The following is a 71,597-nucleotide window of genomic DNA, read 5'->3' as shown; positions in this document are numbered from 1 at the left end:
CCTGCTGAGGACGCAGAGTATGCTGCAGCAGTAGCAGCAGCTGCATTTGCCATTACGTCGTTTGATTCAGGCAGCCCGGATCAAAGAGCACCAGAAGCAGGACCACAATTCTCTCTCCCAAGAATCATAAGCGGGATTGTGGACAGAATTTCCGCAGCAGCACAGCCTGATGAAGCATTGAACAGAAACAATGGTAAAAGCTCAAGACACAAATTTAATACTTCATATATAACTGATTTGCATGGTTTTTATTTACAATTAGTTGAAGCATTTTATTATGACCGTGTCAGATGATCATCATGCCAGAATACCAGAGAAAACTATCCATCCAGTACCATCAATAAAAAGGATGCCAACTATGCCAAAGAAAAGACTAACCTTTGCTGATGAGCTGCAAGAAGATAGCGGGATGCCCTACAATTACATCGAAAAGTCTCCAACTTTTGATGAAGAGTCAGAAGATGCCAAAAAATTGAAACCAACCATTCCCTACACCAGAAGGAGTCCATCTGTGAAAAGGACTCCAACTTTTGATGAAGAACAGACGCAGAATGCTAAAACCCCTAAGCAAGAAAGTTCAGCACCAAGACTCTATCCACCATCCAATATACCCCCTCCACCCGCAGTTCCACCACTTTACATAGAGCCCATAGATCCACCAAAACGGGCACACAGAGCCAGGCGTGGGAACTTTGACACAGATGCAGACGCTTGGGAGACAGAAGAAATGGCTAAAATTAAAGAAAGGTAGATGGAAGTTCTATACCTAACTTTCTACATGCAATAATGTAAATTTTTTAAATTTTAAAAATTGGCATGTATTATACACAGATATGAGAAACTGAATGCAACAATTCTGGAATGGGAAGATAAGAAGAAGAAGAAAGCCAGACGCAAATTGGAATCAACAGAGGTTCGCTTTAAAACTAAGCAAGACTCCAGTTGCTATAAATATAGGAAAGCTATTCTAACGAAGGTCTGCTTGCAAGAATCGCAGAGCAATAAGGAAAAAAGGAGGGCTAAAGCATTGCAAAATTATCAAATTGAGATGGAACGCATAAGACAGATAGCTGATGGAGCAAGAGCACAGGCAAAGGAAAAACGGAGGAAAGAAGAACTCAAGGTGAAGGAGAAGGCTAACAAATACCGAGCAACAGGAGAACCTCCTCTGCCTCCAATGTGCCTTTGTTTGTGAAGACAACAGATCAATATGGCATCATCACACTACAGGTCTACAGCACAGAGGAACAGTTAAAGCCTTTGGCTAAAAATAGAGCAGTTATTTCTTATTACCTTTCCATCAAAGGTGTTTGTAAAAGGACCATCAATACTATATCATATTTAGGTGTAAATAGATAACAAACATACATTTCAAACAAGTCATATGTACAATACAATTTGAACAAAGCGTGAGGTGTGGAAATATTTGATATAACAAGTCAGCAACCTTAAACAGATGGAACCCTGTGTTTTTGTACAAATAAAATGTTTGTGCTAGGGTGTTTTGGTAACAGTCTATAATTTCATACCGATTAGGGATAAGATTGAGGCCCAAGCAGATCTTTTCCCTATCAAATACAAAGCCACAATTCCTTTCAATGAAGCAAAACAACACAATAAAGCCATGAAAACACAAATGATAGGACCTCCAAGCTAATGAAGCCAATGCAGGCTCTTTTTTTTTTTTTGCGTGTATGTGGGGGTGCAAAACTACAGCTCACTGATGCTATAACAAATTTAATCAAAAACTTTATCTTTGTATTAGAAGAAAATACTCGGTAAATATAAACCATGAATCTAAAGATATGAAAGCTTGTTTTACAAGGAAAATGAGGGATATGAAACGAAATTATCCATGAACAATTCAACAAGATATTGTGAGGAATTAATCATATCAACTCAAAAGTATATTTATTCAAGAGGGGGGGGGGGGGGGGGGGGGGGGGGGGGGAGGAAAATAACGTTGATGCATAGTAATACCATCAAACAACAACAAGCCCTAAATTGCGTACTATGCTCAGTTATATATCAAAAGCAACATGTTCTAAAATAAAGGAGACCATATATTTGCTATATGCTTAGGTATACATCCAAAACCCTTAAAAGTTGCAGCCAAAATACTATAATTTGATATTCTAGAGTGATGGACATCTGAGAATTTGATACAAAAAATGTCTTGTTATTGTGGCATATATTTACTGCTTCACTTTATTGGACACTCCCAGATACACCTAGAATAAATTGCATACTATGCTCAGTTATATATCAAAAGCAACATGTTCTAAAATAAAGGAGACCATATATTTGCTATATGCTTAGGTATACATCCAAAACCCTTAAAAGTTGCAGCCAAAATACTATAATTTGATATTCTAGAGTGATGGACATCTGAGAATTTGATACAAAAAATGTCTTGTTATTGTGGCATATATTTACTGCTTCACTTTATTGGACACTCCCAGATACACCTAGAATAATTTTTGAAATGGAGGACTATGCATAACAGTAGCTCAATCTGCACGCACAGTGAATAATTTAGCATTCACTCAGGCAGATTAAACATTATCACAATGGATAAATTCCACAAGATGAATTCAAACATGAAAAAAATCTAGCAGTGGCATATTTAGTATTTATCACAGCACAATCGATGATAATAGTCCCTAATATGGGAATCACATTTCATTATGAGCCTCTAGGACTCCAAATAATCACAACAAAGCATTACAATTGTGATGTCAACTGCAAGAAAGTATGCAACTTCACAGGCCTTTCATTCCATCACACTTCCTTAATAAATCAAGCAATGACCAAAATACATGGATAATAGAGAAGCTGGAAGTAAAAACAAAAAAAAGAAACTATCTTGCAAGCCAACAAACTCAACACGAACACAAACTGCAGAATCAAACAAACCTTAGCTGGCAATTTCTCTCAATAACCAATCCAAAGTAGGGTATGCAAAGTAAAGAACCAAAAGAGATGGCAGAGCTAATAGAACACTGACTAGCAAGTACAGGACCAATATAGCAACACTTCCTGGTATTACGCAGAATATAATCACCAAGAAAAGAATAACCATCGGGAACTTAGAAGCAACGTGAATGAAGTAATCAAGGGACTTATGAAGTGAGAATTGAGGCCTTTCCACATTAATATTACCAGCAACACGATTATTATCAAGGTTGCTTCCCAACCATCCTCGAGTTTGAGCATAATGAACCCTCCTGGGGCTTTCATTGTTGGGAAAACCAATAAGTGAGCTTAATCTTGAAGAAAATGCTGGCTGGCTATCATCTCTTACTGAACAAGAAGACTCTGCTCGTTCTCCATTCAAGCTCTCTATCATCCAAAGGATAAAGTAGTTTTTTCGAGGAAACTTGAGATTTCCTCTATAGACCCATCTAAACGATAACAAGCTGCACCATGGACAGGAAACAAAAAATGGAAGCTTAATCTTCTGGGCAGGCAGTTTCAGAACAGCCCATTGAAGTCCAAGAACACAATTCTGGCAGAGAGTGTGACCACACCATAAGACATAAGGCACATTCTCAACGATATTGAAGGATTCAAAGCAAATTGGGCACTCTAGACCTTCCTCTCTGCTAGAACTTGACCCAGTGTCATCATCTGATGAGTCAGCACAACACAGTTTTGGCTCGGTAGAAACCTTCCGAAGACGAAGATTTGGGATTGTATTTGGAAAACTCCACATTCTAGCCAATGAAAGTTTGCTAGTTAGTAATTAGTATAGTACAGTTGGAAGACTTGGAACCAACACTTGCTCAATTATTTAACACAAAAGACACAACATTGAGCCCACATGTCTCATAAATTTTACACTCTTGTCACATATTTGGACACTAAATTAGGCAGCCAGATATATATATAGGTTTTGGGCATTGACAGAGTGAAACACTTTTACATACAATGGTAGCTTACTGCATATATAAATTAGTGGATGATGCACATATTATGACGAATTGTTACTAGAGTACTAAACTCAATTTCAACCAGAGAGCAACTTGCATTCGATTTTACACTTCACATACTTAGTTGAGCTATCACTCCGTGATAAATATTTATGAACTTCTGATAAAACACCAAAAATACTGATGAACAATCGTAATGTTCCAAACTATTACAAGCTCCACTTACTGACCTCGTAAATGTATCAATATTCAGTCTCTTTGTTGAATGATTTTACACCTTTTTCCAGTAAATTTATCTGAGAGATAAAAGAACATGAAACAGAAATATGTAAGAACATACATATCTTGTGCACAAAATAAGGTTAATGAAAAGCACTACTAAATCATAGAGTTTGATAAATCAGCCACCAAACTCCAAAGAGCAGAATGAAAAGAATAGCTAAAGCCCTTAAATTGTAGCAAAAATAACAGCACCATAAAATATTCTGATACTTTCATTCAACATAACCCACTAATACAATCAGCTTGATTGATTAAGCAAAGTTTTGAATTTACTGAATGAACTGTCTTCTAGAATTAGACCAATGAACCCCACTAGTTAAACCTTCACTAACCCTTCAGAATTTGAACATTCTTGTAAGTAGTAACTTCCTTATCGACAAAATCTTGTATGAGACGAATTTACAATAACTTATTGTGAGATCGGGGTGACTTTTTTTCATTTAAGATACCATTTCACAACTTACAACAAGTTCCTGTTGAGACAGTCTCACCTAAGACTTACTCTTTTTGTTTTCTCTAAACTAGATATACCATCAATTATGAACAGGGAAAAATTGGAATACAAGTCTATTGAATTCACTGCTATATTTAAATGTACCGATGATAATTTCCAAAATAAATAGAAAACAAAATTCGATTTCTAAAGAACTAATTAAACCCATTAAGCTAAATGTTAATTACATAGAAATAATTAAATCAAAGGGTCAAATCTATATAAATATTTCAATTAGTGAAAGATTAGAGAAGAAAGATGTGATCTTACCCAGCAATTCCGCAGTGAAATCTTAATCTTGAAAATGAGGCTGCCTCTTCCCTAGTTTCCGGAGAAGATCAACTAATACTTGGAATTTTAATTTTCTCCATTGATATTGATTTGTTTGGTTAACCATAATTAAAACCGGCAAAATTAGATCGTGATATAACCAGGGTCATACGTCACAACTTTCACCATGGAAGTAGCTAGAAAAAGGAAAAAAGAAAAGGAGGAAAAGATAAGTCTTTGAATTATAAAATTTTAATCCTAGACCCGTTCGTTGAGAAATCGAGATATATTGTGCCCGTTTAGTTTGATGTAAAATATTTGGGAAATTTTTAACGGTAATCTTCAATTTTTTACAACAACTGAAGTCGTGATTCATTTGAAAATTTTTATCCCACCTATAACCTTCTTATATAAATAATCAATTAAAGTTAACAATGGATTGTGTAAACGAGTTAAAACTCTCAATAAACTACTCGAGCTCAACTGAAGCTCATTTATGTTCTTTTATTTAGGATGGGCTATATTCAATTTTTACTTATTATAACAAATTTAAACTTAGTATACATTTTTAAAACTTATTTTAGATATTGTATCAAGTGAAGTATCAATTTTTATTTAAACACATTTTTTTAAAAAAAAATATAATACCTCCATCCCATAATGATTGACTTGTTGGAACTTTTTTCACTTTTTACAAATGAATGTGTTAAAAAGAAATTTATAAGTTTGTTAATCTGACGACAATTTCTGTAAATATATTCAACAAACGTGGTCATGTATTCAGTACTTTTGTACAGCTATCCAATTATTGCTTGCAACTTGCATTTAGCAAATTACGCATGTATCCCTCAACTAGTACATAAAAAGACGCATGTATCCCTGAACTGGTAAATGAAAAGACGCTTATAACCCCCAGATAAACAAAATTTGTTAATCTGAAAGATAAACTGGACATGTCTCTTAAATAAATAGGTTATTTTTTTTACTTTTGAGGAAAACTAGATATTAATTTAAAGTTTCATAATATCATTTTTTTTTTTAGTATTTTATTACAAGTAATAATTTTTTACTAATATTTAAGGTCAAATTATTGCATTGACAACATGTGTGCCAAAATTAATTGTGTTAAGACTTAAGAGGGAGTAAGTAAAACTAAGGTGAACATGACCTTGAACAATTTTTGAATCTCGCTTAATAAATTATTGCATTGACTGCTCGTTTATAAATATGGATCAAAGCTCGATTAATAAACTTTAGTGATTTATTCAGGACTTTTGATCTGGATTTGCTAGTTCATCAAATACAACTAGCCTTTTGGCCCGTTCAACGAACGGGTTGTAGCTCATTTTATTTTTCTTGAAATGTGTTGCTTATTTGTATTGTATGTGTCGGTGACTTTTTGTAACAATTTGCTTAATTTTCTTACTTATAATTTGCAAGTTAGGAATACATAAAGATTTTAACATTAAATAATTTGTTATTTTAACTTTTACATTAAAAGAGGTATAGAGAGGAGTACAACTTTTTTTTTATAGTGAAAATGAAACACTCCATTTTCTTACTCAAATTTGCAAGTTAGGAATGCATAAAGACTTTAGCATTCAATAACATTTTATTTTATCATTTACTTTAAAAGGAAGTATAAAAAGTAAAAAAATTAATGGATGTGTTATGTGGCATAAGGGTGAATTATGATGACATGTGTCATATAGGTGATTGTGGTTTGGCTTTTTAAATACTAAGTATAGATATAGATATAGATATAGATACTAGACATTATAATTAGAATTTGATTATGATGCTTGATGTTATTTATATTCAATTCTTAATAGTACAAAGGTCATTAAAAGAATAATTTCTTTTATAATAAAAGCTCTTTAAAATAAAATAAAAAATCTCATTTATAAACTCAGTTTGATAATTAACCTAGTTGTTCATGAGCATTATATGAAGTATATAACCTCCCAAATTAATAAACATAGCTTATTGCGTTAAAATAAATAAATAAATAAATAAAGCTTAAACAAAATTATGGGCTCAGTTGGAAGCTCGAGCTCAAGCTAGGACTCATCTAAGTTGGATGAATTAGCAGTTGTTGACCGATCTCTACACAAAAATGCGTAAACTCTAAACAACAAACATAAATAAACAATTTATAGATTACAAATCTAAAACCCTTTATGTTACTTGAGTAGTGAATGTAAAAAAGACAAATTTTATTTAGGGAGAAATATGAAAGAAAACATGTTCATACCGTTTAAAATTTATATTAAACTGGATTGAGTAAAAAAGAACGGAGGAAGAAGTATTAAGGTTTGCAATTATTCTAATAAGAAGTACTTCGTATAAGGATACAGTCGTTGAGATTGGAATATGGGCTAGCTAGCTGCTTATTTGGGCTTTAAAATACCATTTTAATTGATTGGGCTTTTAGAGACCATTTTAATTAATTAAGGGGCAAATTATAACATGAACCATGGTGCATGTTAAACTATGTGCACCACCAATAATAAGATGCCACGTTTTTTACAATTTATCATCACTACCAACATTATTATATATCAGCATTTTCTCTCTCCTCTCTTCTCCTCCCTCACACTTTTTTAATTTCTGACTTCTCACTCCTCTATCTTCTCTCTCCTCTATTTTTCTCTCTCTTAAATTCATTCATTCATCACCATTGATCGAGATCCTTCATACTTTCCTCTTACAATTCATAATTTCTAACTAATTTCTTTCACCTCTATTTTTCTTAAATTCATTCATTATTATTGTATTGATTTAATTTCTTCATCACCATTGTTGATCACCATAATATCAAAATATGTTTTCTTCAACCTGCAATTTGAAGCTTTGTTAATGGAGTTTTTGCAGAAAAGTGAAGTTTAAAATGGCGGATTTGACAAGGAGAATGTGTTAAGACGACGGAGTAGATTATTTTCCAATGAAATTCCATTGTCTAAATCACTATGGCTAGGTTTGAATTTCAAAATATGTAGATTTCATATTATTTTAATTTTTTTTGTTAGTGATATTTGTGTATTCTATTATTAATAGATCTGTTTTTGTTACATTTTGGTCTTTTGAACATTTTAAGTTAAAAATCTGAACGTAGGATACGTTTTCTATAAAGATGTATTTTTACTCACATATATTTTTGGATTTATGAACATCTTAATTATAATTTTGAACATGTGATACATTTCTTATGAACTTTTTTTAGATCTGTGTATTTTGTAATCATTTTTAAAAAAATTGGTGTTCTATACTTTATAATCTATATATCTGAACATTTGATTCTTTGCATATGAAAATTTATTATGTTTTCGATCGATTTATGAATTTTTAAAACTTTTTTATGTTTTGTAATTATAAACCTATTATGTTAGATATTTGAGCATGTGCATGTTTTTTTTTTGTTTTTTTTGTTTTTTTTTTTAATGAACAATTGATTTAGATTGATTATTTGAAAGATATTCATATATTCAATGTTATGTAAGCTGTTGAAAGTGTGTTGAATTTGATTTTTGATTTTAATTGCTATATTTTTTTTTATGATTTTCAGTATCATTTATAATTTAATTGTTGAATTGATACTTTAATTTGTATTTGATGAATATAATTTATAATGAATCTTCCATTTTACATAATTTTCTGAGTATGTATATATGCGTTTTAGAAAATAATTGTAAACGTAATTATGAACATTTTTTTCCAATATTTGAACTTTGTTGTTTTATTTTTGAACTCCAGTATTGATTATTATGAACTATGTTTGTTTATTGCAGTTAGAACTTATGAAGTTGTTTATAAGGAAAGTATGAAGGCTGAGCAACATCTGAGCAGCGTCTTCAGGTCAAGAAGTTTTGGAAGGGTGTTTTAGTGGTTTGTGGTTGGGGTTCAGAAGTTTATGTAGGGTGTTCAGTGGTTTGTGGTTGGGGTTCAAATAATTTGGTAGGGGTTAGTTTCAGAGGTTTTTTAGGGTGTTAAGTGGTTTGTGGTTGGGGTTCGGAAGTTTTGTAGGGTGTTTAGTGGTTTGTGGTTAGGGTTAAGAAGTTTTTTGTAGGGTGTTTAATTAGAATTTTTTGTGGGGTGTTCATTGGTTTGTGGTTCGGGTTCAGAAGTTTTTGTAGGGTGCTTAGTGGTTTGTGGTTGGGGTTCAAAAGTTTTTGTAGGGGAGTTTAGAAGTTTTTGTAGGGTATTCAGTGGTTTGTGGTTGGGGTTCAGATGTTTTTGTAGGGGGTTCAAATGTTTTTGTAGGGTGTTCAGTGGTTTGTGGTTGAGGTTCAAAAGTTTTTGTAGGTGGTTCAGAGGTTTTTGTAGGGTGTTTAATGGTTCGTGGTTGGGGTTAAGAAATTTTTTTAGGGGGTTCAAAGGTTTTTGTAGGGTGTTTTATGGTTCGTGGTTGGGGTTTAGGAGTTTTTATAGGGTATTCAATGGTTTGTGGTTGGGGTTCAAAAGTTTTTATAGGGGGGTTCAGAAATTTTTGTAAGGGGTTCATGCCTGAACGTTTGTTGATTCCTGAACTTCTGGTGCTTCTTCAATCTAACCTGCTTCTTGGGAGCTTTTACTTCTTATTACTCTACTTGTTGTAGGAATTTTTTCCTTTAGGTTTTTTAAAAGGCCATTCAGAGGTGGTCTTTAAAGGGGGGTTCAGAGGTTTTTGAAGGGGGTTCAGAGGTTTTTGGTGGAGGATTCAAAGGTTTTTAGGTGCTTTTCACTTGTTTCTTGGGGCTTTTCAGCGGATTCCGATGGGTTATCTGTGTTTTCTGGTGGCTTTTCAATGATTTCAGAGGGCTTTTCATTGGTTTCTAGGGGCTTTTCAGATAATTAAGGTTGTTTAATATTTTGTGGGTGTAGTTCTGATGTCTTTGGGGGCTGATCAGTGTTTTGTGGGGGGTAGTTCAAATGTCTGTAGGGGCTATTCAATGTTTTGTGGGGCTGATTAGTGTTTTTTGGGGCTGATCAGTATTTTATGGGGGTAGATCAGATGTTTCTGGGAGCTGATTAGTGGTTTGTGAGGGCAAGTAAGTGGTTTGTGGGGGTTGTTCGGTGGTTATTGTGTGTTTTTCATAAGTTTCTTGTGGTTGTTCACTACTTGGTCGATCTGATAATTAAAAATCAAACAACAAAGAGAGCAAATAAATAATATCTAAACAAATTATTACATTATACGAACGTAATTAATTGAATTTCTAAACAAATTATATTTACTTCATAAAGCACATAATATATGGACATAAAGCACAACGTATATGAACATCAAACAGAAACTATGTGAACATAAATATACTTGGTAATGGGACTTTATGATATTTCTTTGTCTAATTCTTCCAATATTTTTTGACAAACAATTGGACTTCCTTTAGGTATATCATCTAACTTCTTCTTTTTTGGTGTTCTGAGTTGAACATTTGACTGATTGGACTATTAAAAATAATTTAGGGTTTAATTTAGTATTCAATTCCAAAAATGAAAATTTAAGATAAAATTGGGATTTTGAGTAATAAATTTATTACACTTCTTCATCTTCATTAGTAGGAGAACATAGTTTTGATTTTCTACAAAAAGTAAATTGAAAGAAAAAAAAATTAAAACGACAATTATGTTCATGATTTTTGAAATGTGTTGAATTATATTAGCAAAATTATAGAAATTTAAGTAATTTTCACCTTTTAGAACTGTTATTTGTTTTTATCCATGGCAGTAAAACAGTTTTTTAGAGAGAGAAAAATGGAAAGAGGAGAGAGAAAATTAAAATAAATAAATAAATGAGAAAAGATTTTGAAATTATGAGATGAAACATAGTTTTTCAAACAAATTAAAAAATTTTTATGGCGGTTGAGAGAGGAGGAAATAATTTTTTCTTAATAAAAATCTGAATAGTATTGGGGTGGTATGTATTGGGCATGTGTTATAGGTGAATATAGCTAATGGGCTATTATTTGGGCTTGGTGCACCTATTTGTAGGTGCACCAAGGTGTATGTAAAACCAATTGTAATTAAGGCAAAATGGAATACCCATAAGACCTACTTCGTATTAGACTATTTGAGCATCCAAATAGACAATAGATCCATCCTTATAATGACCTTTAAAATGTTTACTTATTTTTGACTTTTATACTATTTATTATATCCTCTTCCTTTGATCATTATTTGTGAGTTAGTTATATGTGAGAAAAAACATATTCATTTAGATTTTGTTAGAATCATTCCATAAAAAAAATACTACTATATGTCTATATATATTTACATGTCACATGTAAAGGGGAGTTTTTTCAAAAGACTTTACTTGATTAATTTGAAGTATTAATTTTAACTAATATATGTAAATAGTACATTAGCAAAAATAAAATTACTACTAATATTCTAATGTTGAAAAAAAGTGAGATGAATGCTAGCAATAATATCTAATTTTGATAATTTTACTAACTGAGATTTAAAGTTATTAATGGTTGAATTTATGCTTTAGTAATCATGATAAATGAAACAAGTCAAGTAAAAAAGAATGAAAGAAGTACATATCACTCAATAATAAGTTAATAACCTCCAATTAAAGATATTGGACGGTAATAAAAATAAAACGTGATATGTGATATTTGAGGATAATAGAAAACCATAGAAATATATATATGTGAATTTTCATTTTAAATTATGTAGATATACCTTATCATTTAATTAGTCTATTACCACTTGTCAAAGGAGTTGTAATTTAGTTATTGTATAAATTATAATTTGGTTTTAATACTTGGTAACGGTTACAAGTTACTTCATAGTAGATATTATGGAGGGAATATTTTCTTGGAAAGAATCTTTGGAATATTAACTCTATCATACATGATGCATATATGAAAATGAAGATATTATTTAGTGCTTTGACTTAAGGTTGCTTTCAACAACATTATCATGCTGGATTTTGTTGGCCAACAAAGGCCACACTTAATGCATAGATGAGCCGATGATGTAATTTCTCTTATCATCTGATAGAGTATAAAACATATTCCTGGGCCTCAACCATCAGCTTAAACTTTTGGTTGAGTTGGTCCACTAACATGGTATCAGAGCCAGCGTGACACAAAGGTCACGGGTTCGAATCTCATCCACCCCCTACTTTCAAGTGGAATATTAAGCGCTGGGTATGAGGGAGGCCCATGCTGCATCCACACTTCTAGCCCAAACGGGCTCTCGTGTGAGGGGGCGTGATAGAGTATAAAACATATTCTTAGGCCTCAACCATCAGCTTAAGCTTTTGGTTGAGTTGGTCCACTAACATCATCTAATCTTTGTGGATGTTTTAGATTGGCCCTTTGTTAGAAATTCACTCAATTTTTCTATCCTAATAAATAAAGAGAAATTGATATTTCGACCAATTCCTCCATTCTTTTAAACTTGCAATATGAGAAGGGGAATGCATACATTTTAAGAGATCAGACTCATATGATGATGAAAATGATTGAAAGAATCATTTGCAAAAACTACAAATAAAGCAATTTTGCAATTTCAGCAAAAGTATACGAAGTACATATGTGCAATTATAAAATAAAAAATAAAAAATGAGATGAAATATATCCAAACCTTAAAGAGTAAGAATTGAAATAATGAGCTGAAAATTAAATTTTTAAGCATACTCATATACATTAATAGCTTCTATCAATGCATAATTTTGTCTTACATGTCTAAATTAATAAGTATCGTACTATAATAATAATATTAAAGATTAAAAAATACAAAGTATATCATTAAATTACTATTTTTTTTTTTACTCCTACCATTTCCTCCTTTTGTTCTACATTTTGTAATATCAACGTTCTTATCTTTGATTGAATATACTTTTTGTCGAAAAAAAAAAAAAAAAAAAGATTGAATGTTATTTTGTTACAAGATGTGTATGCTCATATTTAATTTTCTACTTTATTGAGAAAAAGAAAGATCTCATTTTACTCGAAGAAAGATCCAATTCATAAGTAGAAATAGAGACGTTGCATACTCCGTGTACAAGGAATTAAGGATTAAGGAACGTTTATTAGCCTTAGAAACATTATACTAGTATACAGTGTACTACCCCTTTCGGCCATTTTTTAGTAGTCCGTTGAGCATGAGCCACATGGCATATCTCTTTATCCTTGATTCAATTGATCGCACACGTCGCTATCACCAACTTTTTTTTTTTTTTTTTTTAATCCAGCACGTGAGAGTTGATACTTGGAGTATCTTTAATTACAAAGTACAAATCTTCATTTTAATCATAGAATTTTGATTGACATAATATCTATAAACAACAATTACAAATAGAATTAGGGTGCATTTGTTTGAGATCTTGGAATTCAATAGAGTATATATGTTAATTTGAACTTATTATTAGACCTAACTGCGATTATTTATTGACTTTGATCATAGCTTATGAGACTTTAATTTATTAAAATTAATTGTAAGAGATCGAGTCATTTGAAATAGCAAGTTTATGGACCTAATTGAGTGTAAACGTAACTTCAAATAAGTTAAGATGAAATAAGAAATATAACATTAATATTAATCATGAAGATAGACTTGGACAAGCAAGCAAGCTTGTATCCTAAATTTACTTCTACTCAATTCAAACTTCAATTTCCACCTTTTACCAATGTCTAGAATTAGATTAGATTTTCTTTTGATCATCTACCACTTCAAATTTATGTTTTCCTTCTCAACCCTTGACATATTTAAATAAGGGTCTATTCTGTTCAGCTTAATTTCATTTCAGTTCACTTCAGCTCCAATCATTTTAGTTCAATTCCTAATTTTCTTTTCTCATAAACAATTTATTTCAGTTCAATTTAGCCTCATTTTAATTCAGCCCAAATCAGTTCAGCCTCAATCAGTTTAGTTCAATTCATTTGTTTTCAGTAAAGCAGAATAGATCCTAAGGTTATGTTGAGGCTTTATTTAATTTTGATTAATATATATTTTCAAAAATGTAATTTACATTACAAAATTAAATACATTTAGCAATAAAAGTTACAATAAGGTCTGACCATAACTTTTTACTTATTCAAAATTTGCATTGATTATTTGGTCTGATTTTTTTTTTTTTTTTTTATTTGATTTGAATTAAGCATTAAGGTTCTGAAATGAATTAAAATTAAACTAGCCTAAATATATACTTGAGTAGCTATTTCTGAATTTAAGTTACTTTTTATTTAAAATATACTATTAGTCATCCACGGAGTAATAGTGTATTACTTAACACATCATATGGTTGTTAGAGTATATCCAATGGTTGCCCTTTGTGGTGGGCATAAGGAGAGAGAAAATGAAATAATATTTTAAAAAATAACATTTCATCAATTTTAAAAGAGAATTGCCATGACCAGGTCATGTCCATGACCTTTGGTAAAAGGTGGGCAAAGAATTAAAGTCTACCACTTATCCTGCTATAATTGGCTTATAGTTTTATTTTTTTATATTTACTTTTTAATTATTTAATTAGTACAAGCATAATAAAGAAAATATTTATGATCAAGGCAAGCTGTGGGCAACCAATGAGAGTATAAGAGCATAAATGAGTATGAGAATTGGGCATAAATGAGATGAAAGAGAGAGAAATGTATTAAATATTTGATGACCATTGACCACTATTAACTTGGGCAACCAATGTCTTTACTATGGTCTTATAATAGTTATGAGACTTATGACTTATGAGTACGGAGGGGAGAGTGGGAGACCATCGTACTTTTTGTACGACGACACTAATATTAACATTTGCGTGCATGAATAAATGTACCCGATTAGAGCTAAAAATAGAATAAAGCTATCCAAGTAATATGCACAAAGAACTTCTATAAATCATTAAATGCTTCGAAAGTAGTATTGTAAGATTGTAAGAACGGAGGAATCATCTCATTAAAACACGAAATTACATGTGCATACATTGCAATTTTGCTAGCAAAGTTACAAGGAGTCGTGTAGTCCTACCCACACGGCTACAAATGCACGAACCTTTTTTAAACGTACCACACAATCACAATTTGCAATAACAAGAACGTACAACTAACAACATATATTAAGACGAGATTTAAACAATTCCCCGTGAAATGAGATTAATTTTAAAAAATGATCGATCACTTGAAGAGGCCTTTAGCCTTGTCCATCAAACTCTCCTCTGGTGGTGGAGGAGTGGGTTTAACAAAGTCCCCGGCTTTGTTAAGAGCATCTCCAACGGTGTTCTTGGTATTTTCAGCCATTTCTTCGGCAGATTTGGAAATCTTAGCCGTGTCAATCTTGTCCGTCTGCGTGGTGACAGTTGTTTACACCGTCTCCCCGGCATCCTTGGCGCCATCTACAATGTTAGTCATGGTTTTTTCAGCCATTGCTTAATGTATGAGAATATTTGGCTAAGATATAACTAGTGTTTTTTTTTTCTTTTGTAGTAGAAAGTTTTGGTTGTTTTGTGGTATGCTAAACGTTGGAAATGTTGGGGGTTTTATAGGGGTTGTGTAACGAGTAGGGGTGTACATAAACAGGACCGGACCTGAAAACCGACCTGATCCGGACCTGTTGGGACCGGACCTGACCCGGACCTGTAGATTCAGGTCCGGTCCCGGTCCTTAAAATTCAAGGTTCCCGGTCCCGGTCCGGATCAGGTCCAAACCCGGGGTTTTCAGGTCTGGACCTGAAACCCGGTAAAATTGTATTTTTTTAAAAAAAAAACTTTTTTTCCCCAAATATCAAAACAATAAGTCAGTTCATTTCTAACCCTAAATTAATCACTCACTCCCTAACCCACTTAGCCGACACAAGTCACACAACACACTTACAAACCCACTCCCTCACGCTGCACACTCCTCTAGCGACCACCGGATTGCGCGGCTCTAGCAACCCCAGCCACTAGAACGTGCGACTCTAGCAACCGCAACCACCACATTGCGCAACTCCAGCAACCACAACCACCAAAACACGCGACTCTAGTGACCGCAGCCACCAGATCGCGCGACTCCAACGACTGCAGCCACCAGAACGCGCGACACTAGAGGCCCCAACCACCAGATCGCGCGATTCCAGCGAACGCAGCCACCATAACGCGCGACTCCGGCGACCGCATCCACCAGATTGTGCGACTCCAGCGACTGCAACCACCCAATCATACACCAATCGCCCTCTTACTCGCTTCACGATCTACCCCGACCTTCCTTTGCTACCATCTACTTTGAAGGTGGTAGATCTGGTGGTTGCTGTTGTCTAGTATTTTTGGTGTTTGGGAATTGGGACTTTAGTCAATTTATACAATTTATGTAGTATTCATGATTGATAATATCATATTTTATGTTATTATTTATTTTAATTTTTTTTTTAAAAAAAATCAAAAAATAAATAAAAAACAGGTATATTCAGGTCCGAACCCGGACCGGACCTGATTTTTCAGGTCTAACCCGGAACCGGACCTGTTGAATTAGGTCCGGTCTCCGGTCCTCAAAATTCCCTGATTCAGGTCCCGGTCCCAACAGGTCCGGTCCAGGCCCGGTCCGGTTTTGGACCGGTGTACAGCCCTAGTAACGAGTATAGTGGGTGTATGATTTGAGATATTTTTCAAAAAAATTCACATTTTGTTGGCAATATTCATTAAAGTTTTGTGGTGGCGTTGAATTTTGGGCCCATCGTCATGGGGAGTTACATCTTTACACTGCTAAAGCTATTGCCGACATACAAGATGAATATCACGACTTCACGAGTTTACAAATAAAGGGAAAATTATAATTTTGGCATTATTTTGAATTAAAATGACAAATATGATAATTAACGTAAGAGATTTTTTATAATAACTCTTTCTCACAAGGAACATTTCTCCCCCGAAAGACGAGGTTTTTCTTCTTTTTTAAAGGTAGCTAATTCAAAATAACATGTTGGTTTTTCTTCTCTCTTTTGAGGGAGAATTTGAATTTTTTTTCCATAAATTGCTATAGAGTTGTTTTATGGGTAAAATTTTGTGCGGGATTGAAAAATAGGTTAATATTTTGATTACAATCTAACGAATCAGACGGAAATTTTATGCCTAGCTACAATAGATCGATAGACCCCTCGCTGTAGAAGGCTGTAAATCACAGCGATATAAAAGAGGTATGAAGAATGTACAATTTGCATTGTTACAACAATCGTAGCTTTACTTTCGGAATGTTTTTATTTGATTCAACCATTATGTATTTGTTAGATCTCTTTGTAGATGCCGTATAACTTTTATTTATGAATCAATTTTATTAAAAAAAAAAAGTAAGAGATTATTTTTTTATTTAACTAATGCAAGAGGTTAAAAGTAAGTGTGGGATTGAGGTTTATACTTATAACACTTTTGTTATTACGCTGGTTCTTAATTTCAGTCTAACAAGTAACAACCAATTCAATTGAAAGATTAAATCGATGAATATCACTTGATTACTTACATTTAGATTTTTGGACCTTTGAGTATGTGAGTAGTGTGAAACCAAAACTTTACATCGAAATAAAATCGAAGGTTGGTTGTTATTTGAATTATGAGTATATATCTTGTTTTGGAAACTTGGGTGGAGATATGTTGTTATTGTTATTTGAGTAGCGTGATTAATCTCAGGTAAAAAGGGTGAATTATATTGTATTAACTTTTTACTTTTTTAGTTCGTCACTAGCTAGATGGAATAGACTAATAACTTTGGATTTGTTTGCATAAGTTCTTTTGAAATATTGCTCCTTAGAGTTCTAATCTACTTTCTCATCTCTCTTTGATTTACCTATAAAAAAAATAAAAAAAATAAAAAATAAAAAAAATAAAAAAATTAAGGACTTAAAGATTAGAGAGAGCATCATTGTATCACTTTGACGTATTGTGTAACATTTTCAGTTTTCACCGGCCATTCCACTATTTATAAAATAATAATAATAATAATAATAATAATAATAATAATAAAAAGATACGACATCTACAAAGAGATTACTATACAAGTTTAGAGCTATTAATCAGACGCATGAGAATATTTAAGATAAAAGACAAGGGATATATATATATATATATATATATATATATATATTTTAACAATAAGGAGAATTGACCCTGATCACACCTCAACCCTGACGGTGTTTTGGCTCGGTATTTATAGGTCATACACTTTAAAAGCGGGGGGAGGGAGGTAAGAGATCCCTATCCTCAAAGTGTTTCTAATGGAGATTGAACCCCTAACTACAAAGTTGGAAGGAATAATCTTTACGTAAGGGATAATTTGGAGTGTAGTAGTGTAGTATCAAACTGTCAACTGTCAAGTCTCAAGTGTGGTAGTTATACGAATAAGATTTTACTTCGTACTTCCTCTGTTTTTTTTTATAGTTGCAACAATTCTCTTTTCACACTTGTAAATGCATGTTTTTGATCGTTTATATCTTTAATTAATTACCAATATGTAAAAATTATAAACATTTGATATTAATATTGTATAAATCCATACGAATCTAACAAGATCCTACATGACTATATTTTTACTTAACATAAATCATTAAAGTTAGTCAAAGTGAAACAAATGAATAGTGTAATAGTCAAATTGTTGCAACTATAAAAAAAAATGGAGGAAGTAAATCTTAACAAGTGGGCCATTGGGTCTTGCTGCTCAGAGCTCACAGCCCATTCCACTTGGATTCACGCACTTCAAGAGCCCAATCTATGGTTCGCCTCATTCATCAACTCTCCATCATCATCTATTACAAACAAGTATGCTATTCATGATAATTGAGTTGAATTTAATTTGTCCAATCATCTACTCCATTAATTTCTTCAATTCAACTTCTTCAATTATCATAAATTATCATGATATATGAGTACCAATCTACCAAAAAAATTAATCATAATAAATACTACACTTTGATTTTTGTAAATAAACAAAAGTAGAGTACGAAGTACTTGTTATACTATAAGAAAAAAAAAAACAGTAATTACTTATCTCTTTTTTGCGTGAATGAAACTAACAATAGTTGTATCGTAGCAAATCACTAACCTAAAATACGATTTTGTGCTACCTCCTGGTGCAGTAGACGTGATGTGGTTGTCCTCCAAGATAAGCATGACGACGGAGTTTATGCGCACTCACAAACCCAGCTAGAATTCAGAACACTTGATTAGAAAACAGAAAAGATTAAAACCCGTGTTTAGCAATTTTAGAGAAGAGAGAAAGCGATTGTTGTTGTGTGTTTTTGGCTGAAGAAGAACCGAGTATTTATAGGCAGAAAGGAAAGCGATTAATAGAATAGAAGGAAAGTACTTACCCAAAAAACCATCCAGATTAAGGGCATGTTCTCTTACGTTGATATTCAGTTTAGTTGAGTTTAGTTCAGCTGAGTTCAGTTCAGTTCAGTTCAGCTCAGTTCAGTTCAGCTCCTAATTTCGTTCTCTTATAAAATATTCATTTCAGTTCAGTTTAGTTCAGCTCAGTTGATCAGTTCAGCTCCTAATTTCGTTCTCTTATAAAATATTCATTTCAGTTCAGTTCAGTTCAGCTGAGTTCAGTTCAGTTCAATTCAGTTCAGCTGAGTTCAGTCAATGAGAACATGCCCTAACTTAGTCAATCACGAGAAATGATCAAGGGAGTGTAATAGTAAGCTATAATCAAGGAATTAGAGACTGAATAAATCCCCAATAGTCAGAAAATCTCAACAGTCAAAACCGTAATAAAAGCTAAGGAATATTTTGTCAACAAAAAAAGGAAAGAAATTTTCTCCAAAAAGATAAAGGGCCCCACTATTACAAAATTAGCTTTTGATAGCATTTTTTTTAATAGCAGTTTTGTTAGTTATGTTATAAAAGATATCATAATCATCTTATAGCGGTTATTAAATAACACTATTATTTTTTTTTTTTGAATGAAATAGAGAGGGGTGATTACATTAAATAATAATAATCATTCGGCACTTACAATCATTCCTTAAAAAATCTAAATTTTCAATACAAGAATTAAACACCCCTAAACTATTGGCATCGCTTCTGAACTGCTTCATGATATTTTTAGATGCCTTTCCATCGTTTTTAATTTGACGGATGTATAGTCACAAGAGTGATAAAACTTTATTAATCATCAAGATCTGCAAATTTGCAAGACAAATCTTCTAAATCTGCACCCATATGTACCAACATACTCGCAATTCCACAATTTCTCAAGACAAATTTTCCAAATTTGTTCCTTGCACACACGAAAAACAAACAAACAAACAATACTAAACATCCTACCATTAGGGAATTGACTAAACCCTACATGGAGGGACTGATTCACCATATTGTTGGTGATCTTTATTGGTCAAAAAACATAAAATTAAAGAAGAATTTGAGGCTTACCATCGATGATGGTAGCCCCTAAGTTTTACCATGGTGGGTAGGTTTGAAGAGAGTGAACAATTTTAGGGTTTTTTTTTTATCAACTATTTAGATTATAAAATGCAAATTTTTTTAGGTAAGCCTTGTATGCGGCTAGCCACACAGTGTGACCATATTTGTTTATAATAGTAATCTTCATTTATATGTATGATTAACCAAATTTTTTTCATAAGAGTAACCCATGTTAACCATAAAAGTAACCTAATTTTTTTATACGAGTAAAATTAAGTAATTTAGAAATAAGTAATAACCCCATGTACTAATTCGAGTAACCCTTATTATTTTGTTTTGAAAAATGAAAGAATAATTCCAGTTATTTAAGAGATTGACCCCTTTATCTCATTCGACTAACCTACATATAGGGGTGTACATAAAAGACCCAAACCGGAAATCAAACCCGGACCCGAACCGAACGATTTATGTCCATTACCGGTTCGCACAAACCCATCCAATTCGGTCCCGGTTCGATGTCCACTCCTTCCCCTAGTTAGGGGTGTACAAAAATACCTGGACTGGAAACTGAACCTGAACCGAACCAGGAAATTCAGGTCCAATGCCAGTCCGCAAAACTGGTCCAATTCAAGTCTGATCCAACTCGATTAAGGTGTGATCCGGTCTGGATTTGGACCGGTGTTCACCCCTATTTGCATACGTTAAGGTAACCACATTTGCTTATCACCATGGCCCCTATTAATGTCTTATATGTGATTATGTGAAGTAGTCATACCATAACGCTACTCCGTATTATGTGATTGTTGTTAAAACATGACTTTTTAAAACATAAAATTAAACCACTAAGGGCTTGTTCTCTTCAGCTTAATATTAGTTCAGTTTAGTTTAGCTCCAATCAATTTAGCTCCTAATTTTCTTCTCTCACAAACAATTCATTTTAGCTCTATTTAGTTCAGTTCAGCTTCAATCAATTCAGTTTAGTCTCAGTAAATTAGGCCCCAAGTCCATCATTATTCATTCCGTTCACTCGCAAAAAACTCTGCTCTCATCTTCTCAAAAAGTTATAAACCCTCGCATGCAATTCCAGTGAGATTTCCCATACTCGATTTCCCGATTTCACTGCAATTCAGTCGAGGTTTCAAAATTTACGGCCTTCAATTAATTGCACATTGATCTTCTGCAACTTCAGGTTTGTTTCTCATTCATAAGATGAATTTTAGGTTTTTTAATCATGTTTTTACTTAGGAAACTGTGCTGTTTAACCTAATTGATATTCATAATCTTCAATTATGTGTGCTTTTTACCACCATCTATTGTTGTCATTTTTCCACACCAAGTTTTCTTCGAATTTCACCTTTCTTCTTCCCTAATCAGTCTAATTAAATTAACCAATTATACCCTCAATTTTGCTGATGTGTGACATGTTATCAACAATTTGCAAGCGAAATTACATGTGCATACATTGCAACTTTGCTACCAATAACCACACGTCCACACGGCCACAAATGCACACAACCACAAATGCACAAGTCTTTTTTTAACGTACCACATAACCACATTTTGCAATAACAAGAACGTACAACTATCAACATATATTAAGACAAGATCTGAACAATTTCCCGTGAAATGGGATAAATTTAAAAAATGATCAATCACTTGAAGAGACCTTTAGCCTTGTCCATCAAACTCTCCTCTGGTGGTGGAGGAGCGGGTTTAACAAAGTCCCCGGCCTTGTTAAGAGCATCTCCAACGGTGTTCTTGACGTTTTCAGCCATTTCTCCGGCAGATTTGGAAATTTGAGCCGTGTCAATCTTGTCCGTCTGTTGGGTGACGGTTGTTTTCACTGTCTCCCCGGCATTCTTGGCACCATCTACTATGTTAGTCATGGTTGTTTTTTCAGCCATTGCTTAGTATGAGAATATTTGGCTAAGGGTTTACGGGTGTTTTTTTTTTTTTGTAGTAGAAAGTTTTGGTTGTTTTGTAGTATGTTTGGAAATGGTTGGGGTTTTTATAGGGGTTGTGTAACGAGTATATGGATGTATGATTGAGATATTTTGTTGGCAATATTCATCAAAGTTTTGTGGTGGCGTTGAATTTTGGGCCCATCTTCATGGAGAGTTATATCTTTACACTGCTAAAGCTATTGCCGACATACACAATGAATATCACGAGTTTACAAATAAAGGAAAAATTATAATTTTGGCATTATCTTGAATTAAAATGAAAATTGTGATAATTAATGCAAGAGATTACAAATAAGTGAATGACATTATTGTTTTATACACTTGCTCTTATAGCTAAGATTAAACTTATAGCTTTATAAGTATCACTTAAGTACTTACATTTAGTAGACCTTTGAGTATTTGAGCAGTGTAAAACAAAACTTTACAACGAGATAAAATCAAAGGTTTTAATTTGAATTATTAGTACAGTATATATCTTGTTTTTGGAAATTTGAGTGGAGATATGTTGTTTTTCGAATAGTGTAATTAAGGGGTGGATTATATTATTGTATTGTAAATTTATAAGTTGTAACTATTTATAAGTTACTGGCTAAATAAATTAGACTATTAACTTTGGATATGTTTGCAAGAATCTATTCCTTCAAAGTGTACTGATGCTGCTTTAAAAGTTATAATCTATTGATTCATATCTCTTTGTTTTATCTCACAAAAAAATTCAAATGATAAGACGAAAAGATTAGAGAGAGATAATTGTATCACTTTGACGTATTGTGTAACATTTCCACCGGCCATTCCACTATTAGAAAAAAAGAAAAAGAAAATGATATATTAGATTCCTAGGGATTACTATACAAGTAAGTTTAGAGCTATTAATCCAATGCATGAGAATATTTAAGAGAAAAGACAAGAGGTAGTTTGGAGTGTAGTAGTGTAGGGTCAACTGTCAACTTGTCAAGTGTGGTAGTTATACATACTTGTATAAGATATACTATCTTATAAGATACGAAGCATATCTTAACAAGTGGGCCATTGGGCCGTGGTGCGCACAGGCTCACAGCCCATTCCACTTGGATTCGCACGCTTCAAGAGCCCAATGTATAGTTCCGCCTCATTCATCAAGTCACCATCACCATCTATTAGATAGTGTAACAAATGTTTTGACTTTAATAGATATTGGGGTATAAGTTCAAAGAAAGAGAAGAAAGAAACGGGTATAAGCTCAATTTTTTAATTGTATTTTTTTTAAAATCATTTGTTTATACCTTTTTGAAATATGTAAATAATACTAATATATAGTGAAGTTTGTGCTTTGTTACAAGTCATTTTTTTTTGACACATACAATTCAAATATATATTACACATATATTAAAACATATACATAATGAAGTATGATAAAGATCACGTAATAAATCAAAATAGACAGAAAATGAAAACATGTCCTTACGTATATTACATCAACAAAAACAATAATTTTACACACTTAAGAAAGCCTACAAATTTACAAGGAGTAAATAAAAATAACATACTTACATACAGTAGTACAACTAACAACATATTTTTGTTTTTGACAACTATACAAGTAATACAACATCGATCTTTTATAACGAGATTGTTCTTCATGAAATCCAGTATTTAATAAATAAAAATGATCACTTGAATAACCCTTTAGCCTTATTGATCAAACCTCCAACACCACCACCACTAGTAGACTCAACCTTCTTTTCACCACCTTCTACAGCAGCAGACTCACCTTTCTTCTCACCATCCTCGGCTGCTACAACAACAGACTCGGCGGCCTTCTTTTCAGCACCGTCAGCTGGAGCCGTAGCGGGTTGATCAGAGGGGGTGTGAAGCTGGTGTAGGTAATCCTCAGCTTTGCCAACATAATGTCCAACACCACTATCTCCGTCGGGCTTCCCGTAACTCTTGGCAGCATTTATAACATCTGTTGCAGCTCCGGATACCTGAACCTTGGCACTTGCCATCAACTCAGATGGGGTTTGGCTTTTAGGAGTTTCTTCTGCCATAATAAAGTAGTTTTATTATTAAATAAAGTTTTTAATTTAGAAGTAATTTTTTGTAGGAAGTTTAAGGTGCATGGTATGTAGGATGTTAAAGAAATGGCCAGGAATTTAAAGGGGTTGAGGAAATGATCATATATTATAAAATGGATGTGTAGGATTAGATATTTTCTATCGAATAATAAAGTTTGTGAGGTGGTGTTTAATCATGGGCCCATTGAGATGATTAAACTCTTAAGATTTATGAGTTTTTAATCTGTTTAAAGTCATTGCCGACATGTTGAATTATAGAGAAAGCTTAGCCTCAATGTATTTTACAAGTATATAGTACAAGTATATAATTGGAGTTATACTTCGTATTATTGATTTTGATTGTAATATGAAGTGTATTATTATGCTCACTCCAATCCAATTAATGATTTACTTAAATATTCACAATAATTAAAAAATACTCGTAGATGATGCATTAAAATAATAATAATAAAAATATAAAAAAATCGAGAAGTAGCATTATTGTAAGAATTGTGCTTCCTATTTCATCACTAGTGATGCGAATAGCGAATACAACAAAAATTAACAAGAAGTAAGTTATACTTTGCATTGGTTCATTTAGCTGGTTAGATGGATTTTCAATCTTAATTAATTAGTATTTTGTAATTAATAATTCTTAAGGAAATTTTCTTGTAACGAATTGATTTTTAAAGGTTCTATAAGTATATGACTACATAATAATCCGTATTGAATCTTATTATACAAAATAATTCATATTATTTTCAATAATTTGAAATAAATTTATATGAATTGGATAATGAGTACTTATGTAATTAGACTAATTAAATTATCACATAACTTTATTTAGACATTCTAATCAATCACAAATATTTAATGTGGCTGGCTAGCTATACCGTGTGACCAGCAATAATGAGGGCTACTTCGTTAGTGTTATAATGGTTACTCGATCAGTGTTACAGGGGTTATTTTGTCAGTATGTTATAAAGGTTACTTTACTCTTTTAAAACCGGTCATATGATGTGGTCAGCTATACACAAGACGAGCTGCCAATCAAATGCATGAAGTTGTTCACTTTACTGAACTTACTTCAATAATTGGTTGGTTGGTTCAATTATTATAATCTAATTCGATTCATCATTGATTAAGTTGAGTTGATATGTAAATTCGGATATTCATTCCAATCTATCTGAAGCTAAGTGATATTGTATTTTTATTATAATTGGATCAAGTGATGATAGCAACTCAACGTATCACATTAAAATTTAAAAATAACACTTCCTTACATAATACGTCGAAAACGTACAAGATTACAACTAATTTAACTTACGAAGAGTAGTGCTGTGTTTTTGTTTTTATATTTGTTTTCCACTAATTTACAAATCTAGTGTATCACTACTACATCACACAAACACAAACAAATTACATTACTTTAACTTACACACCCACACCACAAACATTTTTTTTTCTTTTCTTTAATTTGTTTTTCTATTTAATAAACAACGTACCACGACAACGACAACAAAAACGTACAATCAATAACTAACAATTACTCCGTAACAAACAGGATATACTAGAAGAATTTATTCAATATCCCATAAACTTCATAAAAAATGATCATCCGATGATCACTTGAAAAGTCCTTTAGCCATACCCATCAAACCACCACCACTAGACTCCTTCTTTTCACCACTCTCCGGCACCGCCGACTCCGCCTTTGTTTCACCACCCTCCGCGGCAGCACCACCGTGTTCACCATGAAGGTTATGGAGATAACCTTCCGCCTTACCAACATACTGTCCAATACCGCTATTATCATCGAGCTTCCCATACGTCTTAGCAGCTTCTAGAACATCCTCAGCAGCTTCCGAGACCTTAGCCTTGTCAATCTTATCAGTCTGGTTGGAGCACGCAAACTGGGCCGCCTCGGCTACGGTCTTGGCGCTTGCCATCAGATCGGATGTGGATGATGGTTCACTGTGGGTCTTAGTAGCTTCTTCAGCCATAATGAACAAATAATGAATTGAGGAAATAAAGTTGGCTAAGTTTTAGAGAATGAATGAACTTTTTTTTTATGTGTGAGTTTAGTTTGTTTGGTTTATGGGATATAGGAAATAGTAGGGTATTTAAAGGGGTTAAGGTATAGTGGATATATGTATGATTGAGATATTTTTTTAGGAAAAATTATGGTGGTGTTTAAAATAGGGCCCAACTTTATCATACTCGGTTTTATTTGAGGAGAAAACTTTGTTGGTTTGCCAAGTTGTTAGTTGTTACCGACACAAGCACACAACCATAAGTTTAATGCAATTACGTATGCAACCTTTTATTTTAAGGGCTACGTGCCTCTTTCTTCTTGATTTTGCTAATGACGTACTGTTTACTCATAAGAGGTGAGAGGGACTGAGGCTATTCTTTGGACGATTCGAAGGAAAGTATGTGAATATGGCCGTGTTGCATGCGTAGAAACCAGAAAATAATAATATTAATATTAAAATTTATTGATGGTCGGTTAATATAGATGTAACATTTAAAAGAAATATAGCGATTAGAGTGTATGTTAGTTAAAATTGTCATCATCAAAGTATTTATGATCGATGTTACTTATTACTTTTAGGTGTATGTTAGTCAAACTACAAGGATATCTGAATATCCCTTACTCCGTGTCTAACATGTACACATATAGCTATATTGTGGGTCCGTTTTACACGAAACTTTCTCTTTTGATAAGCTCATTAATGCAATTAAGCTTTCTCCTATGTACTTGCTTTACTCTTTGTCTTTGGCTTTTAAGATAACAGTCCCGAAACATGCCACGATACTATCACGCAAATTGAGTAAAAATTTTGTCACTGTCGACCCTCTTCAATCTTCATGAATAATTATCTAAGCCCATGCTTAGTGCCCACCATCCACCAATCACGGACCTTATCAATAATCGAGTCACTATTATTTTCATTTTTTCACGGGTATATAGGCTTGCTTTGTTACTTTTCTAAAGTTGCTTGCGACTTGCAATTCGATCTTACGAGCATGAACCAATTTGATGGTTCAATAAATAGGAATTCCTTGTGATTTTGTTAACCAATATGATTATTCCACGGAAAAATCATTTCCCCTTAACTACACATTGTAAATAATTACAAAATGTTCAAGTATAAACAAACATGAAATTGTTTGTGGAAATGAACAACAAATTAAAATCAAGGTGTTCAAGTCCGATTCGTTTATTTAACATCGTTGAGAATAAGGGAATTGAATTCTTCCTAATAGTGTAGTAATAGTGTGGCCGTGTAGCATGTAGCATGTAGGGACTGATCTATCACCATTAACAATCTTTAACTACAGATAAAATTTCGTCTACTTTATTTTATTTCCTCAACCCCATTAGAAAAAGAGCGATAGAGCACTAAGAGCATTTACATTTGCTAAGAAAGGGCAAGGATCAAATGATCAATTGCTTTTTACTCGTCTAATTAATTAAAGTGAGTTGTTGTCAACCACGGAATTGGTACTTAGGCGCACATATTGCAAAAAATCAATCAAAAACTACTCGGCTACTCAATTGTGTCCCAATTGCCTCATTTAAGTCCCAGGCTTGTGTAGTTTGATTTGTGATCCAAGAAAGATCAAAAGCCCAATTAACATGATCCTATAATAATAATATTCCTATCCTCAATCTCAAATTGACCAAGAAAATGACCATGTATAATTATATATATTATTTTATGCTCTATCTTAGGCTATGATAATACAACAAATTTTCTTCAAAACGTAACACATTCATCAATCCTACAATTGAAACTATATACGAAGTATGTAGTAAATTTACAAAACTCTAAAATAATATTTCATGCACTATAATATACAAACATTGTCCAAGGAGGATGACTTATAACATTATTTCTTTAGAATCCCTTGAGCCATTTTCAAATAATCTCCATACCCTCCTCCACCTCCACTATTCGAGTGTCCATGATGACCACCATCACCATCTTTTTTAGCACCATCTTTCTTTGCTCCACCATCACTACTTGAATGTCCATGATCATCATCTTTCTTCAAAAACCCTTGAGCCATCTTCACATACTCCCCATACCCACCACCACCACCGCTGCCACTTGAAGAATGCCCGTGTTCTTTCCCACCTCCTTCGACGTGGGACCCACCATGCACGGTAGAGGTGGTGGAGTTATTAGAAGAATGATAATTATGAAGGTAATCCTCAGCCTTGTCTAGGACTTTTCCATAGCTTTTGTCCTCCAATTTGCCATACTTTTTGGCAGCTCCTAGAAGGTCAGCCGCGGCTTCAGCAACTTCATCCTTGTTAATCTTGTCATTCTCTTTACCAAATGAGGATTTCGCCGCAGCAGCTATCACCTTGGCACTAGACATTATATCTGCATGGGAAGCCGGGGTTTGCTTGGTGTTGCTTTTGGTGGTTGACCGTTCTTCTTCCATTATTCTAGCTATATGCACTTGATATAATCCGGATTACTCTTGTTTGTTTATATTATGATTTGGAGAAGAACTTAAAATGAAAAAAAAGTTTGAGGCAAGGAAGAAACATGAATTATAAAACTGCCTGATTTTTGTAATGAACTAATGATCAATCATGCATTATTGGTGTATGAAGAGGGTGGCTAAGAGAGATTTTAGCTGATTTTAATTAGATATTTGACTTAGCCAAATACTTTTATTAGTACTATTAAATTCTAATGTTATTCTCCTCAAAGAAGTATAGAAGGACATGATTTGAAAATTAGTTAGATACACATTACATTGACTTTCTATCATACACTTAAGGTCATATGGAAAGCAGAGTATACAGGCTAATATCTTATAAGATCAGAAGCCGAATAAGCATTCTTTATAGGCTTATAACATTACATTTCTATTTTGCTTTGAATATCATTCATCTCACTTGATCATACAGGTAATACACATATATACTTTGTAGTATACAAATAGATTGATCATGCTTTATAAGATCATAAACCCTCATTTTGTCAAACCTTCTAGGTGCCAGTGTGCCACAGATTAAAACTATTTCATGTTTGACCGAGAACCGATCAAAATTCCTCATTTTCTCGTCTGTAGTATAACCCAATTCACAAAATTATTGTAGTAGAGCAAATGAAAGGAATTGGTCAATCAGAATACAACTTGAATTCTAGTGCTCAAGATTACAAGCATAATTCTTTGCATAAGCTAAACTTAGAATTAACAAATTACAAAAACAATCAAGTAATTAGCATTCATACAATAATCATATTCATAATCCAATACAACAAGTCAGTATGTAATTAACACAATTTCAAACATTAACCCAAACCATCAAATTAATTAATCAATGTTTCTTCATAAACCCTTGAGCCAATTTGATATAATCTCCAGCACCACCACTAGAATGACCCGTTCCACCGCCTTCGCCGCCATGATCTTGTTTCTTATTCAGCAACCCTTGAGCCAACTTAATATAATCCCCAGCACCACCACTTCCACCACTAGAATGTCCCGATCCACCGCCTTCGCCGCCATGATCTTGCTTCTTATTCAACAACCCTTGCGCCAACTTCACATACTCCCCATACCCACCACCACTTCCACCACCACCACCACCACCGGAATGACCCTGACCATGGCCGTACTTCCCTTCACCGCCGTCGTGGGGGCCGCCGTACCCGGAGGAATGCGCGGTGGTTGAAGAGGTATACGACGAGGAATGAGATTGAGATTGAGAAGAAGAAGATGATGATGAGTTATATTTGTGAAGATAAGTTTCCGCCTTACCGACGTATTTACCGTAACTCTTCTCATCAAGTTTGCCGTAATGTTTGGCGGCGCCGAGGAGGTTTCCGGCGGCTCCGGCGACTTTAGCTTTGTCGATCTTTTCGGTATCGTGGGCTAAAGCCGATTTAGCTGCGTCTGCCATTAATTTGGCGCTTGCCATGAGCTCTGATGTGCTGGGGGTGTGACCCTGACCCGGAACTTGGCCCGGACCCGAGTGGGTTTTGGTGGGTTTGCCTCTTGTTGAGTAGTATTCGTCTTCCATTGTTTTGGATCTGAGGATTTGAGATGGGGTTTTGGGAAATTGAATAGTCAATGAAGTTTTGATAATAAGAAATAGAGTTTTATTTTGTGGATGAGGAAGAAATGTTGGTTTGTTGTATTAATAGTGGACTGTTACGCGGTGGAAGAGCGGGGAGGTTGTGTGCGCGCTGTCGCAAAGACTTGAGTTGAGTTGTCAACGCCGAGGGGGAAGACTTAACAAACAAGATTTAACTTTCACTAATTTTGAGAAATATAGTAAATTACTTTATTTATTTTTTTTTTAAAGAAAATTACTTATTTATTTGGTTGTGTAATACTCCTCCGTCCCATAATAAATAAAACGTTGGTGTTTTTTTTTTTTTTTTTTTTTTTTTTTTTTTTTTTTTTTTTTAACTATTCATGCATTAGGTTTTACCATAAGTTTATACTAACATACAGTATTAAAAATATACGAGTATTTTATTATACAATATGTTGTTAGATAGGTTTTAATATAAAGTTTCATAATATAATTTTAAAAACAATTTTCATTAATATTTAATTATATAAAAATAAAGTCAAATTAATGCATTAGCATGTGTGCGATATAATGTTTGACTGTGTCATGTATTATGAGACAGGACAGGAGAAGTATATGAATTAAAAGAATATCAGCAACTTTTTAATTGTAGCAGGGGTTACTTGTAGGAGTTACTTATTCAGGGGTTATTTGTATGAGTTACTCATTCAGGGGTTACTTGTATGAGACTATGAGTTACTTATTTGGGAATTACTTGTATGAGTTACTTATTAGGGGGTTACTTGTATGTGTTACTTATTTAGGGGTTACTTACTCAATCGCTTAGTGCAATTTTCGTGTGAGGGTAACCTCTGACGGACAAGTAATCCTTGAATAAATAACTCCTATAATTTACGAGTTATATACAATTGAAGGTACTAAAGTTTGGCAAAAGTTGCACAAAAGGTACTGAAGTTTGAGAAGTTGCATTTAGAGTACTCTAACGTGCTACAGCATGTAAACTTGCTTTAAAAAAAAGAAAAATAAAATTCGGAGAAAATAAAGAAGGTATTAATGTTTCTGCACGGATTGAATTCGTATATCATCATAATTCACAATCATCATCTTCTTCCTCAATTCGAACAATCAAAACCACATACAAATCCCCTTTTCCTCCATTTTTCCACTAAAAAAAACCTTTTAATCTTCTCCCAAAACCTTCAACACTCAATCATGGAATCCCCACAATTCTAAAATACCCCATCAAGTCAAAATCATTAATAAAATAAGCTCAAACCAATTCATCAATAATGGACTTATTCTTTCAACGCTCATTAGGTGATTTAATCAAAGGAAATCGACTTCATTCCCCAGAATCATCAACACCCCTTTCACCTTTCCTCTCAAAAGCCATTGAAGAAATTCATCGCTATATCAAATCAACAGACCCACAAATGAAATCCACTGCACTTCTCAAATTAACTTATCTTCATTTAATTTATGGGGTTGAAATTTCTTGGGATGCTTTTCATGTAGTAGAAGTAATCAGTTTCCCTCAATTCAATTTCAAAAGAATTGGGTAGTTAGCTGCTTCTGCTACTTTTAATGAATCTATTGAAGTTCTTCTTGTTACCAATCAATTTAGGAATGTTAGAATTTCAATTAAAAAAATAAATGAATTGTTGCTTCTAATTTTTTTTTTTTATTTGCTGCTTCTAAATTGAAGGTTTTCTAAGGAGAGAGAAAATAGAGGAAATGAAGGATTTTTGTTGCAGTAATGGAGGAGGGAGAAAGTTGAGAGTTGGTGAATGGTGATGGAGGAAATGAAGTTTTTTTTTTTTTAAAAAAAAAAGTAATATAAAAGGGGGAAACCGGTTGGAGCAAGTTATCACTTGGAGTTTTTACCTGCTGTAATAAGTTATAGTACTCTAAATGCAACTTCTCAAAGTTCAGTACCTTTTGTACAACTTTTGCCAAACTTTAGTACTTTTAATTGTACTAGTTGAGCCATCGCGCGCGGTGCGCGCGATAGCCCAATAAACACGAAACGAGTGAATGTAATGGTATCGTTAATTTGATGGACCTTACTAATCCAATTTAGATAATGTATGTAATGGGTAGTGCAACATTGTTTTAAACGCGTTAGGATTTTGTATTGTGTAATGTTAATTAAATATAAGTGCTAATAATTCCGCTTCATCAAAAGTTTATTGTGTGACAGAGTGATGTATAGAAATATGACAAGTCGTAATTTAAAAATAGGGAAGATGGCCAATACACGTGTGTGTGGACATCGTGCATATTACGAAATCTACGAAAAGCAACTTTCTATTTTTGCCTTTTGTAAATTGTAAGTACAACAACACATCCTTAAAAAGTAACTTTTTAATTCTGATTTTTATAAACTACAAGTACAAGAGAATATGTAGAGATGTTGAATGGTTGTATCAAGGAAGCCATAAAGTCTCAATTTTTTACTCTTTCAAGAAACTGTGATGATTGGTTTGCTTGTCTCTAACCAGTCAAGTCCTATATTACGTGGTGTGTGGACTCCTCTATTGCTGTGCACTGTCTTTCTTCTCCAATTTGCCTTCCTTTTTTTTTTTTTTTTTTTTTTTTACATTTTAATTTCAACTCCATGAAAATGGGAAGCACTGATAGCACCGCGACATCAGGGAAAGTATTCTCACCACCAACTTGGAGGCCGAATGAATTGAAATCCAAAGAAGAAAACGTTGAGAGCTTTCGTGTGTATGCTAGTGAATTGAAGAAGCAGATGGACAGGCATGTGGAGCTTCTGGAACGAGGAATTTCAAAGGCAGAGAGCAAAAAAGAAAAAGGAGAAACAAGTAATAAGAGAAGACGAGGAGTTGAAAGGAATGATTGTGGAGAATGGCCTGTTATCATCATCGACTCAGATAATGATAAGGCTGAGGCTAAACAGGAGGAGGTTGTTGGTGCAGAAGAGAAAGGGGAGGAAAGTGAGGAAGAAGATGAGAGTGAGGAAGAAGAAGAGGTGACTGATGAAAATCCTGAAAGTGATGTGAACTCTGACTCGGAAACTGAATCTGAGAAAGAAGGTGTTATTGATTAAGATGAAGCATTAGAATCAAGCCATGATGTTTATAACGATGAAGATGATGATGGCAGTAGTTCAGACTCTTCTTTTGGGAACCAGCAAGAAGCAAATCCAGAGACAAGTGAAGATTCTTCAATGTTTCGTATGAAAATTCCTGACTGAATGTATATTGTTTATTGCTTAGGTCTTTTTTTGGGAGTAAATTGCAGCAGTGGTAGAGTATGGAGTGAAGATTTGGTTGGATCTTTGTTGGTTGTTAGTTTTTGGGGCTAAAATTCTGGGAGTATTAGATGTAGGTATCTAATTAGTTGTAATTAGTAAGAAAGGATAGTAGGTTGTAATTATTGCAAAATTAGATTCTGCTCCTAATATAAATGAATGATTGAAGATGATATACTCTGTGCTTTTCATGCTTGTCTATATGCTCTATTACATTGTTATTAGCCATGTATCACACTGTTATTAGCCATGTTTTCTATAAATCCAAGGGTATGACTAATTTGGTTACATTCCTGCTCATTATTTATATTTTCAAATCTATTTTACACACAAAGCTGGAAATATCCATTAACTCCTAAAATCCAATTGATAGGATACTCGACAAAGAGCAAAACTTAGTGTATTTCCTGATTTTGTCTCTTCACTAAACTGAATTTCATTTTCCTGAAATTGATTTTCACCTATTACTAACAATATAATCTGTAACAATTAATGACAATGCAGAGAGATGTATGGCAAGCAAATGCTAAAAGCGAAACTTAAAGTACTAAGCCATAATATATATATATATATATATATATATATATATATATATATATATATATATATATATATATATATATATATATATATATATATATATATATATATATATATATATATGTACATTATATAAGAGTTTCATAATAGGTACATGATTGATAGCTACATTGCCACATGTTCCCTAAACTACAGATAACTAATGTCTGATTGTGTTACAAAGCATAACTAAGTAACCAGACAACAAAAGTGAGATGGACTAATTATAGTCTGTGTCAAGGTAGGCACATTCAAAATAGTGTTACATAGGAACAAACACTTGTGAAATGCTTGTTCCTATATAAAACCATAATGCTTGATTGTTTCTTCTAACTATATAGAAGCAATCAAGCAGCAAAATTAAAGATAGATAGCCTAGCAACTGGCATTGTCTATGAAACCAGTTTCTTTGCAAGTCCATAGTCCCTAAAGGTCTTAACCATAGCCGATTTTTTATCTAGTCTATATGGCTTTATTTAGGAACATGTAATTTAAGAGTACTTGTTCCTTCTGAAAGCCACATTTCTAATAGCATAGTATATACATAGCAAAAGATTTAGTAGTGAAGCTGTTACCCAACTGATCTGTCACAAGTCTTACTTCTGGTATTGCATCTAAGAGTCATCTGAGTCATCATCATGGAATACAAGTGATCGACGCTTGCTATCTTTTTCTAGCTTAACAGCTTTGATTGTTTCCGCAGAGACAATTGGTGTGTCATAGTCAATTCCCTTTCCTTTCAGTGCTGCTTGCATAGCCTGATGCTTCTCCTTTTCCTTGATGGGATGTGCATTTTTGATAGCTGAAGCTGTTTCATGGTCAATAACATCTTTTGCTGGTGTGGTGGCTTCAAGTTCACTATCAGTCTCAACCCTCTTTCTTTTTAGACCTACATCCTCTGCATTAGATTGTGCAGCTTTTTCTGCTGCAGCCAGTGCTTCTGCTGCTAAGCAAGCATCTTCCTCTTCCTGGCTGAAGATCGATAGATCATATGAAGCAACTGTTTCTTTCTTGATGGTTTTGTCAAGGGGTTCTTTGTTCTGAACTGCGCACTCAATGTGTTGGTCAGAAGCAGTATCTGTAGCATCAACTATTAGTTCTGCATTCTTGATTACAGATTCTGCACCAGCTTCCTACAACATTAGGTGTGGCTGTGTCTTCCATTTCCACACCCTTTAAACCCCACTGCAAAACCTGATTCTGTTCTAAGGCAGTCGTAGGACCAACCTTTATCAAGAAGTATGTAGTTGATAGCCTATAAGCTATCCTACGGAATCTAGTGGTATCATCCTGAAATAAGATAGATGGTGAGTTAGTATAAAAGAAAACACAAATACAAATTAAGGAGCGTTAATAATTGCTAACAAAATACATGTAATGCACCTAATCATTTACTGTAGCCTTCATGTGGTAGATTTCTTCAGCTGATAGCTTAAAAAGTGGGAGGCAGTTTTCGGTGAATGCGGTGAGCTGAAGTGCTCCAGTTCCATCAGAGAAAGTCATCGTTATAGTTGCTCTGTGTAATTTCAAGGGTTAGTGTTTTCTTTTAATGGTTACTATGCCTTGTTTTTTCTATGAATTAACGTGGAAACTCAGTGCTAGTTACCGGTGAGTTGCAGTTATCTCATCTCTGTTGCAGGCTGCGCAGTTATAGATGGTTCCGAGAGGAAGCTGTGTTCTTTTTCCACAGTAAGAACATCCTATATATGTTCTGAGCCTATCATACTGCATATCAGATGCAACAACTCGCAGCCAATATACTTCCTGTGGAAGTGTTTTTGTTGCCTACATTGAGAAATGAAGCTGTGTAAGAGCATAGGAATCTATAACCAATGGAATAGCTTAGGAATCTACCTTTTTTGCCTTGATGCGACCTATTGTAGTTAGAATTCTCTCTGCAGGTGGATTCCAGGCAGCCTCAACTCTATTCTGATGATCAATCAGAACAGGTCGATGTTTTCTAGCCCTGTAAACAAGAATTGCAGCTTGTATCAGTTCAAAAGCATAAAAAAATATGTACAATCTGGAATTCTCCAAAGATAGATAGTAAATGGCACACCATTCAGTTAATGCAGCTGCTTTCTCGCCTTCAGGGTCCTCGATTATCACAGTAGACATGGTTGATTCAAGTTGGAAACCTGTATGGTAAAGATATCAGGTGATATTTATTAGCTCATTGATAGATATCGAAACAAATCAAAGTAGGCATATGCTTGTAAGGGCATCTTATTGGCTACCTTTACGAGTTACAGGACGTAAAGCTGTAATACCAATGACCTTGAAGTTGTCACTGTTAGAAACAAGAGTTTCACAGTGGCTTCCTGACAAATCGTTCCATGTGCATACCTTTACAGATTGATCAGTGCTGAAAGTATAGTAAAAGCATAAATGTTAGAGTAAATTTTTTACAAGTATTGTGCTGTTATGATGGAATCTAAATTGATAGCAGAAAAAAAGTCACCTATGGTCTATTACTATCAGGTCGCGCACAAAAGACTCTTTGTTCAGAGTTGTCACGATTTTCCTTGGTTCTTTTGCAACATACAACACAATGACAAGAATATCTAAAATGAAAAAGACACTGGTGTTAAGCTATTTAATGGGATGAGTTAGTAGCATTTAATCACAGGCTTAAAATATGAAGATGAACTTTTTTGTTACCATGTCGAGTGTCATCAAGGGGAACTCTTGGAATAGAGGCAAGAGACTGATATCTAGGGAATACTTGCTCTCCTTCAGGATCCAGAGATTGGATGAGAGTCCTGCTGCCTATTGTCATCTGAAATGGAAGATCTGTTTCTTTAGCCCTGTATTGGGGATCTAATGGTCTTATCAAGGCATTAGCAATATCATAGTTGCCTCTGAATAAGATGACATCTTTATATGCATCAATCTGATCACCAAATAGGGTCATTTTCATCCGATTTTTCTGGAAAAAGTAAAAACAAATGCATTATAACATAATTATGTATCATGTTTTGTTTAGGGATTAATGGATGTTTGCAAATGGTATGCATGATGTATACCTTATCATCTTGTAAGATAATGTACTGGTACATTATTTTTTTCTCAGATTCCTGCTTGCGACCCTTCTCTGCAATGTTAACCTTTACTTTGTATGACTTGCTCGATGTATTGAGCTCATCAAGAAACTTTCGCTGAGGTGCCATTTAGAAGATTCTGTATACAGCATAATCAGAAAGCTAAATAACCCTTGGTTGCATACATGCATGTATGATGGTTATTCTATCTAATTAATTAGCAAATAAGTTTACATGAAAGCAGAATGATCAGCTACCAGTTGATTTTAGTTTCTTTTTAAACTAATAATCATACAGTAGATTACTTGTACATGCATTTTAATCATTGGATCTAAGTGTAGCCACTATAACACTGCTATCTTTAATAATATGCTACTGATAATAATGCAAGCAACATAATCAACGATACGTAGCCATTCAAAAGCAAAAAACAAACCAATTCTGATGACTTGAATCGTAATATGATATCTATATTTTACAAAATGAATTAACTAAATTAGATGTGTAACTAAAGTTGCTGATTAATTTTGCACTTTTAAAATATCTAACAATTCCAACACTAATCTAACTTAATTAATATGGCCATTTGTAGCCCTGTAAAATGTTAATGATGTGATCTACTAAGTAGGATTAAACAAAAGCAAGCATTATTAAATAATTATACACATGTAACTGTGAATGTACAGAAGCATATAGACAAATAATGCCTTTTTCATATTCTGCACCTAAAAGGCTTTGAAGAATCTAAATGTGTAAGCATGACATACACATTATATGCATGGATATTCAGTTAGCAATAAATTCCAGGTTGTTTAGTTGAAATTCTTAAATATACGAAGTGAAATAGTATATAGAATGATCATACCTGTCAAGCTGCAGGGGCGTTAATGCTGATAATGTGGATCGTAGCTTCTGCTTGGAATTTTCTTTCCTAGTCTCCTTCTTATGACTTAGTGCAGAATATTGAATGGTATGAGGCATATGAAGACCTAAGGGTAGTGGTGTTTTTATAGTACAGCTTGTTGTTTTCTTAGCAAAAAAAAAAAAAAAAGAGGAAAAAAGGCAAGAATTCAAAGCTACTGTTTATTGCAATAGTGGTCTGTTGTATTTTTTCCCATAAAATCAACAAAGTTTACTACCCAAAAGACTTCCTTCTATACTCCACAGATGTAGACTGTACTTGTTGATATTTAAATAAAGAGTTGCATTTCTATATTGATATCTTTGGTCTGAAATTACAGTACTTACATGATATATATGTATATTTTTTAATCACATTGTAAAATCCACTTTAAGAAGAAACAGAAAATATAACTTGAATCATCTTAAGTTGAAATGTACTGTTATGCATTTGACTGTACTTTTTTCTGTTGTTGTAACTTAGTCTGCAATTCTTATTTTTTTTTATTATTATAACTACATAAAAAAGACCCTTATTTGATATATATTAGAGAATTTAATATTCTCCAGGAAGTTATAAACCTGTAAAATTAGTATAGTGTTTTGTTTCATTTTGTTTAATAGGCATTGTATAGTTTCTCTAACTTCAGTTAAGCTCTATATGTATGCCAACTGAGGCTTGAGCCTTTTTTTCTTGAGAGTATTTCCTGCTGTATGCCTTCTGTAAGGATATTGTGATTCCAAATTTTGTTAGAGATAGCCTGCACATAAAGACCAAGCACTTCATGTGTAACCACTCATGTGCGTAGGACTATGAGGATACACTACACATAAAATTACTCCTAGGCTTATAGGTAAATACGAAAACTAATAATATATGCCAGGCTGCAGTGAACTACAAACTAAAGCATTTTACTAAGTAAGCATCATCACAAAATAACACTTGATTATTACAATTACAAATAACCAGCTAATTAGAAGGTGTAGGCTTATCGAATAAACTATGTATAAGTGCCGAGGCAAATTAGCAGAATAGCTGTTTTCTAGCAAACATATGATCACCAAAATCACTCCTGAACACTGCATAAACAACAGGGAAAATCTGCACAGGAGGCACTTGCTAATCTGCAAAACATCTAGCCTCAGATCAGAACAATGGATCATAAAGCACCTAATACTACTGAATAGCATATCATACTCTAAAGGAATGCCATCATTTTGATTGGTGAATGATGAGATGTCTCAAAAGGAACACATGCTGCAAACAGTACATTCTGCAGGCAGAAAATGAAAGCAAATAGGTCACTAAACTCTGTAAGGAATCTAAAAAATGATAAAGAAATCTAAGACAAATTTTAATGAGAAAAAATGGAAAGGTGTTACTCACCTATAAAGCTAAATGATGCCAGCCAAATGGAGAATGTCATAGGATACTACATTCCTGACATGACCTAATGTTGGCTCATCATCACTAACATTAGCTATAACAGTAACATTAGATGCTTGTCGAGCTCGAGAAAGAGCCACGTATAGCTGTCCATGTGAAAAGCATGATCGTGGCAAGTAAATAGCAACTTTGTTCAGTGTTTGTCCCTGAGCTTTGTTGATGGTCATTGCAAAGCTAAGCTTTAAGGGGAACTGTTTTCTCTGAAACTGAAAAGGGTAAGCCGAGGATTCTGATGGTCTTAGATTAATTCTCGGTATCAGTACATGCTCTCCTTTATGATGACCAACAACAATAACACACTCAATAAGATTTGGAAAGAATTTCTTGCATATCAAACGTGTTCCATTGCAAAGACCTGATGATGGCAAGATGTTGCGTAATAAGATAACTGGACTATTGACTTTTAATATAAGCTCGTGAGGGCTCATGCCACCAGGACACAACTTATTTAGGAATTCAGTGGGATAGATGGAACAATCATCATCAATCATCAAATCATAACTCTTGTAAGCTACTTCTTCACCTGGAAACTTATCTATCAAGATGGCATTTATGAAATCAACATCGTCATTGACAGGTGTTAGTATATCTCTTGTGGTAAATATATCTGCACTAAATGGAGGCATATCCATTTCTGGAAAAGCAACTGATGTCAGGTTCATATCCTGAGGTGTGGCAGCATCATAAGGTGCTATGATTTCTGCAGGCAGCTTAACCAATGCATTTTCAGTGTCCTGCAGCTCCCCATTTCCCAGTGCCAGCAAGAAAGCTGCATATGTTGGATCATGTCTAGCTCGAATATTTTCTGTTAATCTGAATTTAGTTAACAGTGGCCACAGAGCAGAACTAACCAAGCTAGCAGCAACTGCCTTGCGCTGTGTTCTTTTTGGGACAACAGGAAGAACCTGCCTAAAATCTCCTCCAAATACGATGATTTTGCCTCCAAACAATAAGTGAGGATCACATATATCCCTCAGCAACATATCAAGTGATTCAACGTTTTCTTTCTTGGCCATTGAAGCTTCATCCCAAATGATAAGTGTTGTTTCTCTTAATAATGCAGCCAGACTACCTTGTTTAGGTACACTACAGGCACGTGACTCAAGCCGATCCAATGGAATCTTAAACCGTGAGTGTGCAGTCCTTCCAGAGGGAATATTAGCTGCAGCTATACCGGATGTCGCTGTTGGCAATACAATCCTATTCATCATTCTTATCTCTGCATATAAAGCATTATACAAAAACGTTTTTCCTGTTCCACCAGGACCATCAATAAAAAAAGCTCCTGGCATTTTCTTTGTAACATGATCCATTATAACATCAAATGCCTCTCGCTGAGCCCTATTCAATTGGCTCTTGCATTGCAGACACTGTTCTGGAATTGGAGCATTCAATGCATCCTCTATATCCTTTGTTACATGTATTTCATCATCTTCAGGCTCAACTAAATGGTCTAATCCATAAACAGCAAGAGAACTACCCATCGATTCTAAAAACCATTCAACTGATTTAACAGTAAGGCGCCTCACTTTATAAGGATCAGAAGCATGCTTGTGTCTAAAATCCTCAGACAGGGAACTATAATATTTCATCCAGAGAGTCAGGGGATCGCTAGGATGACAAAATATGAGCACAGTAGCAAATAACTTGCGAATTGCAAGTGGCATCTGAACAGCACAGCCTTCTCTAAGGCAAAGATCAACTGAATCATCTTCTTCCAGCAACTTCAGCTTAAGCGCAGCCTGCTGAAAGGTGTCACATACATGACCATCAACTGTACGAAGATCTTCAAATGACTTAGGACTTTTAACATTATGCAGCAATAATCTGAGATAATATCTTTCTCCTTCTGAAGGTCCAACAAAAGCCAATCTACCAATCACTATCTTTTTATTTTGTCTTTTATACCAACGTTTATCAGATGCATCCCAGCGATAGTGCTATGAAAATTCATTGTACTTCAGTCCTGTTCCAGGAGACAGTTTGACATTCATTCGAAAAAATTCTGTAAGACAAGTTCTAGAACGTTTATCATCTGAAACCACTGATGTAAGCTGTTCATGAGGTCTGAGCTGGACCAACTGTGAATTAGGCAAATGCACGGGAAGAGGTAGAACCGGTGGATGCATCTCGTACATATCAAAACCAAAAAGGCGCCAAGCAGCTTCACAGGGTGAAACCCATCGACCTGACTGATACTGTTGTATTTCATCTTGGATAGGAACAACTTCTTCAGACCGAACAATATTAAAAGACACTCTGTCATGACCCTTATAAACGTACTTATACAAATACTTGACCGCCTCTATAGTAGAGCAAACCTCAACATTTAAATGGCAATCAAAGTATGAAGAAAGAAACGGATTATATGGGATAACCCATTTATTATCCATGACTGTCTTTCGAACTGTGACAGTTTCTCCTGTGTCTCTTCTTCGGTATAATGGATATCCATCACTGCTATTTTTAGTGTCATCACAAAACTGCTTAGGATAGCCATATTTACAACGGCCAGGACTTTCCTTGTGTTTCATACAAGGACACTCTGGATCCAAGTGACCACAAGGACCATGCATCATGTGCTTGAGTATCACTTTTCTGAGATAGTGATGTGTTCATTTTATATATATTTTTATCCCCGTCCCTTGGTCGTAATTAGTAGTGTTTTTGGCTCCTACGAGCCACTTTTATTACTAATTTGTGTTTTTCAGTGCTTTAGTAGTTTTGCTTGAGTTTTGTAGGAATTTGTGTATTTGGAGCATTTTCCCGGGTTTTTCGAGGAGCATCTACAAGTATTGGAAGACCGCGACCGCGTTCGATAGCCCAAGGCCGATTGGAGGGATCAAATCGGTGATTAAGGGCTCGGTTATGAAGATTTGAGGACTTGGGCCAAGTTCGGAGGCCCAAGAGTTGGAGGTTTCGAGGCCCAAAAGCCTCGCCCAAGACTACCTTCTCCGCCCGGAGGCGCGCCCGGCCGGGCGGGCCAGATCAACACGCGCCCGGTGCACGCGCCCGGCCGGGCGCGAGAAATCATCAGAGGCAAAAAAAGGCGGGCCCGGTCGGGCGAGCCACTGCCCGGCCGGGCGCGAGAAAGCATTTGAAGAGGAAAAAAGGCGGGCCCGGTCGGGCGAGCCCTTGCCCGACCGGGCGCGTGTAGAATTAGGGAGTTTTGATTTCCGATTTGTTTTGTTTAGCGGTGATTGTCTTTCTTAGTATTAATGTGTTATTATTAGGCAAGATTAGGAGTCTTCTTCATTATTCTTACTCTAGTTTTTATTCTCTTCCTTCTCTCTACTCAACTTTCTCTCTCTAGACTTTATTTTCTTTCTTGTTCCTCAACTCTATTGTAATTCCGTCGTCTTGGTACGATTTCTCTCTTAATTAATCTCAGTATTTTATTCATTCTATTTTTCTTTCATGTCTTGTTTAAATATTATGTTTTGCTTAGTTTTAATTATGTCTGAGTAGTTTTCCTTCTAGGGTTTCTGGGGATCTGATAAATAATATGAAAGGGTAATTTTATGATTGTTGATTATTAATGCTTAATTAATTTCCTATTGATTGTTTTAATGCTATGCAATTAGATTTGGCCAGGTTTAATTGTATGAGTTTAGCAATATTGATTCGAGATTCGAGAGATGAGAATTGATGTTTAGGCTTAGTTTCAATAGGCAGATTAATTTATAAATGGTTAGGTCGAGATTCGAGAGGAGAGAGGAGGGAATTTAATGGTTAGGTCGAGATTCGAGTTAGCAACCCGTATTTTATTTGTTTTTATTTTTATTTTTCTTCTTTTTCTTATGAGAGGAGAGAGGAGGGAATTTAATGAGTTTTACGAGTTTTTGGTACAGTTTACAGGAAAAGAGTTAGCCAAATTTGAAGAAAGTAGAATCGTCAAACCTTGCTCTCGGGCCCGGCCGGGCGAAGCTTCGCCTGACCGGGCGCGAGAGTTGACGTATACGGACATTTATTTGGCCCGGCCGGGCGAAGCTTCGCCTGACCGGGCGCGAGAGTTGACGTATACGGACATTTATTTGGCCCGGCCGGGCGGAGCTTCGCCCGACCGGGCGCGAGAGTTGGCCTAAAATTTGTTTAATAATCGCCCGACCGGGCGAAGGACCGCCCGACCGGGCGAAGGACCGCCCGACCGGGCGCGAGAAGAAATTTGGAAGAAGAATTTATCGCCCGACCGGGCGGTATGGGCGCCCGACCGGGCGCGTGTGATAAAATACGAATAAAAAAGATCGCCCGATCGGGCGAACGTCCGCCCGACCGGGCGCGACGCCCTCACCGTCTTCCTTTTCTTTCTTCTTCTCCTTTCTTCTTCTTCTTTCCTTCATTTTCCTTCTTTTCCTTCACTTTCTCTCTCTAAAACTCTTATTTTCTCTGACTTCTCTCTAAGATTTCTCCTTCATCTCTTACCCAAATCCAAAACTTTTCACATATTTTTACTCCTCTCTTCATCCTCTACACTCCTACATCAAAAATTTTCAAACTCCACAAAATTTAATTTTTGACCACTCATAATGGCGGCTAAAAGGGCGAGGAATTTTCTCGGGGGAAGCTCAAGCGGGTCATCCCAACAATATGACCCGACTCTTCAACTCATTCAGTGGCCGACGATCAAGATCGCGACGGCGGAGCAACGGGAGAAATTGGAGGTGCTCTACGGACGAGAGGTAATTCCCTCACGGTGGTTACACCGTCCCACTTTAGAGGCTTTAGGTATTTATGGCTTTGTTAGGAGATTTTTGAATGATATTGGTATGCGCAAATTTGTAGATATGCATTATTCGACATACCGTGAATTAACCTGTGAATTCTTGTCATCTCTTGTTATTCAAAACCATAAAAGTGGTCCAAAATTAATTTTTAGGCTTAACAATAAAAACATCACTCTTTCTTTTGTGGAATTTTGTAAATTGTTTGAACTGGAACCGGAATTAAACAGACAATGGCATGCTGAGTTTAAAATGGAGGATGTGTATTTAGCTTTGACTGGTATTCCTCATGTTTCTGCACAACATGCTAGTGCTAGGCCTATCCACCACCCCGTCCCTAAAATGTGGGCAAAGATTTGCCGGTGTATGTTTCCTAGGTAGGAATGAACCCCATAACTGTCAGACCAATGAACTAGCTGTAATTGGCCATTACATGTTTGGGTATGAGAAATTGAACATAGCCCGGTATATCATCCACCACCTAGGTAGGCACGCTACGGCCAGCAACCACCACACTACCCCCATCCGTCTTGGTGGCCTTATCACTAGGATAGCCATCAAGAAGGCCGGTTTTGTAGAGAGTGGACCCCACCGGATGACTAACATGGGACCCGACACCTACATGACCTCTAGGTACCTTGAAGAGCTTGGGTGGTTGCGGGTAGACGAGAACCAGGTCACCCATTGGTGCATTAGGACAGGGACTGAACAACCCTTGCCCATTTTTCCTTTGCCCAACCCAGACCTGACCGCCTTTCCCCCAGGGCAAGAGTCCTACACTTACGCCCTGTTAGTTGCCCATGCTAGGGGTGAGGATCCACAGCAGGCCCAGGCCCAACCACAGCTTGTAGTTCAACCCATTCCACAGCCACCATCACCACCCCGACAGTCCCATTCCGTCCCTCACGGTGACTCTGACCCAGTTTGGGACTTGCAGAGTATTGGCCAGGCCATAGGTCGCATAGAGCAGACCCAGACCGAGTTCAGAAAGATGATTGGTTCTGTCGACCAGAGGCTAGGCTACCTAGAGAGGAACCAGGGTAGGGGACTCTACCCCATTTATGATGATTATGCTCGTCGGGGCAACATTCCCGACGATGCTGTTTACCCAGACTGGTTCCAGCCCCCACCTCAGGGATACGATAGGGATCCCACTGCCCATGGTATTTACACAGACTATTCCTCGTTCCATGGGTACGGCCAGGACATTCCTTTTGGGGGACCGCCGGGGGGGACTTTTCAAGCTAACTATTTTGGTGGTAGCTCTTTTGGTGCAGATGGTGCAGGTTCCAGTGGTGGAGCAGGTGGGTCCTCTCGGATGGACCAGGATGAGGATGAGTAGCCAGCTGGGCTACTTTCGAGCCAATGAGGACATTGTCCGATCTTGGCTTGGGGGAGATTTTTGGATTTGGTATATATTTTTTCTTCTTCTTCTTCCTTTTTGATTATTTTTGGTGTGTTTTGTTAGTTTAGATTTATTGCTTTTTAGATTAGTTTATTGCTTTCCTTATATGAAAAATACAAAAAAATTGAAAAACAATCAAAAAAATAAAAAAAATACGAACCAATGAACTGTAAATCATGCTTCCCTATGCCCCATACTTGAGAAAAATTGTTTTGATTCTTGGTATTTGATTTTGAGCATTGTGGATTAGTTGATCATGATTTGAAGTTTAATTATTTGGATTCCTAAATATGCGTCAATTTTGCCCAACTACTTGTGAATATAGTGCTTGACTAGTTGATTTGGTTAGGAATGTGTGTTTAGTTCCTGGTATGTCAATGAATTTGAGTATTGATTTGCAACGATGAGTAGTGTTTCATAACTCATTATTATGCACATGAGGAGGACGAAGGCATTTGTTCTTTTAGGTAGCCTTCAGATTTATTTAGATACATTTGTTCCCTTCTTGCTACCCATGTTGTTGCCTTGACTTTTTATTGTTTTTAACCACATTACAAGCCATGTTTGCCCCATTGGTTACTAGTCCCAAGCTTGGCTTGGGGGAGCTATTAGTGAGTGAGGTGAGGGAGTTTGTAGTGTGCACATTATTTGCACAATTGGGTGGGTTTGAGAAGTTATTTGTTCTTGATCATATTTTTATTTGATGAGTTTTATTGTGTATATATTTGGAAAATAAAAGTGTGATGAAAAAGAAAAAAAAGAGAAGTTCAAAAAAAAAAATTTAAGAAAAAAAAAAGAAGAAAGTGAACTTCTAGAAAAGAAAAGGAAAAAAAAGAGCAAAAAGAGAAGAAAAAGTGTTTCATGTTCAAATTATCTAAGTGAAGGTTTATCAAAAGAAAAGAAAGAAAAAATTGAGTATCATTGTAAATATTTGAGTTTGATTTTGTTTATTCACTCTAGTTTATATTATCATATTTTTATGAGTGAATTTTGTAAGTATTGGGTTGGTTTTTATGATTGGAGTATATTTGGTGGATTTGTGTTGGAGTTAGTTTTGTTGGAGATGTGTATGATCATTATATTTGGTCATGGTTTTATTAGGATATGGCTCCCTTTTTGCATAGCTTTTCTCTCACATTTCCCCAAATTTATCCTACCCTTTCACCCTAGCCTTACATTACAAGCTTTAAAGACCTTTTGACCTTGTGCATAGAGTTGTGTAAATATGAAAGTGTTGTTTATCAATGCAAGTTATGACTTGACATATTCCGAGTCGACTAATAGGTTGAGTGTATGTCTTTTTAAACACACGAGGTTGTGAGTTTGGGAGGGCATTGTTCACATAAAGGGGTTGGGATGGAGAGCGATCGAGTACATCTTTTACTCGCCACATAAATGAGAGTTGAGTGTGTGAGCACTAGTCTTGAATTCTATATGCTCTTGTGGTTTGCTCTACTTGACAATTGTTGGGGATGAAGGGTGATTAGATGGATATGATTGGTTGATTTTGAAGCATGTTCACTTGATTTGCCTTGAATCGTTTGTGCTTGATTTTTATATTGGGGTGAGGCATGTTTTATTTGTTCATTGAGGAGCTCTTTGCTTAGGGACAAGCAAAGGTTTGGCTTGGGGGAATTTGATGTGTTCATTTTATATATATTTTTATCCCCGTCCCTTGGTCGTAATTAGTAGTGTTTTTGGCTCCTACGAGCCACTTTTATTACTAATTTGTGTTTTCCAGTGCTTTGGTAGTTTTGCTTGAGTTTTGTAGGAATTTGTGTATTTGGAGCATTTTCCCGGGTTTTTCGAGGAGCATCTACAAGTATTGGAAGACCGTGACCGCGTTCGATAGCCCAAGGCCGATTGGAGGGATCAAATCGGTGATTAAGGGCTCGGTTATGAAGATTTGAGGACTTGGGCCAAGTTCGGAGGCCCAAGAGTTGGAGGTTTCGAGGCCCAAAAGCCTCGCCCAAGACTACCTTCTCCGCCCGGAGGCGCGCCCGGCCGGGCGGGCCAGATCAACACGCGCCCGGTGCACGCGCCCGGCCGGGCGCGAGAAATCATCAGAGGCAAAAAAAGGCGGGCCCGGTCGGGCGAGCCACTGCCCGGCCGGGCGCGAGAAAGCATTTGAAGAGGAAAAAAGGCGGGCCCGGTCGGGCGAGCCCTTGCCCGACCGGGCGCGTGTAGAATTAGGGAGTTTTGATTTCCGATTTGTTTTGTTTAGCGGTGATTGTCTTGCTTAGTATTAATGTGTTATTATTAGGCAAGATTAGGAGTCTTCTTCATTATTCTTACTCTAGTTTTTATTCTCTTCCTTCTCTCTACTCAACTTTCTCTCTCTAGACTTTATTTTCTTTCTTGTTCCTCAACTCTATTGTAATTCCGTCGTCTTGGTACGATTTCTCTCTTAATTAATCTCAGTATTTTATTCATTCTATTTTTCTTTCATGTCTTGTTTAAATATTATGTTTTGCTTAGTTTTAATTATGTCTGAGTAGTTTTCCTTCTAGGGTTTCTGGGGATCTGATAAATAATATGAAAGGGTAATTTTATGATTGTTGATTATTAATGCTTAATTAATTTCCTATTGATTGTTTTAATGCTATGCAATTAGATTTGGCCAGGTTTAATTGTATGAGTTTAGCAATATTGATTCGAGATTCGAGAGATGAGAATTGATGTTTAGGCTTAGTTTCAATAGGCAGATTAATTTATAAATGGTTAGGTCGAGATTCGAGAGATGAGATTTAATACCGGTAAATTAATTCTGTGATTGTAATACGTAGCGAAAGCCCTTTATGATCTGATTAATTAATGCATTGATGATTGATTATTGTGTTTTACCCTGGAATATTGTTTATTAGTGAACCTATGCCCTAGGCTTTATTATTATTGATTTCTTCCTTAATTATTCTCTTTACTCATAATCTTCGTAGTATAGTTTATAATCACAACAAATATTGGTTACTTAAATAATTTGGATTATAATAATTAATTAGGAATAGAAAGACCAGTTTCCCTGTGGATTCGACCCTACTTCCCTATCTACTTTAGTTAGAGGACTTAGGTAATTACTTTTGATTAGGTGATACGACTTTAGCCTGTCAAAATTTGGCGCCGTTGCCGGGGAAACGGTTTTATTTTTATTTCTAATTGTTTTTTGTAGTCTAGATTATTTTTCTTTTGCCTCAAAGGACATTAGTTCTTTGAGGTAGTTCTAATATCTGTCTTTTTAGTTCTTTGTTTATGCCCAGGTGTTCCAGATCAGGTTACATTCCATTCGATCCTGAGATCGAACGCTCGTTTCATAGACAGAAGAATTTCTACAGGCAGATCTCAGCAGACTCTGGGAGTAATAATATTCCTAGAGATCCATTACCTACTTCTAGTGATTCAGAGCATTCTTCTGATTCAGAACTAGAGATGGGTACACCACCACCACCTCCACCTCGCAAGCTTAGCGATTATTCGCAACCATCGCTGACGGATTTTCCATATCTTTCTCCTACGCCCGACCTCGAGGGAGTCCAGTTCGAGATCAAGCCCCAGTTCATAACGATGATAGAAAGAAAGCAATTCAGTGGAGCGAAGGGTGAAGATCCTAATCTTCACATTGCAGATTTCTGTCAATACTGCAATACTATTAGGCAGAATGGGGTAACGCAGGATCAAATCAGGGAGATTCTTTTTCCCTTTTCTTTATGTGGAAAAGCTAAATTATGGTTTAATGGTTTGAATAGAGCTGCACTTGGTATTACTAACTGGGAGACTCTTGCGTTGAATTTTTATAATAAATATTACCCTGCAGAGAAAACAGCTTTATTGAGAAGCGCCATCCAGAATTTTGCCCAAGAGGCAGATGAAGCATTATATGAAGCTTGGGAAAGATTCAAGGATCTGCAGAGGGAGTGTCCCCACCACAATTTGGCGAAGTGGCAGTTGATTCAAGCTTTTTACAATGGTTTAGGAAATGCATCTAGGACAATTTTAGATTCCGCAGCTAGCGGTAGATTTATGAATTTAAATGTTGATGATGCAGGTCAGGTTATCGAAGATATGGCAATCCATAATTCCCAATATGGGAATGCTAGAGGCTTTGCTAACAAGGGCAAGCATCATGTTGATTCAGTCACTTTATTGCAAGCCCAGCTTACTTCTATTTGTCAGAAACTAGATAATCTTACTACTAACAATCCTAATTCTGTTGCTAATGTTTCTGCTGTTTCTAATAATGCTAATGATGCTTTCTGTGAAAATTGTGGAAGTGTAGGTCATTTTGAACAAGATTGCAGGAGTTCAATGGAGCAAGTTAATGCTTTCCAAACTTACAAGCAAAATAACCCATACTCCAATTCCTACAATCCTGGCTATCGGAACCATCCCTACCTATCTTACCGTAGCACCAATGTTCAAAATCCTCCACCTCCACAACAACTACAACAAGCATCCCCTCCACAGCAGAAATATTACCATCCTCATGCTAATCAGAAACCCCCATCACAGCCCCCCTACTACATCTTCTGACCCTACTTTATCAGAAATTAGGGCAATGCTGACCAACATGCAAAAACATATGGAGAGTAGAGACCAACAGATTGACTCTATTATAGCCCATAATAAAGTCATGGACACCCAAATAGCACAATTGTCCTCTACCCTTCAATCTCGTCAGCAGGGAGCTCTACCAGCGCAGGGAATTCAACCTACGGATCATGCAAATGCAATCACCCTAAGGAGTGGTTCACACTACGATGGGCCCCAGATGCCCAAAGAGGATGAACCTGAATTATCTAATATTGCTAATCCTGATTCCGTTGTACCAATTTCCCCTGCAGGGCTGCAGGGTAAAATTCCTGATGCTAATATTTTTGATGATTCATTGCAGGGTACAACCCTAGGGAAGGATGTACCCCAGGGGAAGAGTAGGGAAGCACCACCAGTTATCAAATTACCATTCCCTAATCGCCAACTAAAGACTAAGTTGGACAAGCAGTTTGGTAAGTTTCTGGAGGTTGTTAAAAATTTGCAGGTAACGGTTCCTTTTACTGAACTTATTACACAGGTTCCTGCATATGCTAAATTTATGAAAGATATTTTGACTAGGAAGAGGGCCTTTAATGAAATAGAAACTGTAGCTTTTACTGAGGAGTGTAGTGCATTATTACAAAATAAATCTCCTCCTTTATGTGATTTGGGTGCTTCTGTTAGTGTAATGCCATCGTCCGTTTGTGCTAAATTAAATATGGGTGATTTAAAAATTACTAATATCACTTTGCAAATGGCAGACCGTTCTGTTAAATATCCCCTAGGTATTTTAGAGGACGTCCCTGTTAGAGTTGGTAAATTTTTCATCCCTGTTGATTTTGTTGTATTGGACATGGCTGAGGACACACAAATACCCATTATATTAGGTAGGCCTTTTCTCCATACTGCAGGAGCCATTATAGATGTTAAAAATGGTAAACTAACCCTATCTGTTGGTGATGATAATATTATTTTTAATTTAGGGAAGGTTTTAAAAGGTCCTATGCTTGAGGAAAACTGTTGTTTGATTGATGTTATAGATATAATGGATGATATTTGTGATGATAGCTTGACACAGATTCTTGCAAGGGATCCCTTGGAAGAAATACTTTGTGGTCATTTGTCTGCAGATGATGCGAGTATCTGGAGCAAGGAGGTGGATATTATTGAGAAAGCACTTGTCATGGAAGAACTTGATGACAAAGAAAATAAGAAGGTAGTAAAATTAGTTCAGGAATCGAAACCTGCAGAGGTAAAGAAACCTGAACTAAAACCTCTCCCTTCTCATTTAAAATATGTTTTTCTTGATAAGCAGGAAATGCACCCTGTGATCATTAGTACTGCACTTGATGACCCACAAACTTCCCAACTTCTAGAGGTTCTCCGAACCCACAAAAGGGTAATAGGGTACAGTATTGATGATCTCAAGGGTATAAGCCCAGATTTTTGTATGCACAGGATACACCTAGAGGACAACTACAAGCCCTGCATTCAACCCCAGAGGAGGTTGAATCCCAATATGCAAGAGGTAGTCAAGAAAGAGGTTATGAAATTACTTGATGCAGGTATTATCTATCCTATTTCTGACTCTAAATGGGTAAGTCCTGTTCAGGTGGTTCCTAAGAAGGGTGGGATGACCGTGGTTAGAAACGAAAAAAATGAATTAATTCCCACCAGAACTGTTACAGGGTGGCGTATGTGCATTGATTATCGTAGATTAAATGTCGCCACTAAAAAGGACCATTTCCCTCTCCCCTTTATTGATCAAATGCTTGAGAGGTTAGCTAACCATAAGTTCTTTTGCTATCTGGATGGGTATTCAGGATTTTTCCAAATTCCGATCCACCCTGAAGATCAGGAAAAGACAACATTTACATGCCCTTATGGCACTTTTGCATATCGTAGAATGCCTTTTGGTTTGTGTAATGCACCTGCTACTTTTCAACGTTGCATGATGAGCATTTTTTCTGATTTCATAAAGTCTATCATGGAAGTCTTTATGGATGATTTTAGTGTCTATGGTTCTTCATTCGATTCATGTCTAATAAATTTAGCTAAAATCCTTAAAAGATGTGAAGAATGCAACTTGGTCTTAAATTGGGAGAAGTGTCACTTTATGGTGACGGAGGGAGTAGTCCTAGGTCATATTGTATCTGATAAGGGCATACAGGTAGATAAAGCTAAAATTTCAGTGATTGAGTAATTACCTCCCCCAGTTAATGTTAAGGGAGTTAGGAGTTTCTTGGGTCATGCGGGGTTTTATCGCCGTTTTATCAAAGATTTTTCTAAAATTGCCAAACCACTGACTCAGCTTTTACTTAAGGATGCCCCTTTTATTTTTACTGATGAGTGTCTTGAGTCTTTCAACAGGATTAAGCAGGCTTTGATATCGGCGCCCATCATATGTGCTCCCGATTGGAATCTTCCTTTCGAGATCATGTGTGATGCAAGCGATTTTGCTTTAGGAGCCGTGCTTGGACAGAGGAAGGACAAAGTTTTACATGCTATCTACTATGCTAGTAAAATTTTGGATGAGGCTCAAGTCAACTATGCCACTACGGAGAAGGAGTTTTTAGCTGTCATTTATGCTTTAGAAAAATTTAGATCATATCTAGTTGGTTCTAAAGTTATTGTTTTTACTGACCATGCAGCTTTAAAGTACCTGATAGCCAAAGCTGAATCAAAGCCTAGGCTACTCCGGTGGGTTCTCTTGCTCCAGGACTTCAACATTGAAATAAGGGATAAAAAGGGTGCAGAGAACGTTGTGGCAGATCACTTGTCACGAATCAGGTATGATGAGGGTAAGGATTTTCTCCCTATAGATGATTCATTCCCTGATGACAACCTGTATGCAGTTGTAGAGCAACACCCCTGGTACGCCGATTTTGCAAATTATTTAGTGGGTGGTACTCTACCTCTTGACTTGTCCTACCAACAAAAAAAGAAATTCCTGTATGATGTTAAACATTATTTTTGGGATGATCCTTTTTTGTTTCGTGAGTGTGCAGATGGATTATTTCGCAGGTGTGTCCCCGAATGGGAGGTGCATGGTATTCTCACTAGCTGCCACACTTCACCTTATGGAGGACATCATGGTCCCTCTAAAACAGTGGCCAAGATAAACGAGTCAGGATTCTATTGGCCCACCATGTTCAAGGATGCTAACATTTTTGTGCAGGCTTGTGACTCTTGCCAGAGGACCGGCAACATTTTGCGGCGGCACGAGATGCCTCAAACTGGGATTTTGGAAGTAGAAATTTTTGATGTTTGGGGTGTTGATTACATGGGACCGTTCCCTTCCTCTAGAGGGAACCGTTATATACTATTCGCCGTAGATTATGTATCCAAGTGGGTAGAAGCCATTGCCACTCCTACCAATGATGCCAAGGTGGTCCATAGGCTTTTCAAGAAAACTATTTTTCCTAGATTTGGAGTGCCTAGAGCCATAATCAGTGACGGAGGATCCCACTTTCATGAGCGGAAGTTAGATACCCTCCTAAAGAAGTATGGTGTTTACCATAGGACAGGGCTAGCCTACCATCCCCAAACTAGTGGCCAAGTCGAAGTGTCTAATCGCGAGATTAAGGTCATCTTAGAGAAGGTGGTAGCAAAATCTAGGAAAGATTGGAGCGATAAGTTGGATGACACCCTTTGGGCATATAGAACCGCATTTAAGACCCCTATAGGTACCACCCCCTATAGACTTGTGTATAGTAAAGCATGTCATCTTCCGGTGGAGTTAGAGTACAAGGCATATTGGGCTATTAAAGAGCTCAATTTGGACGCTAAGCTAGCGGGAGAAAAGAGTCTTCTACAACTTAACCAGCTTGATGAGTTTAGGTTGATGGCCTATGATAGTGCGCGAGTCTACAAGGAGAAGACCAGGAGATGGCACGACAAGATGATCCTTCCGAGAGAATTCAAAGAGGGTGACAAGGTGTTGTTGTTCAACTCTAGGCTTAAACTTTTCCCAGGAAAGTTGAAGTCAAGGTGGTCGGGTCCTTTCACAGTGAGAAAGGCCAACAAGTTCGGTTCTGTAGAGTTGTTTGACGAGCATGGTAATGAGTTCAAGGTAAATGGTCAGAGGCTTAAGATTTATCATGACGGGGCTACGATTGGTGCAGTTGAACTACTACACCTGACTAGCTCCAGTTCACCCTGAGAAAACTACGGTAAGTAGGTCGTGCGGGACCTAAATAAACCAGCGCTTTGCGGGAGGCAACCCGTATTTTATTTGTTTTTATTTTTATTTTTCTTCTTTTTCTTATGAGAGGAGAGAGGAGGGAATTTAATGAGTTTTACGAGTTTTTGGTACAGTTTACAGGAAAAGAGTTAGCCAAATTTGAAGAAAGTAGAATCGTCAAACCTTGCTCTCGGGCCCGGCCGGGCGAAGCTTCGCCTGACCGGGCGCGAGAGTTGACGTATACGGACATTTATTTGGCCCGGCCGGGCGGAGCTTCGCCTGACCGGGCGCGAGAGTTGGCCTAAAATTTGTTTAATAATCGCCCGACCGGGCGAAGGACCGCCCGACCGGGCGCGAGAAGAAATTTGGAAGAAGAATTTATCGCCCGACCGGGCGGTATGGGCGCCCGACCGGGCGCGTGTGATAAAATACGAATCAAAAAGATCGCCCGACCGGGCGAACGTCCGCCCGACCGGGCGCGACGCCCTCACCGTCTTCCTTTTCTTTCTTCTTCTCCTTTCTTCTTCTTCTTTCCTTCATTTTCCTTCTTTTCCTTCACTTTCTCTCTCTAAAACTCTTATTTTCTCTGACTTCTCTCTAAGATTTCTCCTTCATCTCTTACCCAAATCCAAAACTTTTCACATATTTTTACTCCTCTCTTCATCCTCTACACTCCTACATCAAAAATTTTCAAACTCCACAAAATTTAATTTTTGACCACTCATAATGGCGGCTAAAAGGGCGAGGAATTTTCTCGGGGGAAGCTCAAGCGGGTCATCCCAACAATATGACCCGACTCTTCAACTCATTCAGTGGCCGACGATCAAGATCGCGACGGCGGAGCAACGGGAGAAATTGGAGGTGCTCTACGGACGAGAGGTAATTCCCTCACGGTGGTTACACCGTCCCACTTTAGAGGCTTTAGGTATTTATGGCTTTGTTAGGAGATTTTTGAATGATATTGGTATGCGCAAATTTGTAGATATGCATTATTCGACATACCGTGAATTAACCTGTGAATTCTTGTCATCTCTTGTTATTCAAAACCATAAAAGTGGTCCAAAATTAATTTTTAGGCTTAACAATAAAAACATCACTCTTTCTTTTGTGGAATTTTTTAAATTGTTTGAACTGGAACCGGAATTAAACAGACAATGGCATGCTGAGTTTAAAATGGAGGATGTGTATTTAGCTTTGACTGGTATTCCTCATGTTTCTGCACAACATGCTAGTGCTAGGCCTATCCACCACCCCGTCCCTAAAATGTGGGCAAAGATTTGCCGGTGTATGTTTCCTAGGTAGGAATGAACCCCATAACTGTCAGACCAATGAACTAGCTGTAATTGGCCATTACATGTTTGGGTATGAGAAATTGAACATAGCCCGGTATATCATCCACCACCTAGGTAGGCACGCTACGGCCAGCAACCACCACACTACCCCCATCCGTCTTGGTGGCCTTATCACTAGGATAGCCATCAAGAAGGCCGGTTTTGTAGAGAGTGGACCCCACCGGATGACTAACATGGGACCCGACACCTACATGACCTCTAGGTACCTTGAAGAGCTTGGGTGGTTGCGGGTAGACGAGAACCAGGTCACCCATTGGTGCATTAGGACAGGGACTGAACAACCCTTGCCCATTTTTCCTTTGCCCAACCCAGACCTGACCGCCTTTCCCCCAGGGCAAGAGTCCTACACTTACGCCCTGTTAGTTGCCCATGCTAGGGGTGAGGATCCACAGCAGGCCCAGGCCCAACCACAGCTTGTAGTTCAACCCATTCCACAGCCACCATCACCACCCCGACAGTCCCATTCCGTCCCTCACGGTGACTCTGACCCAGTTTGGGACTTGCAGAGTATTGGCCAGGCCATAGGTCGCATAGAGCAGACCCAGACCGAGTTCAGAAAGATGATTGGTTCTGTCGACCAGAGGCTAGGCTACCTAGAGAGGAACCAGGGTAGGGGACTCTACCCCATTTATGATGATTATGCTCGTCGGGGCAACATTCCCGACGATGCTGTTTACCCAGACTGGTTCCAGCCCCCACCTCAGGGATACGATAGGGATCCCACTGCCCATGGTATTTACACAGACTATTCCTCGTTCCATGGGTACGGCCAGGACATTCCTTTTGGGGGACCGCCGGGGGGGACTTTTCAAGCTAACTATTTTGGTGGTAGCTCTTTTGGTGCAGATGGTGCAGGTTCCAGTGGTGGAGCAGGTGGGTCCTCTCGGATGGACCAGGATGAGGATGAGTAGCCAGCTGGGCTACTTTCGAGCCAATGAGGACATTGTCCGATCTTGGCTTGGGGGAGATTTTTGGATTTGGTATATATTTTTTCTTCTTCTTCTTCCTTTTTGATTATTTTTGGTGTGTTTTGTTAGTTTAGATTTATTGCTTTTTAGATTAGTTTATTGCTTTCCTTATATGAAAAATACAAAAAAATTGAAAAACAATCAAAAAAATAAAAAAAATACAAACCAATGAACTGTAAATCATGCTTCCCTATGCCCCATACTTGAGAAAAATTGTTTTGATTCTTGGTATTTGATTTTGAGCATTGTGGATTAGTTGATCATGATTTGAAGTTTAATTATTTGGATTCCTAAATATGCGTCAATTTTGCCCAACTACTTGTGAATATAGTGCTTGACTAGTTGATTTGGTTAGGAATGTGTGTTTAGTTCCTGGTATGTCAATGAATTTGAGTATTGATTTGCAACGATGAGTAGTGTTTCATAACTCATTATTATGCACATGAGGAGGACGAAGGCATTTGTTCTTTTAGGTAGCCTTCAGATTTATTTAGATACATTTGTTCCCTTCTTGCTACCCATGTTGTTGCCTTGACTTTTTATTGTTTTTAACCACATTACAAGCCATGTTTGCCCCATTGGTTACTAGTCCCAAGCTTGGCTTGGGGGAGCTATTAGTGAGTGAGGTGAGGGAGTTTGTAGTGTGCACATTATTTGCACAATTGGGTGGGTTTGAGAAGTTATTTGTTCTTGATCATATTTTTATTTGATGAGTTTTATTGTGTATATATTTGGAAAATAAAAGTGTGATGAAAAAGAAAAAAAAGAGAAGTTCAAAAAAAAAAATTTAAGAAAAAAAAAAGAAGAAAGTGAACTTCTAGAAAAGAAAAGGAAAAAAAAGAGCAAAAAGAGAAGAAAAAGTGTTTCATGTTCAAATTATCTAAGTGAAGGTTTATCAAAAGAAAAGAAAGAAAAAATTGAGTATCATTGTAAATATTTGAGTTTGATTTTGTTTATTCACTCTAGTTTATATTATCATATTTTTATGAGTGAATTTTGTAAGTATTGGGTTGGTTTTTATGATTGGAGTATATTTGGTGGATTTGTGTTGGAGTTAGTTTTGTTGGAGATGTGTATGATCATTATATTTGGTCATGGTTTTATTAGGATATGGCTCCCTTTTTGCATAGCTTTTCTCTCACATTTCCCCAAATTTATCCTACCCTTTCACCCTAGCCTTACATTACAAGCTTTAAAGACCTTTTGACCTTGTGCATAGAGTTGTGTAAATATGAAAGTGTTGTTTATCAATGCAAGTTATGACTTGACATATTCCGAGTCGACTAATAGGTTGAGTGTATGTCTTTTTAAACACACGAGGTTGTGAGTTTGGGAGGGCATTGTTCACATAAAGGGGTTGGGATGGAGAGCGATCGAGTACATCTTTTACTCGCCACATAAATGAGAGTTGAGTGTGTGAGCACTAGTCTTGAATTCTATATGCTCTTGTGGTTTGCTCTACTTGACAATTGTTGGGGATGAAGGGTGATTAGATGGATATGATTGGTTGATTTTGAAGCATGTTCACTTGATTTGCCTTGAATCGTTTGTGCTTGATTTTTATATTGGGGTGAGGCATGTTTTATTTGTTCATTGAGGAGCTCTTTGCTTAGGGACAAGCAAAGGTTTGGCTTGGGGGAATTTGATGTGTTCATTTTATATATATTTTTATCCCCGTCCCTTGGTCGTAATTAGTAGTGTTTTTGGCTCCTACGAGCCACTTTTATTACTAATTTGTGTTTTTCAGTGCTTTAGTAGTTTTGCTTGAGTTTTGTAGGAATTTGTGTATTTGGAGCATTTTCCCGGGTTTTTCGAGGAGCATCTACAAGTATTGGAAGACCGCGACCGCGTTCGATAGCCCAAGGCCGATTGGAGGGATCAAATCGGTGATTAAGGGCTCGGTTATGAAGATTTGAGGACTTGGGCCAAGTTCGGAGGCCCAAGAGTTGGAGGTTTCGAGGCCCAAAAGCCTCGCCCAAGACTACCTTCTCCGCCCGGAGGCGCGCCCGGCCGGGCGGGCCAGATCAACACGCGCCCGGTGCACGCGCCCGGCCGGGCGCGAGAAATCATCAGAGGCAAAAAAAGGCGGGCCCGGTCGGGCGAGCCACTGCCCGGCCGGGCGCGAGAAAGCATTTGAAGAGGAAAAAAGGCGGGCCCGGTCGGGCGAGCCCTTGCCCGACCGGGCGCGTGTAGAATTAGGGAGTTTTGATTTCCGATTTGTTTTGTTTAGCGGTGATTGTCTTGCTTAGTATTAATGTGTTATTATTAGGCAAGATTAGGAGTCTTCTTCATTATTCTTACTCTAGTTTTTATTCTCTTCCTTCTCTCTACTCAACTTTCTCTCTCTAGACTTTATTTTCTTTCTTGTTCCTCAACTCTATTGTAATTCCGTCGTCTTGGTACGATTTCTCTCTTAATTAATCTCAGTATTTTATTCATTCTATTTTTCTTTCATGTCTTGTTTAAATATTATGTTTTGCTTAGTTTTAATTATGTCTGAGTAGTTTTCCTTCTAGGGTTTCTGGGGATCTGATAAATAATATGAAAGGGTAATTTTATGATTGTTGATTATTAATGCTTAATTAATTTCCTATTGATTGTTTTAATGCTATGCAATTAGATTTGGCCAGGTTTAATTGTATGAGTTTAGCAATATTGATTCGAGATTCGAGAGATGAGAATTGATGTTTAGGCTTAGTTTCAATAGGCAGATTAATTTATAAATGGTTAGGTCGAGATTCGAGAGATGAGATTTAATACCGGTAAATTAATTCTGTGATTGTAATACGTAGCGAAAGCCCTTTATGATCTGATTAATTAATGCATTGATGATTGATTATTGTGTTTTACCCTGGAATATTGTTTATTAGTGAACCTATGCCCTAGGCTTTATTATTATTGATTTCTTCCTTAATTATTCTCTTTACTCATAATCTTCGTAGTATAGTTTATAATCACAAAAAATATTGGTTACTTAAATAATTTGGATTATAATAATTAATTAGGAATAGAAAGACCAGTTTCCCTGTGGATTCGACCCTACTTCCCTATCTACTTTAGTTAGAGGACTTAGGTAATTACTTTTGATTAGGTGATACGACTTTAGCCTGTCAGATAGCTATTGGCAACACATGGTATCTCAGCACATACAAATTTATCAAAATCAGAGGGGCACTTGATTTTGTATTCTTGCTTTAAAATGACCAAAAAATGGGCATGAGGTAAGCCTCTCTTCTGGAATTCAATCACATAGATCATTGCTGCAACTTCCCCAAACACTTGTTTTTTTTTATGAGATGCTTTAAAGCCAAAACCTTTGCTCTAAAGATCCTTGCAATTATATCTGGTCTGTCCTGTGCCTTTTCTCCAATAGCAAGTTCCTTTTTAATTTCAGACCAATTAGCATTACAAGTCATTGTAATAAATAGATCTGGCTTACCAAACCGCTGAACTAATGCCATTGCATTTAAATATCTCTTCTTAAGATCACGAGGACCACCAATAAATGTTGGAGGTAAGATCACTCTACGACCAACATTTGCTGCACAGTTTTCCCCACAATCAATAGTGTCCAGGATTCCTTGATAGAGATCTGCTCTTATAGCTTGCTGATTTTTACGGAAGAAATCCAGCCGTGTGTTCTCCACCTTGACATGCATATCCACTATATACTGCTGAAAGCATCTACCTGCTCTTAACAGCAGATTATTGGGCCTGCATTGAAGCTTGTATGCATAGTATTCTCTTGCTGAAATGTTTGTCTGCCTTTGAAGAACCCCCATTTGCACCTACAAAAGAACATTATTTTTTCCTGTTAAAAAGCATAGCTGCAATGGAAAACAATGATTATAGCAGGATTGACATGCAAAGCTCAAAAATTTTTTGTATCCATGATATTTTTTTTCCTTTCCCTAAGAAATTTTTATCTCCTTGACTTGCTTGAATGATGAAGGTAACAGGATATACATACGTCTTGCTTCCTCCTCCAGCAAGTCTTGTGCTGTATGAACACTGCACGAAGAAACAGGATCTGGTTCTGATCACAGCTGCTGAATTCCACCATATGACATCTTTTTTAACCCCTGAGTCCATCCACAGTCACCAAATGGAAAAAGAAGGGGATACTGCAGAGGATCGTAACAACCATAATAGTGCATTATCCTATGACATGATTTTTTTCAGATAAATCACCTTTAGACGACTCACTGTAAGATGATTGATCTTCAGCTGAATCATTGTTAGCCGTATTCTCCTGGAATCCATCCTTTCTTGCTGTAACCAAAATATGAGGGCTTTCTGCCTCGCTGGAAGATGCATTTTCTGGCCATATGACAGCAACTTCATCGGTGGAAGGGGCATTGTAAACACGCTGATCTGGCACAGTTGTCTTGTTTATCAAAATCTGCGTAGACTCATTAATTTGGAACTCTCTCAGTGAACGAAAGAATCTGGCATAAGGATTTACTTCAGTGACTTTCATCAGAATAGCTATAACATCTTCCCTCAATTCTGGAAAACAGCCTAGTCGTTTCTGAGCTTCAAGTTGTCCATCATAGAAATAGAGCTGCATATACTTAGGCCCTTCCTTTCCTGGAAGGAGGTAAGGAATGTAGTGATATATCTGACCATGCAGCTTAAAAACATAGATCCCTTTTTTAGTCTTAGCATCATACTTTCCATCCAACGATGTAAATGCAAACAAATTGTTATACAACCGTATATACTGCCTAAAATGCTCTGCATCCTCATCCATAGAAGTGAGAAGCCTCACAAGCTCTGTAGGGTAATCATTTGCAGCGATCTTAACCTCACCACCAGAGCAGCAGAAATGAGGTGTTTCAAAAGCAAATTTGCGTGCCCCACAGCTAGAACACTCAGTAGGACAAGAAAGCTGATATGGTTCTGTAGGTAATCTCTTACCAATTGATGCATCAGGGACCTCTGATCACGATAAAAGATCCATAAAACACTCATATATGTACATAGAAATAAACATGTAAAACTGGAATAAAATGCTATAAGAAAACATAGATTCTGTTACTTGTAACTAGATGCCTGGTCTTCGGTATCTTTGCACGTTTAAGCAAAGGTTCAGCCTGTGCCCTAAAAAAGGAAAAGAAATACAGCATTTCACTATCACTGGATATATTCTTTGCTACAAGGATGAAAAGCAATTGCTACTAATCCTCGCTATTCTACAGCTTAAATGAAGTATCTGCATAAACACATACTTTCATCAGCAATTGCTTCTCTGTATTATACCTTTGTAGTCCATCTTGAGATCCAGACTCTAAACTCTTAAGACGTTTAGTGCGATATCCATTTGAAGATGAAGGTTCTCGTAACAGACGATCTATAACATGCTCAGTCAAAAAAAAAAGTTTTGAAAAATTAGACCACCAATTTTAATTAGTTATGAAGCACAGACAACATAATCCAGAACATACTCATATTTGAATAGTTTTGTGCCAAGCACCAAGCTCAGTGAAAATAGGCGCTTAGTTGTCATTCCAACAACTGATCAGCTGCAATACATCAGTCCAGACCCTCCAATAGTACATGTGCTGAGCAAATAGCTAACTGACATCATTTAAAAACCTCAATGACTAAATAATAAAAGAATGGCAATATAGAAAAACTATGTATTTCATACAGCAATAAAATTACCACACCATGATTTATATATAGATATAATAAAGGATTTTGGAAAATCCATTACATTGTTCCAACAAAGATTACACATAAATTTAGCTTCACGAAAGCCTTTAACAAAAGAAATCTTACATAGCCTAAGCAAACTTCTTAACAAAAGAAGTTCTACATATCTAACAAAGCCCCAACACCATACAAAAGCATATGAAATAGCTCTAACATAGCACACCAACAGACCAGCCTAATAAAGAAGCAAAAAAAACCAAGCAATACATTCGCAAAAGTGCTGGTCTCAACACAGACACCTAAAAGTCCTAACCTCTAACTGACTTTCCTCGCTTAAGACAACAACCCAAATCCTCTGGTAATGGAAACATCGACACCATCTCACAATCAGAGTCAACAACAGGAGCTGTGTCTGCATATATATGCTGCAGCAGGCGCTTTTTAGGAGGCAAGAGAGGTGGAATAGACACGGGAACCTGAAACTCTTTTCCAAGAGGTGTAAGGCAGTCATGCTCAATCAAAACCGTGGAAGGCTCTAGCTGCTCTTTAATGCCCAAAACACGTTCCTTAACACCTACATAGCTCTCCCTCTCTAAGGTACATAAAATGGCATCAAATCTAGCTGTTGTCACCTTGTAATTAGCATCAATTATTACAAGATTAAAGACATCAGAAAGATAGTCCACAGCCTTCCTAGCTAGGCTCTGCTTTGCTGCAGCTGCAGTTGGACAGTAATCACTAAATAGACAGCGGAAACCCACTCCTTCTTTGTGAGGCATGATAGTAAACCATGAAGTGAACTGATCAGGACAATGTTCAATAGTTTCAATCGGAGTGCATCTTATGTCAACAGTTCTAAAGATAGCCCTTAGAATAACAACGAAGTCCACTACAATCTTCCTATGGCTCTTTTCAAGCTCATAACTAAATTCCTCATGCATACAAATCCTAGGCTCCTCCCTTTCAATGCGCTCCAGCTCTTCCTTTTTAAACCAAAACAGCTGAACGCAACGGTCATACATCTGTTTCCTTAGATAGGTCACATCCTCGACGACTATTTCATACTTTTTCATTCATTTACTATTGCGCAAATATAAGGCAAGTTTTGTATATCTTTCTCTAGAACCCATCTTTCCTTTCCTATCACTTGGTCCATTTCCTCTCTAGCCTTAGCTATGATGTCCGTCGAGTTCAGACATTGCCCACTCAACTGTTGTTGCTGAACTCTCTGTACCTCCAACAAGTAACTCCTAAAATTCATTTTATGTATGTATTATACTAACGTATAATATATAATGCACACGCATGCACATGCTCACAAATGACAAATGGAGATCAGATTAATAATAATTAAGTTCAATTTAATTATAAGTTAAAACCATCTAATCATTTTTATAACAAATATTCTTCCTTGTTTCTAGCCTAGATGTGCAATATTAAAAAGTACATAGTATATACCCTAAAGTTTTTATTTCAAAAAATCTAACTTTATTATACATTTATTTTTAAAGATCATCCCATTATATTAATAAATACTTGTATTGTGAAGTATGTATAATGGTGCAAAGACCTTCTTTGTCCTTTCCTAATCGCCCCATTTACTTCTTATATTAATACTGTGTAAATTTACTTCTTATATTAATATTAGGCTTGCCATCATGAAGATGTGTTATTCTATCAATGATTCTTTATACTAGTAGTTAAAGTTTTTCACTTTTCAAAAATCAAAATGAACATGTATAATGGAAAATACAAAAATAACGGGGATTAGATTGCCTCCGATCCCCTTTATTACATGGATGTCAAATTAATTACTCGCTATGGTTTTTCTCTAGGGGATTTTTTTTATTATTTTTTATTTATTTTGTTTAAAGAGTCACAAGACAGCGATCTATCCCAAAAATCTCTTCGAATTGGGGAAGTTTTTATAACCACTCTCTCATGAAAATTTATGTTGCTTAGGTATAACAAAGTTAGGTTAGGACATACCTGAGTGAATGCCTTGACTCCAATTCTTTCAAGCTTAACTTCATTATTATGATCATCAGCAAGTTGCAATAATACATCCACCATATCTTTTGGTGCCCAATTTTCCTTCTCAATTTCCCTTCTAGCATTATGTTCATCCAATACATGCTCCAAAAACCTATCAAATTTCTTACCTATAATCTTCATCCTCTTCACATAACCTTGAACGTCCATATACTTCAAACAAGGGATCCAATCTCCAAGATTCAATACCCCATTCAAAAAGAACCATTCATCAACCATCAACTTAAATTCCTTTAGTGTTACAATCGATTTTTCTTTGTTTATTTTTTCCGTGTATTTTTTTCCTAACACCATTATACTAATCACGTTTAAGTTCAAAGTAAAGAGGTAATCTTTCAACAAAATGGATTCTCCATTAGTGTTAAAGATGTCTTTTAAGAAGGAATTAAGTTCTTCTATACGTATGTACTCGTATGATTCGAGCCTCTTGGAGCTAAAAAGTTCCATCAAGCACATCTTTCTAGCTTGACGCCAGTATGGACCATATTGAGACCATGATATATCGTAATAGTTATATGCAGTATACTTCCCGGCAGCAAGTCTAGGCCTTCCGGCAAAGATTTCATCGTTCGTTTTTAGTATAATCTTTGCCATTTCTACGGATGAGCCCACTAAAACCGGGACTGACCCAAATTTGAGCATCATTACATGCCCATATTTCTTAGTGAGTTCGTGGATAGAACGATGGGGAAGTGAGCCAATAAGATTGAAGTTCCCTATGATAGGCCATGGTTTTGGGCCAGGTGGTAGGTTAAGTTTACGACGGAGAAGGTGGTTAGTAAGGAGTAGTATGGTTATGGTAGCTAGCGATGCGAGTGCATACGTTGCCCATGGCCAAGTTGGTGCCTCCATTGTGGAATGGTTAGTGTATATATGGTATATAAGCTCTGAAAGAGAGATTTTTTTTAGGGTTTATGGTGTTCAAGTGAAAATCAAAAGGGTTATTTATAGCAAATGAAGAAAGAATAACTTAAATAATGCATTATTTGGTGATGATCTTGCGATTTTGACCTCCTTTTGTTTGTTTTTGTATTGCTATTTTATATTTTTTGCTATATAGTGCAACCAGTGACGGACCCGGAATTTCTAAGTGAGAAGGGGCCAAGATTATACCTACGTATTACATTTACTTTAAAAAAAATTAAAAAAAAAATTAAAAAAAAAAACCAAAATTTGTTAGCTACAAGACTTGATCCCTTGACAACTTGCATACTATCACATAAAAAAAATAAACTCCTCTACACCAAAATTAATGACAATTAAAAGCAAATTTAATTAATATCTTGAGCCAAGGGGGAGGCAGCAAGGCCCCCGCCAGACCCCCTGGCTCCGCCCCTGAGTGCAACTTTACACACTGCTGATCCATGGAGAATGATGAATTCTTTCAATAACGTGACATGCAATCGATGATATCGATTATAAATTTCCACAAATTTATAGTAATTAGGTCTTGTCTAGTTCACCTTATTTTTACTTATTTCAGAAAAAATAGATTCAGATTGGATCAGATTAGAAAAAATAAGTTCAAACCAGATCAGATCAGATAAAATAAGTTCAAATCAAGTCATCGTTTTATGTGCAGTTTTTTGTTGCTAATTATCTTAAATTCCGTAATGAAAAAAATTATAAAAATTCCATATTAATAAAATGCACATTGTTACAAATTAAATCTAACAAGACTCCACTTGATATATTTTTTCCTTATAGATTACCGTACACTTAAGGTCAAAGTATGGTCAAATTAGACAATTAGATTAGATCAGACCAGCTCAGATCATGCCAGACCAAATCAGGCCAGATCATATCATACCAGACCAAATCAGATCAAATCAGATCAAATAAATTCAGATAAACAAAAATAAGGTGAAACAAATAATCCCTAAGTGACAAAATTATAGCAAAAAGTCAAGCTTAAGTTGGATAAAATCACTAGCAAAAGTGCAATTATTAGTGGGTTAATTCGACAAAATTATAATCGAGTAATAGATTAAATGGAAAGAGTTTTACACTAAACTTGTAATTGGTTGGATAGATTGTCTTTTTACGAATAGTAGTTTGATAAAGTTTTGTCTTCATCCCATTTAGCTGAATGGGTGATGACTCGATTATACAGTAAAAAAAAAATAGGAAATATATAATTTATCATAGGACAGTATCAAGTCAATTTAGGTTTATTTATGGTATTAAATAAACTACAATTTAACTTAGGTCCCGTTCACTTCAACTTATTTTTTTTGCACTGAAATTATTTTTACTGAAACAAAATTATATTTGAAAAACTTAGGGCCTGTTCATATTTACTTAATTTCAGTTCAGTTCAGTTGAGCTCTAATCAGTTCAGTTCAGTTCAGTTCAGCTCCAATCAGTTCATGTAATACCCCGTATTTTCATACGTATTTTCCTAATTAATTAATTAAGGATTATTTTATAAAAAGGGTATTTTAGTAAATTTATTATTTGGAGCCAAAATAATATTTGAATCTTGGCGTCAAAAGAATTTTGAAAACTAATCATTATTTTGGATAAGATTTATTATCCATTTATCTTATTTTAAAAACCGGATTATTTACATATTTCGGATATTTTAATAATATTTTATAAATTAATTATTATGGCCGAAAATTCCCATTTATTTAGCTAGGAAATTTGGATTTTCTATGTATAGAAAATATGATTTTCTTAGTTAATTATTGGTAAATAATTGGTATTTTAATTAATTAATTATTTATTTAATTATTCTATATTATTTACACAATTATTTTTATTCCTTAAACCGAGCAAAATCTTCCTAAATACTAGTAAGGAAATCTCCTATTTTCCTTAATTCTAATTTTCCATCTTTTTAGTATCCAATCATCATATTCTCTTGCCTTTTGTTCCTCTTGATTATTCCCCAAGTAATTCTAATTTCCTTATTATTTTTCATGACATACATACCTTCCATATTCAATTATACACAATCCCTTCAAATATCAAAACTTTCCTTAAATCTTTGCTTACTTCTCCAAGTAATCTCTTAAACCCTAATTACCATAATTCTTTCTACATTTTCCTACCATAATTCATGCTCATACTAGCCTATAAATACCCCTTCATACCTCTCACATTCTTCACACCAATTCTCTTCTTTTCTTCTCCTCAATTTTACACAAATCATCACGTTTATCTTTGAAGCCAATTTTCGGGCACTTCTGGTCAGTTTTTGGGGTATTGATGTTTCACAAAAGATTGTTCCTCTCGAAAAATCCTTGAGGTTAGACTCAAGAATCACCCAATTCGGAGTTATATCAAAGGTGTTATAGCCTCTGCAAGTTCTGCCTATTCTTTCCAACGCAAATCCAATACTTCTCTCTTTCTTTTTTTCTTATCTTTTCTTCTTCTCTTCTCTTATTCAATTATTATTATTATTATTATTATGGGGGATTTATAAAAAATTATTATGAGTATTTTTAATTATATAAAATCATATTTTAATGATGTTTATGAGAAATTAATTAAAAGGTTCATGTACATATAGTTGGGGATTTTTAATTATTTGTTAACCTTATATTGATTAAGGTTATATTTATTTGTAGGGTGTGTTCTATCAGGATTCTTGAGGTTCTTTTGGTGTGTTTTCCAAGCAAGGATCAAGGTACGTTAGGTGGCTAGATACCTTTGAAAGTGATTGGTTTGAATAACATGTTTTATATGATTTGATTGGTGATTGAATTAAATTGATTTGAATTGTGATTTTGAAATAAAGTATGTTTGGAGGTATTGATTTTAATTTTTGTTTTAATAAAAGTATTTTGAATGATTGATTTTTAAATATGTTTTGAATGGTTTGATCGAATTACTTATCATGTTTAAAGGAATTGATTTGAAAAGTTTATTGAATTAAATAAAAGCTTTCTCAAGGAAGAGTTATTGATTTTGAAATTTATTAATATGAGATTTTATTCTCAAGTATTTATTTAAGAGGTTTTGATTTTGAAAGTATGTGGAATTATTAAAAAGGAGTTTGAATTATATTGGATTTATTGAACCATTGAAATATTATTATTAATACTTTATAAGCATGTTGGTAATCCCACTATGCGGATTTGGTTTATTGATAAGACTATGGACTTTGTATGACCTAGTCTTTCCTCAAGAATAGCCTTGTAATATAAGGAGACTAGCTTTGGGGGTGTGCACACTTGGGAGAGGAATTGGATTTAAAGAAATTGGTTCAAAAAGGAAAAGGATTTGGTTTATCAATTATTTTGAATGTTGAATCATTGGAATTGGTTTTGAATCATGAGTTTTGGAATTATTGGATTATTTATTGGAATTGGTTTCAAAAGCATGTTTGCAAATAAATTGAGTTTACATTATCTTGCATTTATCGTACATAGCATATTTTGCTAATCCGTATTTCCTATTTGTTTTGGTTCGCCCTGTTTACCGTAATGGTAAGCAGTGTTGACTATTTTCAGGTGGAGTCATGAATGAGCATATGGGAGTCCCGGGATTTGCTTCACCTAGTTTAGGAATGTTGGTCTTGTGTTTATTTAGATTACTCATAACAATGTTACTATTTTTATAAGTATTAATAAAAGAAAGTTGAGTTTTCCGCTGCAAAGTATTGGTTTATTTTAGTAAGTTTGAGTAGCCTTGCGTAATCACGCGGCGGTAATACGCCCAAGTCTATCTCTACGGTATAATTATACGTATTATACTGGTATTTCCGTAGAGGGAGATTTGGGGGTGTTATAGTTCAGTTCAGTTCAGCTCCTAATTTTCCTCTCTCATAAAATATTCATTTCAGCTTAATTCAGTTCAGTCCAGTTCAGTTCAGTTAAGCTCCAATCAGTTCAGTTCAGTTCTATTCAGCTCCAATCAGTTCAGTAAATGTGAACAGGCCCTTAAATTATTTTTACTGAAATCAAATAATTTTTGCTAAACTTAAATTATTTTTACTGATTTTCTAAGAAAATTTGATTCTAATAATCCTACCTTTGAGCGGTCTTTTTTTTATTAATCCAACCTTTTAATTATTCTACAATAATCCAAGTTTTGGGGGTGTTCTATTCTATTAGGCCAAACAGGTCACTTAACCTATGATAATAAGTCACCTGTCACATGTCGCATTTCCATCTGTTCAAAAAATATTTTTGATTTAAAAAAAAAAGTTAAAGTTATAAAAAAAAAAAAAAAAAAAATTCTTCCTTTTTTTTCCCAACCTCTTTATCTTCTTCCTCCCTTCCAAACCTCCATGGAATGGCTTCATTTCTGGCCAGACCTACACCCACCACACCTCTACCTCCGCCAGCAAGGAACCCCACCCCACCTGCCACCACCCTAGTTGAAACCTAGAAACACGGCACCCAACCACCTCTAACCTGAACCTCGAACCCAGAAACCCCCACCCAAGTGATGAAACCAGATCGAAAACCCATACCCCATTGCCGATTTTTGGGTGTTTGGACTAGTTTTCGTGGTGAATCTTGTGGGTGTTGGGACGAATTTTGCCCAAAACCATCGAAAACCCGATCGTCTTCCCTCTTTCTCTCTTTGTTTTAATTACCCTCCATTTGCAAGAAATTATTGATCTTCAAAACCCTAGACCCCTAATTTGATTAAGATTTTGCAAGATCAAGAATGGAATTTCTTCAAGAACTCAATGGTTTCAACAAAAATTCAATCGAATTAATTTAAAAAGCACGATTTTGATTTAGAATTTGGGTGTTTGTAGGTGAGGCGTGGCTGGGGGGGGCTGGCCGGAATGGTTGAAAGAGAGGGGACGGAGTGGCCGAAAAAGGGAGTTCAGGGCGAAGGGGGAAGGAGTGGCCGAAAATGGGGGCTGCTGGTATCAATGAAAAAAGGGAAGGCTAATATTCAGTTTTTTAAAAATTTAAAATAATTGAAAATAAATTGAAAAAATAATTGAAAATGAAAAAAAGAAAAACAAAAATTAGGTAAAGACCATGTAGAAGGTCAGCTTGACCTAATAGAATAGAACACCCCCCCCCCCCCAAAGCTTGGATTATTGTAGAATAATCAAAAGGCTGGATTAATAAAAAAAAATGACCGCTCAAATGTTGGATTATTGGAATCAAATTTTCCGATTTCTATAAAAATTCTTCTTTAAGATAACTGAATTTTACTGAACTGAACTTATTTTTACTAAACTGAAATTATTTTTATTTAATATTTTTTTTGTAAGGTAAAATGAACAGGGCCTTAATGTTTTAAAATATTGTATGATTTTTTTTTTTTGTAATGATTCTTGTACAATCGGTCTTGTACAATCATCAAAATGAAAACAAAATACCTATGAGTGTACGGTACACCCGGTGTATATAACAAATTCCAATTTGGCCTGACTACATATTTCTCTCTTGTCATTTTTCAACCCCTCCTAACCAATACAAAAACAAATTTTAAATTAATGCAGACTTTCATTAATTTATTATAAGATATGTTAAAGTTACTTTACAATTATTTAAATTAAAGTTATCCTTATATACTACAAAAGTTAGCGTGTATTTTTCTAATTTTAATTAAACCTTTATAAACATTATGATATATTTGATTAATTATATTAGTCTTTCATATATAACATGTATCTATTAGAAAGTACATATTAAAATACATTCAAACCAATAACAAATTAAAATCCATCTTTTATGATATCATCAATATCGGAAAATATATGTGCGATATATTTTCCGTATTAATCTTATTAATATAAGAGTATAATATATTCAGGTTTATTTTATGTTAAGATATTATTTATAGAATATAATTTTAGGATTCATAGTTATGATCCTATATTTTTTAGGAAGATTATTTCCTATCTTATTATCTTAGATTTTGTATATAGATTAATAATAATCAAGCAATACAATGTCATTCAGTTTTCTCTTTCACCTATTTATCAAGGTATCATAGCCATGTTTTTTTTTTACGTAGGTATAATCTTGGCCCCTTCTCACTTAGAAATTCCGGCTCCGTCACTGGTTGCACTGTATAGCAAAAAATATAAAATAGCAATACAAAAACAAACAAAAGGAGGTTAAAATCGCAAGATCATCACCAAATAATGCATTAGTTCTTGGATTTCACCCCTGCCACTAGATTTAGGTGGGATAAGCTTTTAGCCAAAATTACAT

At 35.7% G+C, this 71,597-nt stretch overlaps 7 protein-coding genes, 1 long non-coding RNA gene and 1 pseudogene across 10 annotated transcripts in view; 1 reads left to right on the top strand and 8 right to left on the bottom strand.

Moving 5' to 3' along the window:
* The window catches only part of LOC145601532 (uncharacterized), a 2,514-nt gene extending 1,962 nt beyond the window's left edge, over nt 1–552 (bottom strand). The window contains exons 1-2 of the long non-coding RNA XR_014104413.1: nt 379–552; nt 1–166 (exon numbers count right to left, since the gene is read on the bottom strand). The exon at nt 1–166 is cut by the window's left edge and continues 1,299 nt beyond it. This is a non-coding gene — a long non-coding RNA (uncharacterized LOC145601532). The remainder of the gene's footprint in view (nt 167–378) is intronic.
* LOC145601531 (uncharacterized) overlaps nt 1–1,841 on the top strand; it is a 2,313-nt gene extending 472 nt beyond the window's left edge. The window contains exons 3-6 of one of the 3 annotated variants that reach the window (XM_081657565.1): nt 1–193; nt 291–747; nt 832–913; nt 998–1,838. The exon at nt 1–193 is cut by the window's left edge and continues 59 nt beyond it. In XM_081657565.1, the coding sequence (XP_081513691.1) occupies nt 1–193; nt 291–747; nt 832–913; nt 998–1,195 (930 nt within the window). In that variant the 3' untranslated portion in view covers nt 1,196–1,838. Of the gene's footprint in view, nt 194–290; nt 748–831 lie in introns of all 3 variants that reach the window. The other 2 variants (XM_081657564.1, XM_081657566.1) reach the window with 2 other exon arrangements.
* A 721-nt stretch (nt 1,842–2,562) lies between these two features.
* Nucleotides 2,563–5,218, bottom strand: LOC145602126 (uncharacterized). The gene is made up of 3 exons (XM_081658288.1): nt 4,978–5,218; nt 4,163–4,228; nt 2,563–3,716 (listed from the first exon to the last, which is right to left on the bottom strand). Exon 3 carries the CDS (start codon nt 3,713–3,715, stop codon nt 2,918–2,920), a length of 798 nt encoding a protein of 265 aa, XP_081514414.1. The 5' UTR covers nt 3,716; nt 4,163–4,228; nt 4,978–5,218; the 3' UTR covers nt 2,563–2,917.
* Nucleotides 5,219–25,513: 20,295 nt separating this feature from the next.
* LOC145602972 (nodulin-related protein 2-like) lies at nt 25,514–26,398 on the bottom strand. The gene has a single exon (XM_081659107.1). The coding sequence runs from the start codon at nt 26,282–26,284 to the stop codon at nt 25,907–25,909; it is 378 nt and encodes a 125-aa protein (XP_081515233.1). The 5' UTR covers nt 26,285–26,398; the 3' UTR covers nt 25,514–25,906.
* A 1,777-nt stretch (nt 26,399–28,175) lies between these two features.
* On the bottom strand, nt 28,176–28,739 carry LOC145600209 (nodulin-related protein 2-like). Its single transcript, XM_081656113.1, has one exon. It carries the CDS (start codon nt 28,737–28,739, stop codon nt 28,179–28,181), a length of 561 nt encoding a protein of 186 aa, XP_081512239.1. The 3' UTR covers nt 28,176–28,178.
* Nucleotides 28,740–29,415: 676 nt separating this feature from the next.
* On the bottom strand, nt 29,416–30,461 carry LOC145601623 (uncharacterized). Its single transcript, XM_081657676.1, has one exon. It carries the CDS (start codon nt 30,331–30,333, stop codon nt 29,629–29,631), a length of 705 nt encoding a protein of 234 aa, XP_081513802.1. The 5' UTR covers nt 30,334–30,461; the 3' UTR covers nt 29,416–29,628.
* Nucleotides 30,462–35,809: 5,348 nt separating this feature from the next.
* Nucleotides 35,810–37,377, bottom strand: LOC145600326 (replication protein A 70 kDa DNA-binding subunit B-like). Its single transcript, XM_081656241.1, has 7 exons — nt 37,234–37,377; nt 36,869–37,136; nt 36,669–36,771; nt 36,445–36,572; nt 36,267–36,345; nt 36,062–36,173; nt 35,810–35,992 (listed from the first exon to the last, which is right to left on the bottom strand). The coding sequence occupies exons 1-7, from the start codon at nt 37,375–37,377 to the stop codon at nt 35,810–35,812; spliced, it is 1,017 nt and encodes a 338-aa protein (XP_081512367.1).
* Nucleotides 37,378–39,543: 2,166 nt separating this feature from the next.
* LOC145600325 (ATP-dependent DNA helicase PIF1-like) lies at nt 39,544–42,171 on the bottom strand. The gene is made up of 2 exons (XM_081656240.1): nt 41,638–42,171; nt 39,544–41,535 (listed from the first exon to the last, which is right to left on the bottom strand). The coding sequence occupies exons 1-2, from the start codon at nt 42,169–42,171 to the stop codon at nt 39,544–39,546; spliced, it is 2,526 nt and encodes an 841-aa protein (XP_081512366.1).
* A 21,304-nt stretch (nt 42,172–63,475) lies between these two features.
* LOC145602910 (trimethyltridecatetraene synthase-like) lies at nt 63,476–65,310 on the bottom strand (annotated as a pseudogene).
* Nucleotides 65,311–71,597: the final 6,287 nt, after the last annotated feature.

The sequence above is a fragment of the Chenopodium album genome, chromosome 21 (genome assembly GCF_948465745.1).
Source record: "Chenopodium album chromosome 21, dcCheAlbu1.1, whole genome shotgun sequence".
Taxonomy (NCBI): Eukaryota; Viridiplantae; Streptophyta; class Magnoliopsida; order Caryophyllales; family Amaranthaceae; genus Chenopodium; species Chenopodium album.
This window is presented reverse-complemented; position numbering and strand designations above follow the sequence as displayed.

What these genes read in the sequence shown, in the direction of transcription:
- LOC145600326 (XM_081656241.1), bottom strand. Translation starts at nt 37,377, where the DNA reads ATGGCACCTCAGCGAAAGTTTCTTGATGAGCTCAATACATCGAGCAAG. An exon ending in CTGATAGTAATAGACCATAG is followed by an intron (nt 36,573 to 36,668) that starts GTGACTTTTTTT and finishes CTATACTTTCAG; the next exon opens with CACTGATCAATCTGTAAAGG. An exon ending in GTCGCATCAAGGCAAAAAAG is followed by an intron (nt 35,993 to 36,061) that starts GTAGATTCCTAA and finishes TTCTCAATGTAG; the next exon opens with GCAACAAAAACACTTCCACA.
- LOC145600325 (XM_081656240.1), bottom strand. Translation starts at nt 42,171, where the DNA reads ATGCATGGTCCTTGTGGTCACTTGGATCCAGAGTGTCCTTGTATGAAA. An exon ending in ATGAACAGCTTACATCAGTG is followed by an intron (nt 41,536 to 41,637) that starts GTTTCAGATGAT and finishes GAATTTTCATAG; the next exon opens with CACTATCGCTGGGATGCATC.
- LOC145600209 (XM_081656113.1), bottom strand. Translation starts at nt 28,739, where the DNA reads ATGGAAGAAGAACGGTCAACCACCAAAAGCAACACCAAGCAAACCCCG.
- LOC145602972 (XM_081659107.1), bottom strand. Translation starts at nt 26,284, where the DNA reads ATGGCTGAAGAAGCTACTAAGACCCACAGTGAACCATCATCCACATCC.
- LOC145601623 (XM_081657676.1), bottom strand. Translation starts at nt 30,333, where the DNA reads ATGGAAGACGAATACTACTCAACAAGAGGCAAACCCACCAAAACCCAC.
- LOC145602126 (XM_081658288.1), bottom strand. Translation starts at nt 3,715, where the DNA reads ATGTGGAGTTTTCCAAATACAATCCCAAATCTTCGTCTTCGGAAGGTT.